At 37.1% G+C, this 72,089-nt stretch overlaps 1 protein-coding gene across 2 annotated transcripts; it reads right to left on the bottom strand.

Annotated features, from left to right (window-relative positions):
* Window positions 1-41,300: 41,300 nt before the first annotated feature.
* Window positions 41,301-59,232, bottom strand: GRV2 (DNAJ heat shock N-terminal domain-containing protein). 2 transcript variants are annotated; one of them, XM_012990984.2, is made up of 22 exons: window positions 58,246-59,232; window positions 56,585-56,818; window positions 56,287-56,374; window positions 55,969-56,177; window positions 55,557-55,658; window positions 55,385-55,447; window positions 52,928-55,171; window positions 51,024-51,386; window positions 50,375-50,515; window positions 49,392-49,784; window positions 48,694-49,185; window positions 47,754-47,977; window positions 47,305-47,649; window positions 46,360-46,654; window positions 44,921-45,337; window positions 44,503-44,848; window positions 44,087-44,430; window positions 43,567-44,004; window positions 43,348-43,472; window positions 42,929-43,052; window positions 42,263-42,331; window positions 41,301-41,829 (listed from the first exon to the last, which is right to left on the bottom strand). In XM_012990984.2, the coding sequence occupies exons 1-22, from the start codon at window positions 58,690-58,692 to the stop codon at window positions 41,668-41,670; spliced, it is 7,665 nt and encodes a 2,554-aa protein (XP_012846438.2). In that variant the 5' UTR covers window positions 58,693-59,232; the 3' UTR covers window positions 41,301-41,667. The 2 variants fall into 2 exon arrangements, with proteins under 2 accessions (XP_012846438.2, XP_088680395.1); XM_088824269.1 differs by lacking the exons at window positions 41,301-41,829; window positions 42,263-42,331; window positions 42,929-43,052 and having other exon boundaries at window positions 43,344-43,472.
* Between the last annotated feature and the right edge of the window lie 12,857 nt (window positions 59,233-72,089).

Raw genomic sequence — 72,089 nt, 5'->3', positions numbered from 1 at the left:
GGTTCGTTTATTACAATAATAAATACGAAAGACCACAGCCACATGTTGGCTTGTTGGTCACCTACTCTAACATTAGATACACTGGATGAAAATACCGTAGAGTGTCTATGCATCACATCATATATTATGGACAAAAGAATTGTTCATGAAAAACTCGAAGCAACAACTTCTAGAGTGTACTGTTTGCAAATGCGAGCTTTCGAATCCTATGCCACTATGCCATGGAAACATGTTAATCCCAGTATACACGGATTATGGCATGATCGGCCGGGTCACCCAAGAACGACTATGATGCGTAGGATTGTACAACATACTAAAGGGAATCCATTAAAAGATAAAAAAATCTTGATGTCCAATGAATATTTATGTGAATCATGTTCACAAGGAAAGCTCATTATAAAACCTTCTATTGAAAAGATCGGTTATGAATCACCATCGTTTTTACAACGTATTCATTGTGATATTTGTGGACCAATACACCCTGCAAGTGGTCCATTTAGATATTTTATGGTTTTAGTGGATTCATCATGTAGATGGTCCCACGTATGCTTATTATCTACGCGAAATGTTGCATTTGCGCGTTTGCTAACACAAATTATTAAACTCCGAGCACATTTCCCTGATTATCCCATTAAAAACATAAGAATGGATAATGTCGGAGAATTTACATCAAAAAGTTTTGATGAGTATTTTGCAGCACTGGTAATAAATGTCGAGCACCTAGTAGCATACAGTCACACCCAAAAGGACTGTTGGAATCTTTGATTAAACACGTCCAAATAATTGCTCGTACTTTGCTGATGAGATCTAAACTCACTAGCGCAGCATGAGGCCATGCAGTATTGCATGCATCAACGCTGATTAAATTAGGCCCCACTGCTTATCATATGCATTCCCCAATGCAATTGGCCTTGGGCTTGGAGCCCGATATTTCGCACCTATGCACATTTGGTTGCACTGTGCAAGTGTCAATTCCTCCTCCTCGGAAGACTAAAATGGGTCCCCAACGCCGACTTGAAATATACGTCGGATTTGATTCAACGTCGATTATTAGGTTCTTAGAGCCAATGACGGGTGATTTATTTACCGCTAGATTTGCGGATTGTCATTTTGATGAGACTGTATTTCCTTCGATTGGTAACGATAAAAATATCATTGATAATGATAAACAAAAACCAATCAAGAATCTCACTTGGTGTAAGCAACATTTATCTCATCTAGACCCACGTACCTCTGAATGTGAAAATGAGATCCATTGAATCATTCGTTTACAAAATATTGCCAATAGACTTCCTAATGCATTTAATGATGCTAGTAAAGTCACGAAGTCTTATATTCCAGATGGCAATGTTCCAGCTAGGATTGCTGCACCTGAAGAACATGCGAAAATGAATGATGGTCCCCCACGACAAAAATGGGGTAGACCTATTGGATCAAAGGACGTTGTTCCTAGAAAAAGAAAGGGGAAAATCGATGTATCCTCGAACCAAGTGGTTCCTAGTGAGAATATTCCAGATGAATTTGTTGAGCCTGATATCGAATAAGCGATATCAAATCCTGGGAGTACCGAGAATCCCATAAGTTAGTCCAATGAAAAATGGGATATAAATGAAATAATCATCGATAATATTTTTGCATTCTCGATTGCACAAGAAATTATATACGATGATTATGATAGTGAACCACGTTCCATAATGGAATTATGTCAAAGAAATGATTGGCCTAAATGGGAGGAATCAATAAAATCTGAATTGACTTCCCTAGAAAAACGAAAAGTATTCGGGCAAATTGTTCAAACTCCGGATAATGTAAAGCCCGTTGGGTATAAAAGAGAAACGAGAGAAATGAAATTGTATAATATAAAGCCCGCCTTGTAGCTCAAGGCTTTTCCCAGCAGCCTAGGATTAATTATGATGAGACGTATTTTACTAGTGAAGGATACGATCACTTTTCCTTTCCTTATAAATATGGTCATCCAAGAGGGACTGGATATGCGTCTAGTGGACGTTGTAACCGCCTATCTATACGGTTCACTAGATTCTGATATTTATATGAAAATTCCCGATGGATTTAAAATGACAAGCTCTGGCGCTCTTCGTGAGCTGCATTCAATCAAATTACAAAGATTATTGTATGGTCTAAAGCAATCCGGTCACATGTGGTATCATAGATCTAGTGAATACCTTATCAACAAAGGTTATAAAAATGATCCTATTTGCCCATGCATTTTTATTAAAAGATCAGAACCGGATTTGCTATTATTGCACTTTATGTAGATGACATGAACCTGATTGGCACTTCTGAAGAGTTGGCCACTGCAGCTGAATATTTAAAGAAAGAGTTTGAGGTCAAGGACCTTGGAAAAATCAAACTATGTCTTGGTATTGATCTTGAGCATAGAAATAACGGCATACTTATACACCAATCTGCATATACTAAACGATTGCTCAAAAGATTTCATATGAAAAATTCTAATCCATTGAGCACCCATATGGTTGTACGCAATTTAGATCCTGAAAAGGATCCGTTCCGACCTAAAGAATCTAATGAAGAGATACTTGGCCCAGAAGTGTCGTATCTAAATGCTATTGGAGCGTTAATGTATTTAGCACAATGCACTCGAGCTGATATCACATTTGCGGTAAATGTGCTTGCGCGATACAGTTCTGAGCCTACCCGGAGACACTGGAGTGGTGTTAAACAAATTTTTAGATATCTCCGTGGTACTGCAGATTTGAGATTATTTTATTCAAAGAAGGCAACTAACCAAGGGTTAGTTGGTTATGCCGATGAGGGATATAGATCTGATCCGCACAAAGCTCGCTCACAAACTGGATATTTGTTTTGTTATAATGGTGCAGGTATATCTTGGCGATCTACCAAACAGACATTGGTGGCCACCTCCTCAAATAATTATTTAAATAATAGCCCTTTATGAGGCATGGAGAGAATGTGTTTGGCTACGATCGGTTATTTCGCATATACGAAACTCCTGCCAATTACATCCAGCTACAACCTCGCCCACTGTTATTTATGAAGATAATGTTGCTTGCATAGCACAAACAAAACGCGTATATATAAAAGGTGATAGGAACAAGCATTTATCACCAAAGTTATTCCATACACATGAGCTTCAGAAGAATGGTGAGATTGATGTCCAACAAATTCGCTCATGTGACAATCTTGCTGATTTATTACAAAAGCCTTGCTGACTTCTACATTTGAAAAATTGGTGTACAATATTGGAATGAGAAGATCCAATATGAACCAAGATTGAAAATCGTCTCGGAGGCTTTATTGCTCATTTCAGGGGGAGCAATGGTGCGTTGCACTATTTTTCTCTTATGACTGGTTTTGTCCCGTTGGGTTTTTCAACAAAGGTTTTTAACAAGACAGCTTCTGCACACGGCGACTTGAGTTATGCACTCATTTTCCCTTCTGACCGATTTTGTTCCACTGGGAATTCCGACTTAAGGTTTTTAACGGGATATATATGTATTTAACTCATCCAAATTTACAGTCGATGCAATGATACTTAGTCTAATGGCGAGTATTGTAATATATATCCTATTATGTCTTGTAGATTAAGTAATATTTCCTCTTAAAACATGTCACCATTTAGTTAATGGGTGACTTAGCATTCTCTATGACAAGGCTTGTAAATATACTGTATAAATGCTTCAGCATAGTAATTTGATATATAAAAAAAAAAATCTGAAACAACTTTCATTACTAATTTCACTTCTCCTTTACTTACTTTTCCTAAGTTTTCATTCTCATATTATATATATATATTTTATAGTTTTTGCTCACTACATATATAGAATAGCTTATTTAATATTCTAAATACTATATAATTATATTCTATAACAAAATTGGCATATCTATTCTCATTGTCGTAGGAGGGGTATTTTTACACAAAAAAGGGAGAAGTATTGTCATCCATAACTTAAGATATCTATTACAAGTTTGTGACACGTTTCCCCAGATGAGAATGAATTGATTTCTCATGCTTCATCTATTACTTAATTCCTAAGTGACCCGAATGTTGAGTCCACAAATGGATATTAACGATCCATTTATAATATATTTAACATTTTTAGAAAAGTGTGTTAATAGAGAACACTATTATTATATTAGTTAGATTTTGTAACTGTATTACTTAGTTGCACGGACTGAGTTATATATATATATATATATATATATATATATATATATATATATATATATATATATATATATATATATATATATATATATATATATATATATATATATATATATACTCTTCTGTGTGTAACAGGAATAGATTTGATTATTTAGAGCAACTCCAGTCGTTGTGCTAAAATTTATCATTTCTTATCAAATTATACACAGCTAAAAATGTTTTAGCAAACCATTTTTTCTCACTCACTCCAACAGTGGTTATTTATATTTTAAAATATCACTTTATTTTTCCATTTCATCCACTTGGTGTTTCAAATTTGACAAGCCAAATTTATACTCTGACATGTGGTCTATAATATAAAAGAGCTACTGGAGCTCTAATTTTCAGTAAAAAATTGTAAAATTTGCTGAAATTTAGCATATAGCACAACTGTTGGAGTAGCTCTAATACAAACAATGGTTATATTCAGTTACTCTCCCTTATGAATCTTGAGTAATAGTATGGTATCAGATCGAATTCTATCCAGAACTCTGTATTTTGCGTTTGATTTCCAGCACGAAATTTGTGTCTCTGATTTCTCGTTATCTCTTCAATGGCGACTCATAATCCATCGATGATCCGGCGACTCCTTATTTTCTTCATCCACCGAAGGCCCTAGCTTATCACTGGTTTCTCAGTTACTTAATGGTGAGAATTATTATTTATGTAATCGAGCTATTGTGATTTCTTTAACTATAAAGAATAAATTAGAGTTTCTCGATGGATCATTTACTTGACCAAACCTTGTTGATAACCCTGTTCTACATAATACTTGGGCACGAAACAATCACATGGTTTTTTCTTGGCTATTAAACCCTATATCTAAGGAATTCAACCAAGTATCATATGCTAAACCAAGAGCCTAATAGATAGTGTCGTCACACTCAAAGGCAATGGATGATGGCAGTCATCTCCTTCTCTTGGACCGTATAGTGCCTCTCTGTCTTGTTGAGCTTTCGATTCTCGAAGGCAATCGGATGCCTTTCTTGCATCAAGACCCCTGCAATGGCAAAGTCGGAAGCGTCCGTGTGTAGCTCGAACGACTTCCTAAAGTTCGGTAAGGCAAGGACCGACTCTTGGCTCACCGATGTCTTTAAGTCCTCGAGCGCCCGTTGGCATGAGTTGGACCACTCCCACGCCCTGTTCTTCTTAACCAAGTCCTTTAGTAGTGTTGCTCGTGCCGAGAAAGGAACGGAGTTCAGTTACCTTTGTTGGTGGTTCCCACTCGGTGATAGCCTTGATCTTAGCTCCATCCATTTGGAGTCCCCCGTGCTCGATGATGTGCCCCAAGAATTGGATCTCCTTCTTGGAAAAATCACACTTCTCCTTCTTCACAAAGAGCTCGTTCTCGCGAAGTACATGGAAGACGGCGCGAATTCGGTTGGCATGCTCCTCCATGGTGTCACTATAAAACGACGATGTCATCTAAGTAGACCACCATGAACCGGTCCAAGTATGGATGGAAGATCTTGTTAATGAGAGTGCAAAATGTTTTCGGGACGTTGGTTAACCCGAATAGCATGACGAGCCACTCGTAAGAACCATAGCGGGTGATGCATGTCGTCTTAGGCTCGTCCCCTTCGGCAATGCGGACATGGTAATAGCCCTTTTGCAAGTCCATCTTCATGTATATCTTGGTTTTACAAAGTCTATCGAACAAATAGGCTATCAAGGGAATGGAGTACTTGTTCTTAACGGTTACCTAGTTTAAAGCTCGGTAGTCCACGCACATCCTCAAGGAGCTGTTGCACTTCTTTTGGAATAAGACCGGTGCGCCGTAAGGTGCCTTCGATGGACGGATACTCCCTGTCTCGACCAACTATTTGAGTTGATTACAGAGTTCCTCGAGCTCAGGCGGTGACATGCGGTAGGGAGCCATGGCAGGTAGGGGTGGGCATTCGGGTCGGGTTATTCGGGTATAACCCGACCCGGTCGGGTATTACCCGACCGGGTCGGGTAATTTTTTACGTAACCGGGTTTTTCCCGGGTTCGGGTACCCGGTGCTCCCAAACCGGGTCGGGTCCGGGTATTAGAAATCCTACCCGGGTACCCGATCGGGTACCCGGTTGAATTTTTTTTTTTTTTTTTTTTTTTTTTTTAATATATATAAAGATATATATATATATATATATATATATATATATATATATATATATATATATATATATATATATATATATATATATATATATCAGTAATTCAGTATATGTATATATAGATATATATATGTATATCAGTCAGTATATGTTACTATGTATATGTCTATATATATATATATATATATATATATATATATATATATATATATATATATATATATATATATCTTAAGTAAATTTAGTTATTGTTTATTTAAAAAAAAAAAAAAAAAAAAAAAAAAAAAAAAAAAAAAAAAAAAGAGGAAAATAGCAAAACCCGAACCCGACCCGAACCCGACCCGAGATAACCGGGTACCCGGTTGCCGGGTACCCGGTTATTTCGGGTCGGGTTCGGGTAATTTTTTTTTTGCAAAAAACCCGAATAACCCGACCCGAATAACCCGACCCGACCCGAATGCCCACCCCTAATGGCAGGTAGCTTGGCTCCCGGTTCCAACTCGATGCCATGGTCCACCTCCCTTCTAGGTGGAAGCTTGTTGGGTAAGGTCGGCGGCATCACGTCTTGGTTGACCTCCGAGACAGTTTGGATGATTTATGGCACGTCCTCCTCTTCGCTGACAAGTGGGCTGTCCTCTTTCTAGGCGGCTAGAAACGTCTGCTCGCCCCGTCGAACTCCCTTGGCAACTTGCATGGCTGATAGTTGCTGGGGTTGTGTGCCTTCTTCCTTAGTAGTTACGTTGGTGGCCGGCACCATGCATGGTGTCCCTTTCTCTAATATACACCTTGAATTTATCCATTGGCGTTACTGATAAATCCACTTGGCTCTTCCAAGTACCTAAGTGTAGCTCCACGTCTCTTGCTACACCGTTGAGCGATTGTGCCTTAGCATTGACGGCTTTGAGCCAACCGTCACCTTTGGTCCACCGTAGGCCAACCCTCTTGGCATCGTCTTCGGTGATAAAGTTATGGGTTACTCCCGTGTCCATCGCCTTAGTTGGGGTGCAGTTGATGCGGGCCTCCTCGTACATCAACTCCTTGCTTGATGTTTCCGGCATCGGATTAACTTTCAAGGTGTTTAAAGGTTGCAGCGATGTCATGTTGCATATTGCCTCGTTTGTGCTTTGTTAGACCTATCGTTGTTATAAGAGTGCCGATAATGACCCTATCTTGGTGTTGGAAATCAGGCACGTGTACGCAACGGAAAATAAAGTTTTATATGAAAAACGAGTTTTGATCATATAAACACGTACTCGATAATAGAAATTAATTTCGTACCTTGATGGTTCCAGCAAAATTTAAATTTGCAACATGCATATAATTAATTCGATAATTAAATCACATAGCATGCTCGCAGTAAATCACGAATTCATACATAAACAATCACGTATAGTAATTCACAAAAAATCATACTGCGAATATCAACGTTTAATTTAATCTAATTAAATTAAAACCTAATTTAAAACGGATCCTAAAATTACCTCTCGAAGCGTGAGACGAACATTCGGATTGACGCAAACTGTCACGGAAACCAATCCGTGAAGTTGGGAGAAGCAGCGGCGAAGCGACGGTGGCGGACGCGCAGATCAGCCGCGGCGCATGAGATTCATGCGCTGTCTTCAGGCGGCGCGTGCGACATTGGTTCGGCGGCGACGTTTTGGCAGATTGACTCATTTGTCTTCCTTCTCTCGGATTTCACTTCGTATACCGAACTCAACTGATATGTGGCACTAGACACGCAAAAGTTAGAATAAAACGGAAGAATAATTAAAAGGAAATTACTACCGAAGAGCTATCGGCGCATGGGCACCGATTCCGACGACAGAGCGACGGCGACGACGGCGGCGGAGAAGGGGCAACGGACGTTAGGAGTGAGCGGCTAGGGTTGTTGTTGTGACTTGTATTCGTGCAAGACCTATAAATCTTATATTTATAGTGTCTTGTATAAAAGCCCTAACGACCTTAAGTTAGACCGGGCCCAACAGCTTAAGTTCGTTAGTCTTTCTTTGCTCGTTTCTCACAACTCAATGATTGGAAAATTATAACAATTATAATTTCGGAATCAGTCAAACGTCTTCGTCATTACAAATGCCAATTCTCAATTTCCAATTTCTAAAACTGGAAACCCTAATTTAGGGGACCTTCTAAATTTGGAAACTTCCCAATTTAGAAAGTTCACTAGGATGCTCGCCTCTTTCCTTTTCTTATTCTCATTCATAATTCCAAATTACGAATGTTGGACTCAATCATATTGACTTCCAATTATGCAAAGATTAAAAAAAAATTATCTTTAACCGTTTACTCAAAGAACTCAAGTGCACGAGCAGTGTGACCCTCGATGGTTCAGGTGTAAGCTAGCCGTGGGTCCACAACTCTTTGTGGTTTAAACTCGTCCCTAGAGTTATATTTAAGATGAAGCTCGTTTAAAAAATCACCCAACGAATCAAGATTGGCGTCTAGCAACTACGTGTCATGTTCCTTAGATACAAATGAAGTTCCTGCAAGAACCATGTGATATAGTTAACGTACAGTACGATTCCTTCGATTCATATGTCCCGATTGAACTAGAGGCATTGGTTCATCGAGACCTTCTTTGTAGTTCAATAACCGTGCGATCCTTCTAAGTGTTGTAATCGGTACGTGCATGACTTAGAGAATTGAATTCCCTAATCATCACTTAGTTAGCTCTGGCCAGAGACTTAAAGATTGCAAACCATGAGAACACACAGGACATCCAAGACAATTCTAGCGATCGAATCCCCGACTACAATGCACAGACCTCCCACTAGATTTTGGACAGCACGAATACTGGCCCTTGGGGCGGTCCTCGGTGGAACCCAGGGACTGGTCACGGTACAGCTGGTCCTCTAGTGAAGTCACGTTGATGTCTAGGTCTTAAGGACTAATGGTGTACAACTATATCCTACAGATCTCTACTCGATTATTGAGAACCACTTAGAGATTTCTAGGATGAGGGAGTTCAGTGAACTCGTCAACTTACGAGCACTCACTTATGCATGCCGATATCACAATACCGTTTACTGATGAGACGTAGTACACATACACTAAGTGCTAGTCTCTTAATGGGAAAGGCCGATATCCTCACTAGTGGCGTAACCCTTCGACTAGGAACACGGTTTAACAGTTATAATACTTAAGTAAATATCTCACGATCCTAAAAGATCAATTATAAGTAATTGTAATAACTGTAAGGACTATATTTATGTTTGTACAAGGGACAAAGATATAGAATGCCAAAGTGTTTTATCATTAATACGAAAAAGGATTTATTTGTTACAAGAATAAATGGAAACACTACAGCCACAAGTTGGCTTGTTGGTCACCTACTCTAACACTTGGGACATTAACTCATCGCGTGTGGCCCCTACACACGAAGCATCCTCCCTTTGGCACAAATGACTTCTTCTTCTACTCAAGTTGTTGGCGTGAGGATGGCTTGTCTCCTCCCCTCGAGGTTGATGTTTGCCTTGGGTCTCGGTTGTCTCGATGGTCCCGACCATGTCCGTCCCGTCTCTCTCCCCTGCCTTTAGTTGGGTTTCACTTCTCCTTTCGTGATGAATCTCTCGGTTGGTACTCGATGACGTTAAATGCTTCATCGACGAATTTGATGTCTTGTAGGTGGAGTTTTTGCTTGGCCCGGCCTTGTAACCCATCAGTGAAGTGAAAAAAGAGATCCTCCTCGGAAAGGTTGGGAATTTGAAGGGTGAGGGTAGTGAACTCTTTCACATTTTCTCGAATTGAACTACGTTGCTTGAGTTCCCTCAACTTCCTTTGAGCCTCATAAACGACGTTCTCCTGGTAGAACTGTCATTTGAGTTCCGTCTTGAACTTTTCCTAAATATCAATCATGCAAGTGCCTTTGTCGATATCGGTGTGCTTTCTTTGCCACCATAACATAGCCGTATCGGAAAGATAAAGGGAATGAGTTCTTACCTTAGTTGTTTCATCAACTAGCCGATACCCTCGAAGTATTGCTCCATCCTCGATAGGAAGTTCTCAACTTCCTTGGCGTCCCTTACGCTGTTGAATCATGTTGGAATCGAAGTAACGCTAACGTTCTCGCTAGCGGCGACCTTTTTGCACAAGGCTAAGTCGTCGTGCATCCACTCAATGGTGTCTTGGAGGGATTGGATGATGGCCTCCAATCGATTCAATTGTTCCACCCGCAACGTCTCATTGTCCCTAAAAAAATCGAGTTGCTCAGTGGCATGATTCTCCAAGAATTCTGAATCGTGCTCGACCTTCTTGAATTTTTCGCTAAGCTCGCTATGGCCACATTATTTTCGAGCCTCTCGAGCCTCTCACAATGATCCATTAAGACGGCATCATTGGCGGTACTCTCCCCACGAGCCTTGCTATTGCCCCTCTTCTTCTTGTTGGTCACTTGGACATCCCTGTCACGTCCCTCGTTTACGTACAAAATGTCTTTGACGTTCGTCATCGCTTGAGAATTGGATCAACAGTAAGCCCTAGTCGGTATCTAATAACACTCCTTACGGACTTGTTCCCTTAACAACGAATCGTGCGGCCTTAGCTCCTTTTCGTCCCTCGCAATAGCTAAGTCAGCCACCCCAAATGTGTTGCGAATACTAAGTGATGCAAAACAAACAAAGAACTCAAGAAGATAACAGAGCTTTGTAGGAAAATACTTGTATTTCTTGAGTGCTTACATTTTCTTGGATTTCTTGGATGCTTACAGTTAGGACCCAAGTGGATTTTGAAGAACTGAAGAATTGGAATTAGAGAAAAGGGGGCAGAAGAACTGCAATGGCTACAATTGGGTATCGTGTTCCAAAACACGTAGAGGATTTGGGGATAACGCTAGGTGGAAACGACGCCATTGGAAGTCACGGTTCAGATGGGATGGGAAGTAAAGATATGGGCTGCACGTTGAGCTGTATGAAGAAGGCTGAAATTGAAGCTGGTGGGTTGCATGTTAGGCCGCTCGTGGAAGATTCTGGAAAATGACCAGAAGAAGAAAGAAGACAGTTGTTTGGTTTTTATTTGTTTATTTAAATAGAATATATTCTTTTATGTTCGGAACCGTTAGTATTTGTATTATTTTATGGGCAGAGGATAAGTAACAATTAATTCATTATTATTTTCTCTCCCTTGCTTTATCTCTCCTCCCTAACATTTCTTCTTCCCCAAACCTCTATCTTATCTCATTAATATACAAAAATATACATAAATTATATCTAAAAATATATAAAAATATCTAAAATACTGCTGGAACCTTACAATTGGTACTCATATCAAGGTTTAATTACACTGGGCACAATGGCAGAGGCTACCAGATCCGAAGTAATGTTGGAAACACACAAGAGGCTGATGGAGTAGAAGCTACATGAGGAAATTGATAGAAGATAGGTCATTGAAGCTGCATTTAAGAACCAACTCACCTCATATCTCAAACTATTGAAGATGGACAAATCAAGGCACACAAAAAACTTGAAATGATGCAGTTCCAAATGGCCAAACTAGCTAAGAGAATGGAGTTCTATCACAAGGATAAATCGATTATGGGCAATGGGTCATCCTCTTCAGGTAATACATCGAACCTGTAACTGCTACACCCGAAAATACCTATAAACCAGACATTGAAGTACGGATGCATAGAGCCCACGATAAGGTGGGACATCATGACCAATTTTCACTAGGATTTAACTCTAGTCCTAGAACAGACTTCCCAAAATTTGATGGCTCAAACCCTAGCAATTGACCCCTAGGGTATGATGGATATTTCCAGCTTATCCCTAACATCCCTGAGAATCATAAGGTCATCATAGCTTCATTGCACATGGAGGGTAAGGCAACCACTTGGTTCAGTCAGTTGTCACAAGGGACTAAGAATTTAGAGTGGAATCAGTTTGTAGGATTAATTACTTCAAGATTTGAGGAACTACATGAGGGGAAACTATTGGAGGATCTCCTCAATCTAAAGGTGACCAGATCATTGGAAGAATTTGTTGAACAGTTTTAGGAACTGAGGTGTTATATGCTAATCTTAAACTCAATAAATTATGATGAGGCATATTTCATTCATTGTTTCATGAATGGACTGCCATGAGAGGTTAAGATTTGTTTTCTCGTTATTCAAGTTTGAAGGACTAGCTTATCTTATTGATATGTCCAAGAAGCAAGTGGTCACCATTGAATCAATAGCTAGGAGACACCCATAAGCTTACAACCACCCATACCGTATTCAACAACCCCCAAGAAAGTATGGTAAAATCCAGCACTACTACCCCCAAACCCTGTTCCAAACACAAACCCAAAACCTATAAATCTCAACCCACAGGCTCCTCTTATACCACACAAGAAGACCCTAACACTTGTTGAGATGAGAGCAAGGAGGGAAAAAGGACTTTGTTACAACTGTGGTGAAACCTACGCACAAGGTCTTAAATGCAAACAAAGCCACATCTATATGATTATGACTGAAGAGGAAAAGTTGGCGCACTATTCTGCTCTAGCATAACAAGGGTCTTATGAAGATGAGGAGTCTGCAGAGGAAGTTCATGTATCCCTTAATGCTTTGTTGGGACAGACATGGGTCAACACCATTAAAGTAATTGGAAATTGGGGAATACATAACTTAATATGCTTTTTAACACATGATCAACTCACAGTTTTGTAGCTGAGGACTTGGCTAAGGATTTAAACTGCACTGTGAGTGGTGCCACAACACTGATTGTCACTGTGGAAAATGGTGGTAAGGTGATTAGCAACAAGGTGGTGGCTGATTTCAGTTGGGAGGTACAATGAGTTGTTTTCAGTTTCCTACTCAGGACTACAATTGGATGGCTACCATATCATACTAGGTTACAATTGGCTGCTCAGTTGTAGCCCCTTGGTGTTTGACTATAAGGCCAAGTGTATTGAGGTACAAGCTTCAGACAGAAGGGTGATGATCACTGATGCGAAGACTAAGGTAGATTGGAAGTTAATATCTATTGATTCTTTCTATAAACTGGTACATAGAGGGCAACCAGGAGATATTAGGGAGTTTTTTTCTCCACATGACTCAGTGACTCCTTCCAGTTCTAATATCATCGTGGAGAAGCTCATCACTAATTACCAAGATGTGTTTGAGGAACCTAAAGAGCTGCCACCAGTTAGAGGAGTGGAGCACCACATTATCCTTAAACAAGATTACATACCTAAGCAGTTGTGTCCCTATAGATACTCTCACTCAACTAAGAATGAGATCGAGAAAATTGTACACGATATACTGGATCATGGCATTATCAGACATAGCCAGAGTCCATTTGCATCACCTTTCTTGTTGGTTAAAAAGAAGGATGCTTCCTGGAGGATGTGTTGATTATAGACATCTCAAAACTCTCACAGTGAAGCATGATTACCCTATTCCTGTGATTGATGAGCTTTTAGATGAGCTACATGGGGCAAGTTGGTTCACTAAAATGGTTTTAAGGTCAGGAAACTTCTAGGGAAGGATGAGGGAGGAGGAAATCTACAGACAGAATTTAAGACACACCATGGACATTTTGAATTTTTGGTTATACCTTTTGGAATGTGCAATGCTCCTGCAACATTCCAGTCTTCAATGAACCGGGTATTCTCTAACCATCTAAGGAAGTTTGTTTCGGTGTTTTTTGATGACATTCTGGTTTATAGTAAGAGTTGGGAAGAACATTTACATCACTTCAATTTTACCTTAGCATTACTAAGGCACCACAGTTTGTTTGCCAAGAAGTCCAAGTGTCAGTTTGGGCAAATTTCTATTGAATACCTAGGCCATATCATCAATGGAGCAAGGGTTGCCACTGATCCCTCTAAGGTGCAAGATATGGTTGATTGGCCAAACCCTAAAACATTGAAAGGATTGAGGGGTTTCCTAGGTTTAACTGGTTATTACATAAAATTTATTCAAGTATATTAGATGATTTGCAAGCCACTTACAGACATGCCGAATAAGGGGGACTAAGGCAGCAAAACAAACTTTCATACATCATAAGGCAACTATGGTTTCATCACTAGTCCTGGCCCTGCCGAATTTCTCTAAGTTTTCATTGTGGAGACAGATGCCAGCTCCATTGGTCTGGGAGCTGTCCTGATGCAGAACTGAAAGCCAATTGTCTTCCTCGGCAAGGATCTGAGTCCCAAGAACCAAGCTCTCTCTATTTATGAGAGGGAGTTTATAGCTGTTCTTATGGATGTAACCAAGTGGAATCACTATCTCTAAGGTCACCATTTTACCATAAGAACAGATCAACAGTATATAATGGAACAAAAGGTTACTTCTACTCTACAACAAAGGTGGATCTCCAAACTAATAGGGTTGGATTATGATATTGAGTATAAGAAAGGTGCTGGGAATAAGGTAGCTGATGCACTTTCTAAAAGCGGCCATGAGAAGGTAGAATGTGTTGCTATTACTACTGTTCAACCAAAGTGGATGACATAAGTGATTAATATCTATGAAGCTATGAGGGGATTACTAAGAGCATAGCTGCTAAACAGGTTGACACTCAATCTTATCCTTATTATTCAGTGGTGCAGTGTGTGCTGAGTTTAAGGGTGGAATTTGTATTGGAGAGTCTTCTAAGTTGAAACTCAAATTGCTTCAAAGTCTACATGGCTTTGCTGTCAGTGGGCACTAAGGGATGAATGGCACTTATCAGACAGCCAAATATCTGTTCTATTGGCCTAGGCTTAAAACAGAAACTAGAGAATATGTTCAGAGTTCTAATGTATGCAAAATGGCCAAACATGAGACCAGTCCATACCTAGGTTTGTTAAAACCATTGGAGATTCCACAGGGGACATGGACACACATCTCAATGGACTTTGTGAGGGTTTGCCCAAGTTAGAGGGGAAGAATGTCATCTTGGTAGTGATTGACATGTTCACTAAGTATGGGCAATTTTTACCCCTATCCCATCTCTACAGTGCCAAAAGTGTTGCTAAGCTATTTCTGGACCACATATTTAAACTACACGGCCAACCAGTTAGCATTGTGACAGATAGGGATAAGGTTATCACTAGCCAGTTTTGGACTTAGTTGTTTCAATTAATGGGTACTAGGTTGGATTTTACAACTGTTTATCACTCCTCAGAGTGAACGAGAAACTGATAGATTAAACCAGTGTTTGGAAAACTACCTAAGGGTTTTCACCAGTCAACATCCTTCTAGATGGATGAAGTGTCTCACAATCGCAGAGTATTGATACAATACTAATTACCATATATATTTGAAAATGTCTCATTTTCAAGCTTTGTATGGGCAGAAACCCCCATATCTTACACTGGGAATCTACCTCGACTCAACCAATGCAGATCTGGAGACCCTTATCAGAGACAAAGCCCTGGCTTTGGAATTAATTAAAGAAAATCTATCTCATGCTCGAGAGGTCATGATTTGTTTTGCAAACAAAACCATGTTGAATGAGAGTTTGAGGTTGGAGATGAAGTCTACCTCAAACTACAACCTTTCCGCCAAAACTTAGTTGCTCAGCGCCGCGGTTTTAATCTTGCTAACCGTTGCTATTGACCCTACAAAATCACAAAGAGAAATGGTAAGGTTGCTTACAGATTGTCATTACCATCAAATTCAAAGATTCATGATGTTTTCCATGTCTCACTACTGAAAAAGAAGATCAGTTTGAAGTTCTTACCAAGTCCAGATTTGTCGTTCGTGGATAAAGATGGCACTTTTATTTCCGTTCCGAGCTCTCAAATAAAACTTAATCTCGTGAGACGATCTATCGGTCCCTCAACTCTTGATTCACTGGCGCCCTACATTGACTGAAGATGCTACCTGGTAAGATCTTGCAGATATTCGGGCCAAATTTCCAACATTTAATCCTTGAGGACAAGGATTGTCTTATCGGGGGTAATGTAAACCCAAATCGATTTTTGTAACAGCCCGTATTTTTTTATTCCAATTCCGATTTCGAGCCTCAATATATACTTAATTAAGTTTGGGTACTAATTTATATATTTGAGAAAGGAAACAATAAAGAACAAGGAAAGTTGGAGGGCCTAAATGCAATAACAGAAAAACATAACCAATCTTACTCGTTCGTGTATTTATACGCGTTTCATGTTCTCTCCTATCTCATCTCTCTCTCTCTCTCTCTCTCTCTCTCTCTCTCTCTCTCTCTCTCTCTCTCTCTCTCTCTCTCTCTCTCTCATGATAGCTCTCTCTCTCTCGCCTGCTCTCTCTCAGTTCTTGGCTGAAATCCTAGAAATTAGTTGGAGAAAAATAAAATTCATGCAAGAGGTTTAGAGGAGTGGAGGTATATGAAACAAATTTGAGGTTGTAATTGGAAATCCCCAATTCAAAATATCGACAAAAATAGGGTTGTGTGAACGAGGGGTTATAAAGATCAGATCACATCGTTGGAAAGCTTGGGAAGTCAGCTTTCTAGTGGTGGTGGCCTACGGCGGTGGTTGCATCAGATGGTCGCCGGAATCGGGCGAAGAAGACGGCTAGCTATCCAGAAATCGAATTTCAGCCTTTGGCTCTTTAAAGAGTTAATTGAACGGAGGCCTTGGAGGAAGAATCTCGACAATCAGGAACCACGGTTAGAAACCTTGAGAAGTAAGACTTCCATAAGTGCATGTTCTCGGTTGTATTCATCGGTGGTGGTCGCCGGAATTTGGCGAAAATCCTAGCTGCTCACCGGAACTTTAGGGAAAGAAAACCTGCTGCCGCACCTGTTTTCAGAGCAGAATTGGAGGGTTTGGAGTGCGAATTTGGGAATCATTCCTTGACGAAACTCATAGAGGAACGTGAGAATTATAAGTAAGTGTTAAATTGCTTCTAATTCGAGCAAGTTTTATAGACTTTTAGAGATGAGAATTAGACGGTAGTGAGTCTGTCAAAAACAGGGCAGTTTTGAGTATTCTTCTTACAGGGCCGTTTTCGCTATGTTGAGCTAATAGTTTGGGTTGTGTTTCTTCTGAGAATTTGTAGATTAAATTGTCAGGTTTTATTTGGTGCATTATTTGGTTAATTTGGACAACAATAAAAATTGTTATGATTTTTCCAAATACATTGTGCCAGCAAATGCAGTTGTTTTAAAACCTGACAGTTTCGTGCAATCATCTTCCGGGGCTGTTATTTCTGTGTTAGGCTGATAATTTGGGCTCAGGGTATTCAGTAAACCTGTAGATACAGATGTTATCTTTAATTCAATATATTGTTTAGATTATTCGGATAAGGAAGGTGATTGTAACGATTGTTCAAATAAGTTGTGGCAACAAGACATTCGTAATAAATGTTTCAAGAAATTGACTATGTGATATAGTGGAATAATACGGTTATATTAGCATTTGGAATCTTGTTAAGTGATGAATATTTTTATAGGTATCGACCGTACTAAAGATCTCATTCAAGACTTGAGCATGACTCGAGAGTAAGATGTATTTATAGCACTTGCATTGGACTCCAGATGAGGATCTCTATTTCTTCATTATTATTTCTTGAAAAAACAAAATGCACACTGAGAATAAGATATGCGTTATTGCTTCTTGATCACTTAAATGTGATATATCTTACTTGTTGCCTATCGTATTATATTTTGATTCTTGAATTGTTGAAAATAATGATTTATTCGGAATCCTCTTGATGGTCCGTATCTCCTTCCTCGAACTATTCAAATAAGTTATCATCTTGATTCAAAACTTATTCCAATAATTTATCATCTAGATTCTTTGGCTACTCAATTGAGTTCGTTTATTGACCTTGAATAAATCAACGAGTTTCAATCGGATTCTCTATAAATTTTGAGTCGTTTCACATCTTGACTTGTATACTAGTTGGAACCACTTCTATTATGAGTCATTAAATCATTTGATTTGTTTCTACAGTGGTTGGATGAACGTAAATCGTTCTTTTCCCAACTCTTGGACCACTTAGGATTATTTCGTTTCGTACCCACTGTGAATTGATGGATCGTTCATATCTTGACTTCTCATTGATCCATTGAAACCACTTGTCTTTCGAGTTATACAACTATAGATTCAATTTTAAGCTAAGACTATTGTTGATTGAGATCCATCTTCATCAATTGTTATACGATCTTGAATTGTGGTCACTCTCTTCTTTATTGAAACCATTGATCGACCCTTCTTGACTTGTGATTTTGTGACCACAAGATATTATCATTTGTTATTGGAATCCCACAATCATTGAACTGTGATATTGGTTCTTTCCAAAGTGGAATTCATTATTGGGATTCAAACTGTAAATTGAGATAGTCGGAAGCATATCCGATATCTATATATGATTGATTCCTTTGAGGACGCCCTAAGGATAATTGACCAGTTGGGCCCGGGTTTTTCGAAAAAGACTGTTGGGCGGTATTGGGCCGACGCGATATGGTCTCATCGACAGTACCCATATTGGATCTAGACCATTGGCATAGTTGGAGTTTAACTGTGCTGATGGATGGATCGGCATGCGCCCAGGCATGCCTATTGATCGATTAACAGAGTAGCACCATGATCGGTGTTATAAGGTAGTTACGGCTAAGGGAGTCATAAGGCAGGTACAAGTACATGAACAAATTGTTACCATGGGAATCTCTATGGTCTCATATTTGATATCCAAAATTGTTATCGTGGGAATCTCCACGAATTCATAATTGATATCCGGGAATTACCCGTTGAATATTGTTCTTTACCTGTACATATTGATTTATTCTGATCCTACTGATGTGCCTTATACTTTGGCCTCTTATTCCTTATCGAACGATCATTTTCTAGATGGTCCAGTTCTAACTCCAATTCCAAGTTGAGCACTTATATTGTGACTATTATTTGATTCGAGTGTTTTTCCCTTGTACTCATCACTAACTCCATTTGGACATACTCCTTCTATATTTTCCTTCTTATTCTCAGTGTCAGGTGCATTAGTGGACGATTATGTTGAAAGCTCTTAGAAGTAGAAGTTATTCAGAGATTTTAGAGAGTTTAATCTAGTGTTGTATATAAGAATGATTGTAAATCAAGAACTATGTATACAAGATTAGTTGTGAGCTTTGGTTGCCACTTGTATTTGATTTTATTGTTGAGAAATTAAGTGAGAGACATTGTATTTATCGGAAGTCATTGTATTTAATTATTGTATAAAAAAAAGTTACAGTGTATTTCGGTAGTGAGCGTCATAATTTTGAAGAACAGAAAAATTGGTATTGGGAACAAAGAGGCAAAAGAAATTCAGGGGCTAGAATTGGGGGTTGAGTTCCAAAAAAGATAGGGGATTTGGGGATATCGCTAGGTGGAAATGACGCCGTTGGAAGTCACGCATCTGATGGGCTGGGAAGTAAAGGGTTGTATGAAGAAGACTGAAATTGAAGCTGGTGGGCCGCATGTTGGGCCGCTCATGGAAGAGGATTCTGGAAAATAATCTGAAGAAAAAAAAAGACAGTTGTTTAGTTTTTATTTGTTGATTAAAATAGAATATTTTCTTGTATGTTCTGAACCGTTAGTATTTGTACTGCTTTCTGGGAAGAAGATCAATAACAATTAATTCAGTATCATTTTCTCTCCCTTGTTTTCTCTCTCCTCTCTAACACTTCTTCTTCCCAAATCCTTCCTCTTATGTCATTCATATATACAAAAATATACATAAATAATATCTTAAAATATCAAAAATACTGTTGGAACCTTACACTTACAAATGATGTCCCTACTCCTATTTATACTTGGCCACCTCCTAAATGGATGGTGGAGATCTATTTAATCTAAGGGCTAGAAGTTGTTCGCTAGAACACTCCAAAGAATTCCTGCAAAATATCTACGAAGGGAGGGTTCTAGAAAGTTTTCTAGAATCCTCTAAGAATCTCTACTAAGTCTATTTATATTCAGACCAACTTGGGTCTAACCCTATTTGGGTTTCTTTAACCTCTCTAACCCAAGGAAAACTGTCAAAGGGTTGGTCCAAAACTGGCGGGCAGTGACAGACGGCTCCATTCTCTCTCCTGGTGAGGTCGCCTCGACAGCTGGCGACTTCTTTCTCTCTCCATCATTTTCCATCACCCACCCCACTTGCCCCACTTCTCTGATAGAAATAGAAATACTATTTACTTTTACTACCAAGTACTGCTTCTTATCTCTCTTCTCTGTAATTCAACCCCTCCCCCCCTCTCTCTCTCTCTCTCTCTCTCTCTCTCTCTCTCTCTCTCTCTCTCTCTCTCTCTCTCTCTCTCTCTCTCTCTCTCTCTCTCTCTCTCTCTCTCTCTCTCTCTCTCAATATACTTCAAGAAGATATCTATTTTAGTTGGATTTATTTACGCTTTTTAGTTTCGTTTTCCCCATTTACTATTTTACATCATTCCTTGTCTCCTTTATCTTTGGGTCAGTGCAGCAATTTGTTAAAGGGGTTTGTACCATAAATCCCCAAGTGAAAACATAAAACACGAGTCAGTTCCCAGCCACTTTTGACAAGCGGGTCAGTCCCTTCAACAAACATAAACATGCAGTTCAATTCTAGTCCCGCTTAATTTCACTTGATACACTCTCCCTCCTCTCTCCTCTTTATTCCCTTTCTTCTCTTCTCTTTCTCTGTCCTCTCTTTTTTCTCATATTCTCTGTTACTATTTCTTCTTCCCCGACAGTGAAAAAAAACTGAATTTTCCCACAATGGCGGCAACTGGTGAATCAAACCCCCTCCACACAGGTATTCTTAGAAGTTGTCGGTACCAAGATAATCTACACATCAGTTCCGGTAAGAATGATTCGACTTTAAGGGAGATCTATGAGTCTGCCATAAGGAAGTGGGACGATATCCATCTCGACACACTGGTGCTCCAATACTTGGCTCCTCGTGAAAGAATGTTTGTCACGCTGAGCTTGTGACGAAGACGTGGTGAATATGGTGGTTACATTGCATTTGATAATGCATATGAGTGTGGTCGACATATCCAAAAACAGGTATGGCCTTTCCAGAATACTGTTGCAGTTCACATAAAATAAAATAATGATTAATGTAAAACAAGTAATACAACAGCATCGCGTTGGTTTACAAATGGGACATTTCCATAATGAAAATGCATAAATCAAATTGTTACCTTGTCTAGTGTGAGTTCACCAAAAACATGTTTAGCTTGGCGTTCATCGGCTGGTATTTTGTAGTCGGACCAAAAAGTCTAGGGTATTCAAAAACACTTATTACTTACCCCATCGAAGTGATCATTTCGCTCAACCATGCCAATAATCCAATGGTGCAAGCATAAAAACACCCTGGTGCTCCGGTCAAGTGCGCCTCAATGTATTTAATAAGCACATCATATACCAGTTTCCCCCATGCAAAATCTCCTACTCGCACCAGTTTGTCAACGTGCGGATAAACATACCTTGGCATTGAAATTTACCCTTTGGCAATAAGAAAGTATTGCAAGAAAAAATATTGAACAACCTACTAAAATCCTCAATGGATTGTTGGTCGGTCTTACCCGCATACTCCTCCAATTTTTCAACAATCTGATGATGCTTCACTTGAGTCAATTTACCCCAAGAAATACGTCGAATGAAAGGAGTTTCTATTTCCAGGCATTTATCGATGACTACCCCCTTAAACTGCAATCCCATCATAATGCTGAACTCCCTAGTGTCAAATAAGACGGACATAGTTTTACTTCCAAACCAGAATGTACATTCCTCCACGTTGTACTTCTTCTTCAATAGAACTGACACATTTAAGAAACTATGGTACATCTTAGGCATGTTTAGGAAGTGCCCGAAATGATTTTCCTCCAAGGAAGCAAAATGTCTGGCCTTCATGATTGGCTTAATTATGTCCATTTCTTCTTTGAAAGCTCCAGGAGAGCACCTGCAAGCTTGTTGTGCGTCATCCTCAGCAAATGTAATATGATTATAAAGAAATAATAATAATCAACAAAAATACAATTGTAAAATAATAGCCGTACTAGGTTGTTATAGTAATTGTACGTGCATTCATCTGTCTCAACACTATACAACCACATTAACTATACCATTATACAATACAATATATGTTATTTACTTACATCAGAAGAAAGTCCATTACCTTACTTTGATACCATCTAACAATAATAGCACTACCATTGTATAATACCACTTACATTATTTAAACACATCTATGTCAAAAATCAAACCCTTGTTAGGACCAAAAATGATTTGGGGAAATACTAATGTGCCAGACGAATGATACCCAAGAGTGAAAGTGTTCAAAATCATGCAATTCAACAGCAAATGAACAACTTTTGCAAACATAAACAAGACAACAACATATATTGGAACCATTTGGTTGATTTTTATTTGATAAAACCCCAATCTCACCGATGGATACTACCCACTACTGGAAATGTTCAAAATCATTCAATATGAGAACATGCAGTTTTTTTTTTTTTTGCAAACCTAAGCAAAAAAATAAAATAAAAACAACGAATTTCAGAATCGATTTCTTAAAAAAAAAAATAGTAAACCTTGTTTCTCCTTCCCCTTCTTTGCCCGCACAATTTTTCTTCTTCGAAAATGATCACTTTTCTTTCATTTGTTGCCTTAATGTTTTCCTCCTCGTTGTGGGTAATTATACAAGCAAAAAACACTGAAAGATGGGAATAACCGCTTAGGAAGAACTGCTTAGAAAATGGTTCGAAAATGAAATGGCAACGCATAGTTGAAAAGGTGTGGAGCGTGTCTCCCAAACGGCGCGTTAAAAGTGTGTGGAAAGGTGTCTCCGACATTTGCAGGTAATTTCAAAATAAAGTGAAAGGTGTTTCGGACTTTGCACACAGAGGTAGGGAGTTAACTGCATGTTTATGTTTGCTTTAGGGAGTGACACGCTTGTGAAATGTGGCTGGGGACAGACTCGCGTTTTATGTTTGCACTTAGGGATTTATATGTACAAAGTACAAACCACTTTGTTAAAGTATGGGCAATGTTTGTTGCAGGATCCAAGAAAAACTTGATCACAATTTCCCACTCCTCTCAGAATTCTCTTATTCTTGGAATAATTTGGCTCTCTCTTTTTATTTTTATTTTTTTTCCTTCGTGTTTTGGCATAAAATCAAATTAAAGTTAGATTGAAAATGAAATTGGGGTCATGAAATAGGACAACCTCCTTATATTAATAGTACCAAAACCCTTTCTTTAGAATTTATTTTACTTAGTCCATTTGTCCTAATTCTAAACCTGACTTTACACTTTGGTCAATTCTTTAACCTTATTCTTAACTATAAATTTAGGCTTCAATTATTTGGCAAAATGTGCATCAATTTTAGCTTGAATATCAATATGAAGAAGTTTTATGGGATAGTTGTGTTCCTATTACTCTTGATCGTAAGCGCTCTCCTTCCTTCTTCGTGATTGTGGATTTACTAGAAATCTTCTATATCTACGATTTCTGTCGATTTCGATCTGAATTTTTTTGACCTTCCAATTTTTTGATTCTTTTTTTTCTGGATTCCCTCATTGTGTAACTCTTCCTTACGTAAATTTATACTTATTCCTCAATGTAATTTAAATAGTTTTGATTTATATATACTTATTTATTATGGCCCTTTTTTTTGCATTTTTTTAATCTAATTTGATTATGTCTTATATACATAAAATAAATAAATGCAGATGAATCGATGATACACAGTGAAGCAAGAAACTCAAGGAGCAGGGCTTCTTTAGAAACCACAAAATTAATTGCAAGGCAATAAGCAAGGAGGAAATATTTACAGCTGACAGATGCAAACGTGGAACTTGCTATTGCACCAAAACATGTGGCGGTGGAGGAGGTGGCCCCACCACCCATCATGGGCGGAACTTAAGAGGGGCAAGAGAGGGCTGTGGACCTCACTTAAAATAATAATTAAATTAATTACTTATTTTTGCTTCATTTTTTTATGAATTACTCTAAAACAATTAGGGCCGGGGGCGATGCCCCCGAACCCCAAAAAAATTAATCTCCCTCCATTGTATCATTTTATAAAAACCCATCAATCTCATCCTCATTCTCCTCTACCATCTAACGCCACCGGAGAAGATGGTGGAAATGAGGAACTTCCGGCCAATGGTGGAGCTAATGACAGTGGGGCTGAGGGTGGAGATGCACCTCCGTCCCTCAAGAATTAAAACATACTAGCCTTTATGTTGCAATTATATATGAATTAAATTAGTTTTAATAATTAAGTTGTTAGTTATGGAATTTGAATTCTCATAGTTTATTATCTATGAATTAAGCATATGATCATAGCTTATTTAAATCAATTTGGAATTATTATTCATCATTTATTAGTTCATCCGAAGTGTTAACAAAATTTATATCCATTAATTAGGAGTATGAGGCAATATTCAGAATGTAATTAATGCATTATTGGAACTCAAATGTGACAGTTAATTTGAAACAAATGAAGTGCAACATTTTTTTCAAAATTATAGCACTACTAAATTAAAGTTATATATCGGGATTAACACGCACTTTAACAGACTCCGTACGAGTTACATATACCATTGTGTTTTATTCTACTGTATTAATACATGTTTTATCCTCATTCACATGTATATATGTGTGTGATTGGGTTTAAATCAAATATGGAAAAATAAATAAAAAGTAGTACATTACATCATCTTTAGCCCGAAGGAGTCTTCTACAGTTGCCTTCGAAAATAAATTGTGTGTATTTCTATGAGTTTGGTGGATATAAAGGAATTTTAAGCTAAGAGAGAAAAGTTCTTAATTAAGCAATAATTTCAAGCTAAGATAAAATTGCAGCTCATTTGATGATCATATTCTACAGATTAAGAGAATTGCATGACTAACTGAAGTGAACAAATTTATGTGCTTGAATTGTGAATACAAGCAAGTTTTCTGATTATATAAAAGTCACGAACTAACGCTATTTTGCCAAACTATAAAGTTGTTGAATTTTTAGGTGATATGCTTATTGTTGGTTGAATGGTTACAACAAAACCTGCCTATTCTGAGAGTTAAGTTAATCTTCATTCATATTATCAATCAAACCGATGCGAATATCGATACATGCAACCGTTGTCCCAACGTAACCGAGGAACTTAACCACATTGCTTGTCCACCGATATGTTCCTATTGCAGTCCCAGGTAGGGCTACGACCGAGTTGGTTTTTATTCACCAACTGATCCATTACCGATCATATTTTTAGGTGGATAATATTTTTTAACTGATCCATTGGATCGGGTAAAAAATTTCAACCAACCCATCTATAATGGGTATGTGGGTGATTTATAATATTATCAAAAGTTGGTTGATCGATAAATATCGATCAACCAACTATGTTATTAAAATTTTAGTAAAAATTATATATAAAGGGTGTGTTTTCTTTATTACTTTGAATTTCTTAATTATATATTTTGTCAAATTGCTATTAATTATTTTGAACTGATAAATGATGATCGTGCAATGGCATTACGCAGAATGTGCATATTTTTACTCCAAAATTTGATTTTTTTTAAGTTAACTAGGTGGCAGGTGTAACCCATCGACCAAACCATTCCAGAACAAAATATTCGATTGTCAACCATCAACCCACCCACAAATGTTGGGTTGACAACGGTTTTCAAATTTGAGCAAAATTGGTTTGTGGGATGGGTGGTTTTTAAGCTGGTAATCAACCGACCCAACTCAGTCTCAGCCCTAGTCTCAGGGATATTAAATTAGGTCATCATGGATGTTGATTTTTCAGATTTTTTAGTCGTATAGTTTGTTTGGCATTTGATGTATATATAATTTGTATGATATTATTTTCTTCTTAGACAATTTATAAGACATAATGGGGAAAAGAAAAGTTGAAAGCATTGTCACAATTCTGGACATAAAGATATTTTTTAGAAGAAAATAGAGGACTAGTGTTATTTTGAATTAAAGTGATGGATATTGCAGTCGTTTCCAGGGAACAGGGAGTGTAGTTTAAGTGAAAGTTAAAAGGGTGAAGTAGGGGTGTAAATGAGTTGAGTCAGCTCGTGATCTTGGTGAACTGGCTCGACAAAAGCTCGAATTCGAACTCAAATTTTTCGAGCTCGCGAGCTCAAGGTTTCTGACGAGCCGAGTTTGTGTTCATTCTTAGTTGTTTAGCAGCTCGCGAGTTTTTAAAATTTTAATTTTTAATGTAATTAATATAAAAATAAATAATAAATTCATAAAAGTAATAAAAAACAAATTACAAGTCATTTTTTTATTTGAATTTTTTTGTTATAATTTAATAATAAAATTCTCATAATAAAACAATTGAAAAAAAAAGAAAAAAAAATACAAAATGACGCAGACTTGATCTCGTCAAAATAGATGTGAGCTTGAACTTAGCAAAACAACCGAGCTCAACTGGTTTATATACGCTAGGGTGGAGTGTAATGCATAAGAAAAATGTATGAGAACTGATTTATTAAATAATTACAAAATATATAATATTTCATAAATAAACTTTTTTAAATGGAGAAATAGGAGAGGGGAACTCGAACCCTAGACCTTTCCCTATTCGTAAATTCTAGTTTTATATATAAATAAACTTGTTGGACACCTGGAAATGAGGTGTGTGCAAAAATGACCAAGGCTCGTTTTATATATAAAGATAAAGAATCCATTCAGCCCCTAGAAACTGCCGATATCAGCTTAGAAGAAAAAGAATGAGGATGAAGGTTTGGGAATTTCTCAAGGGTGGTTGCCCCTTTCTCTGTTAACCCTATGATTTCTTCAGTTACTTCACCATGTCAACAGCCCTTTTCAAAAGAACAAAAAATAAATTAAAAAAAAAAAAAAAGAAAAGCAACCATACGAGGCCTTAATGTATGTGTGTGTGTGTGTGTGATTTTGACGGCGGCGGCGGCGGTGGTTGTTTGTAAAAGCTTTTGATGTCCGACGTAGAGGCTGTGATGATTTTATTTCTCGGGTTCCTTCTGAGCTAATGGATCCGGCTTTGAGAATACCCGGCCCGTATCTTGGCGGGGCAACCCGGATGGCTGCGAGTAAGCCTCGTATGCAACCGGGTTATTTTGCAGCCATGGCGTGGCCCTATTCTCTTTTGCCTGTTTACAAGACAAACAGATCTGAGCCTCCTTTTCATTCTCTTTTCTACTTCTTTTTTTTGGTTTCACTGGATAAGATTTTCATAAATTCTTGGAATCTGGTAATCAATAGGAGAATCAAACACTCACACCATTTGTGCATTTTCAAAATAAAATTATTTTTTAAATGATTTTTAAGAGATTTCACGACCGCGAGAGCGACAGGTTTTGGCACCGTGGCCTTGTTTGTCACAGAGAGTTGGCACACAAAGCGGGGCTTGCCTCGTTTTCTCCGGTGAAAAATTGAAATCCAGAAGGGTGAGAAAGATTGTGAAAGTGGGACATATTTGCACTTTTGTAGGTTGCCTCGAACAACCATGATCGAAGTTGGGACATTGTGTTTTTGAGCCAGTTGGGCAGTGATTTGGATGTCATTCTCCTTGGACTCAACATGATTTTGAATCATTTCTTCATAAAGAAGTTTATCGTAGAGATCCTCGAACGAAATTGGAGAATCACTAACACAAACTGCCATGGCAAGTTCCTTAAACTCATCGCCATTATTTCAGCACCACTCAAGGGACGGCCGATCATCAACAAGACCTTTTATCTTGTTTATATAAACATCAGCAGATTTTCCTTCGAAGGGTGAGCATGCGAGTGTTGGAACGATTGGTATAACTTTGTCTTGTCGAAGCCAAAATGAAATTTCCTAGTTCGTAGTTGATGGACAGGATGAGATCCATCAACATAATCCAATAGGCCATAACTTAAAAGAAGATTGGTTATTTGTGATTTCCAAGATGCATAAATTCCTCCGTTTTTCGCTAGTTTATATAAATGGGATTTGGGATGAAGCATTCAGAGAAATTAATTAGTACCAGGAGAAGAGAAATTTCCTCGAAGACCATAGTTGGTGTCTCTATGTCATCAGTAGAAGTTGTGGGAAGTTTGCTAGATGAGAGTGGTTCTGAAGACATGATTTTTCACCAGGGAAAGAGGAAAAAAAGAGATTATGACAGAGTGTCCTGTAATGCCAAAAAGAAGATTGTAGGCTATAAGATAATTTCATTAAACTGAGATTGTTACAATATATAGATTTTACAAGTGAAGAGTTACCTATAATTATGAACAAATAAAATGAAATGAATTAATAAAAGAATGATACACGGGAACGAAATCCGGAGAGAATTGTTTCACTCCAAATTTACAAGATTTGGCTCCTAAATTTGTGCTATGTCGATTATCTATCAACAATAAATAGATTGAGTAAATTGCAAATACCACCCATGTGTAATACCTCATTGTCAAATATCCCCCTGTCAAATAAAAATTAACTCAAAACTCACTGTGTAATCAAAGTCGAAGCATTAAGACCCCTGGAGGCAAATCGTGTCTCACACGCGCGAGTTGTGCGATTTTTCTTCACTTTTGCTGTGTGAAATGACAGAGTTGCCCCCCAACATTTTTTTCCCCTTTGCTCATCATCGTCGTCACCAATCGACCTGTTTCTGTAAAAAACTCCCATTCCATGGCTGTCGAAATTCCAGCTGCGGATTTTCAGTCATCTTCGCCGGCAAATCATGGCCGTCGTCTTCAATCGCTAGCGGTGGATTTTGTGTAACAATAGCTATTAAAGAAGTCGAGAAAATCAACCTCTGCAAAGGATAAATGGGTATTCGAATCTCAAGTGAATTCCACCTACACTGTGAGTTGCTTTCCGTACCATTTGAAGCAATTTTTTGTTATTGTATTCCAACACTATTGCACCTCTCTGATGTCCGATTTCTCCAATAATGACAACGTATTGCTCACGGTTGTGGGCGGTGGATCTTAAAAACACGGTGGTGGTGGTGGTGCAGGAGGGGTGAATTGATGGTGAGCGGTGGAGCAGGCGAGGACGGGGAGAAATGGTGGATGGAGTTGTGAGTTGGTGAGTGGGGGTAGGGTGGTGTAGACACGGCCATGGGCCGGTTCCAGGCCGGTTCACACCGGTTTGCGATTCACTTTTTCCGGAACCGGAACCGGCCCGTACTACATGCGGTTCGGCGGGCTGGGACGGCCCGCCGGTTCACTCAGGTTCCGGGTCGGCCCAGAAAAAATTATATTTATATATATATATATATATTTTTTTTTTGAAAAATACTTTATGGATAAATAAATTAAAAGAATTAATTTTAAATAGAAAACAAACGAAAGGAAATAAATAAAACGACTTGAACTTAATTTTATAGGAAAAAATGGGGTGTGAGTGTATTTATAAGAAAAAATGGGGGATTCAAAAAAGAGCAAATAACGACCGGTTCACTGGGCCAGTTCACCGGGCCGGTTCGGCTTTCTTTTTTTAGCTTTTTTTAGCTGTTTTTTAATTTTTCGTTTTTTTATACATTCGGGTAAACCGCCGGGCCGGCCCGGCGGTTCACGGTTCACCTATATCTAGAACCGACGGGCCAGTTCACTGGTCAACGGTTCGAGCCGGTTACGAGCGAAAACCGGCCCACGGCCGTGTCTAGTTGTGGGGTGCGCTTTGCAGACGACTATTTTCCTTTTTTTTCCTTCAATTTTTCTTATTATTATTTATATTTATTATATATTTTATTTATTTAAAACAATAAAATTATTAAAAATTTGTTAAACACTTGTAAGTTTTACTAATTGCAAAAAAACCCTAGGACATTTTGTACTTTCGCCCTTGGTCAACAATTAAACTACCAATTGGTGCAGTGTGCTTCGAAAAATATTACACAGGGAGGTATGAGTGAATTGTTTTTTGACAGGGGGTATTTGACAATTAGGTATTACACAAGGATGGTATTTGCAATTTACTCTTAAAATATTTGACTGCTACAGTAAAAATTATCTTTACGACATCACTTTAATTTTCAGATTCTACTTCTATAATACATGTTCCTAACATCTTTAAACATAATTTGAACGTTGCAGTGCATTGTCTCATTTCAATTTATAAACTGATATTACTTTCATTCTTCAATTATTTTCTCTAAACATATTTCCCCATAACATATTTTCTCTAAACATATTTCCCCATAACAAAATGAAAATAACTCCCCAAAATAAAATGTACCCAAACATTACTGGTCCCTCTCTCTCTCATACACACACTAGACTCTCTCTCTTTCCCACTCTCTAACACACACACAAAAGAAAATGTCACGCTTTTAGGCACCACCACCAGCATTTCCAACGACAATCATATCGTAAAAGTCGCCATAAATAATTATATCTATCATGCAGGTGTGTTATGATCCTAAACTTACAGAGATGGATTAGGAAAAGGCGGTGACTATATGCAATCGCAAAATTTACTTAGACAAGATCAAATTAAATTTTTATACCAAATTAAGTGTAAAAGGACTATAATGACCTTAGTAAAATACAAACAAAATAAAACATAATTATATCAATTACTCTTGCAAAGACAAAATTAAAAAAAAAAACAAAAAAAAAAAAAAAATTGAAAAACGGGAGGGAGGGAAGAAGAGGACCACTTGCAGATTTGCCGTCGCCGATGAAGTCGACCGCCGCCGCCATCGCCGTTGCAGTTGACAGCCGCCACAACTCCCACCGCCTGCAACTGCTGCCGCCACAACCCCCGCTGCCACAATCACGAAAAGCAAGTAAGAAATTACTTTTTGAATTAACTTTTTTTGAGAAACAAAATGTGATAAATAAGATTTTGTTGTTAGACTAATGAATTTAGAACATAGTCGAGGATTTTAAGGTTAGATTCCACCACCATTGTTGAAGGATTTTTGATTTTAAACATATCGACCTATACTTGTTGATTGTTTTGTAAAATTTCGACAATCGAATTTTTCACTAAATTTCGACAGTTACTTGTTGTCGATTATTTGCACTTTTTTCGACATTTGTGTGTCGGTATTTTATTCAAAAATTCGAAATTAATGTGTCGATTTTTAGCAATTAAAACGACATGCATGTGGGCATCGATTTTTTCAAAAACTGAAAAATTTTGACTCTATAATGTCGTTTTTATTGCTAAATACCGACATGTAAACGTCAATTTTTTGTATACGAGAAATTATTTTCGAAAAACGAGAAAAATGATCACAAAGCTAAAAGAGTACAATATTTCTTATCCCATGGTGTTCTTCGACCTTAGAATCATCCATATTGATGTCTTGTGTGTCCACAATGTCTTCATTTGCAAGTTTTAGTTAGATTTGAGGGTTTTGTTTGATGAGGGTTCTTGAAGAATATGAAAGAGTTTTTTTGGAGAAAAAATGTGTAGAATGAGTGTGAAGAATAAGAGGTTGGGTTTTGTTAATGAAACGAGTTCCCTCTTGTTTTTCATTTTTTTCTTTGGTCTTGCAATAGCAGTAAGGCTTAACTTGAATTAATAATATCAAAATTAATATTGGGGCTATATTTGTAATTTTCAGCCTTGCTCTTAGTAAATTTATTTATATTTTTGTTTTGCATCAAGTAAGGTCTTGCCCTTAGAAATTTTGAGATTGCAAATGTTGGCTGCCTTAGAAAGATGAAACTCTGGGGAAGATGATGAAGAAGAATCAACGGCTACAACCAGAAGCCTTTTGCATATTACGTTTTTATTAAATAAAGCACGAGACATCAGCCATTACTCGAGCAGTGACAAGGAGACAGGTGGCAACCTCCAAGTCAGCAATAGTAGTACCTCAGCTGAAGTGATTGTTGGTGTTCCAATGACTTAATTTAATTTTTAGGACTATTTTTATTTTGGGGACTATTAGCCATAACCCTCTCTAGCAATTTGTTTTAATAAGGGTGGATCCACCTACCTTTTCAATATTAGTAGTAGATCCACAATTTCCTATATACTGATAATAACCCTATAAAAATATGGATTAAACTGATAAATAAAATACTAAAAATCCCGCATCGCTAAAATCACGTTCTCATTTTTCCAAATGGCGAACCTACTTTCCTTCCAACCTTCCCTTACCAAAACCAATTTCTTTAAACCCCAGCACTACTATGTCGGCGAGAAACATGACAAAGGTACCAATCGGCGGTGACAACTTTCTTTGAGACGCGAACGGTTCTAAAAAAACTACAATTTTTCTATAGATGTGGTCGTTTCATACCCATTGACGAAAAACGACTACAAGCACACCCATCTTTTTGCTATTTTCCTACACATCAGTGTAAGCAATAAGTTTGACATGTTCATAAATTTCTGTAACCTCTTGGTACAGACGACCCTAACCCTTGATTTTTTTTAATTCTTTGTCGTGGTGTACAGGGGAAATGAGGATGAGAAAAAAACAATGATATTCGAATCGTCGACTCTAGTGAGTAAATCTGCTAGAATTTTATTTTATTTATTCGATCGATTGTGATAACTACATTCGAATGGAATTATCTTTTTTTTACACGAATCAGGAAAATAGTCTGTTTTATAATAAAAGTAGTTGACTAAAGAAAATAGTTGATGTTGAAAAATAGTCTAATTTGTATTATAAAATAGTCTATTTAGCTAAATTGAAGCAAAATTTGGAAAAATAGCGTGTTTTGTACTTTAAATAGTGGGTTAAAGAAAATGGCTGATGTTGAAAATAGTATATTTTGTATAATGTTATTGTTTACATAATGTTAATCTGCACTGATGGAATAACAGGTGCAAACAAACTTGTCCAAGAGAAAAGAAACGAAGGGAAAAATATGTCGAAGACATACATTCTTCAAGAGTGTCAACATCAACCAAGCCCATCTCAGATACCGTAAATTTACACATTCCCACAATTGTATTTAGTTTTGGAATGAATGAGAGGAATAAATTTTGTAGTTGTCTTATAAATTCTCGTTTAAATGAATAGAAGAAAAAAATATGATTGCAATAAATTGTGTGGATGTAATGGTAATTGATTATCCTTGTTGTTGCTGAAAAACTTATGTATTTTTATGTGTGGCTTACCAATTGAGGTGATGCTATTTCTTCTAAATTTATTGTGAATCGGGAGAAAAAAATATATATATTGATATCGACAAGTCTGTATAAATTTGTTTCAAGAAACAACTATTTATGTCGCATCCATTCTATCAAAAACAACTCTTTATGTCACATGATAATAAAAATGGTTATATAAAACACCCTAATTTCACACGCAAAAATGAACCAACAAAAACACCTAAAAAAAGTCTAACGACTACAACAAAATATTTAATTAACTGAATCACCTAGCTATGTCATGCACAAAAAAAACTATTTTAAGTCAGGAGAAAATATTTATATCAGACAATAACAAAAACGAATATATAATGAACCATAAGTTCACCGAAAATAAAAATAAATTTATGTTGCATAAATTTCAGGAAAAACAAGTACTTATGTCACATGATAATAAAACGACTGCAAAAAATTAAACAAAGAAAACGACAACAAAAATACTCAATTCCAGCGTAGCCTACTGCCTCCACGTGAAATGAACGAACAAAATCAACTATAAAAATTTAACATAAACGACTATAAATTTCACCGAACCCTAACGCCGCCACACAATTATGAAGACCGTGGAAGCAACTTTTGCCGTTAATCTGGACAGCACCGCCGCCGCAAATCCTAACGAAAACAACTATAAAAAATTGCTGAATAACAAAAGCAACTATATTGCTGTAAAAGATACCTAATATCAAAAGTATGACAAAAAAAAATCAAAACAATCATAACTATGGCGACGACAGGGCAGAGGCGGCGGCGGCAAAGTCACTATATCCAACGGTGGAGTTGAGGGGTGGAGGTAGGGAGGAAGTTTTGAGTTTTTGATGTTGTCTTCTACCAGAATCGAGAATCGCAGCGATGGCGGCGGCGCTGGGACAAGATCTTCAGATCTAGCGGCTTCGTCATCAATGTGGAGGGAGCGGAGATGCGCTACGAGCACGTCCTTGAAGCTGTTCTTAAAGTCGTCGGCTCATGCCATGCTTTTCAGGGGTGGGTGGTGGAGGCTACGGTGTAGAGGTTCTTGTTGCACCATGGATTTAGTCAAGACAAAGAGAAAATAGACGGAACGAGCTATTGAGAGGAAGACATAAATGATAGAAGGGAAGGTGGGAGGCGGAAATGGCGTGAGAAAATTCGGGCAGTTGTGAAATAATATAGCATTAAGGGTAAATTAGATATTATGTATAGCAATTTTAAAATAAATACTTTAATTTAATGATTAAGGGGGGTTTGACTAATATTGAACAAGGGGTTGTATCCACTCTAATATATATAAAGGGGTTATTTGACAAACCCCCCTCGTTAGCCTCTTCCAATTACAATGAGTCAGAAAAAAAATCCTCATTTTTAAGTTAAATCAAAAATATTTTTAATTAATAAATTATATAATTTCACTATTATACCCTCCTTCCTATTTGACAGAACCCTATTATTTAATATTAATTTATAATTATAATCTCCATCCAAATTCTCAAACCCCAAGATCCAACCCATTTCATCTCGTCTATTCCTTTTCTCGGTTCGATTTCTCCAATCCTATCTTCTCTATCTATCGCCGCCGCGCCATCTATTCACTCTCCATCGCAGCCGCCCCCTTTCCTCTCTCTGCACCGTGCAATCTCTGTGTGGTGGTAAAAAAACCGAAGCGACGGATGTGCTCTTCCTCTTTCAACAAATTATGCTTCAGATCGTGCCCTAATTTGGATTTTCTGAGATTTTGAAACAGAGATTAAGACTCCATTAGTAATGAACTGTCATCCTCGTTGGTGGTAAGATCATCAATTTATTTATTATTTTTTGAAAATTCTATCTTTTTTTTGTTTCTCTGAATTGGGAAATGGGTCAATACAAAATTATAAACCCTAGTGTGTTTTCAATTAAATTTTAATTAATTATGTTTGTGGATTTGCGTCTCACAGTCAATGCCTCTAGTAATTGTTTCGAAATTTTAATCCTTGATTTCTGCTGGAATTGAGTTATAAGTATTTGCTTCTGCATGCCGTTCCTTGATAACTTTGTAGTGAATTTCGATAATTGGAGTTTGATAAGTTAAAAGTGGATTTCAATAACATTTGAGTGGATTTTAAGTTGCTTTGAAAGGGGGTTGTTTTGAATGAATTGAATTGACATGACTTTGATTTTGTTTTCTTTGTTAAAGTTTCTTGACAGGCGGAGCGATGGCGGCGGGGAGGGATGTTAGATAATGCGAAGAGATTAAAGAAAAAGGAGGAAGGGCCCACACGGTTTTCGTTAATTACAGAGTGGTTTTCATTAATTATAGAGTGGTTTTTGTTAATTGATAAGTTTTTAGTGAATTTTTTTAACGGAATTTGCTAATTACATAGTGAGTTTCGTTAATTTACAGAGTAATTTCCATTAATTACATTGTGGTTTTCATCAATTACATAGTGGTTTTCGTTAATTGATAAGGTTTTAGTGAATTTTTGTAATGGAATTTGTTAATTACATAGTGATTTTCGTTAATCACAGAGTGGTTTTCATTAATTATAGAGTGTTTTTTTTTTTTTTTAAAAGGGAGATATCATATATTAGGCACCAAAGGCCAAACCAACAGGAGGTGAAGAACCCTTCAAAAAGTCTTCAACCTAAAGAGAAGCGAGAGAGTGCGCCAGGCTATTGCCTTGCCGTCTAATATATGAAAAGGAACAAGAAGAAAATAAACGAGAATAAAAATAGCATTCTTCGATAATCGCTCCAAAGGAATGAGATGAGGATTTATTAGCTTGGAGAATATTGATAAGTTGTTGGCAATTTCCTTCAATCGAAATATGCATCCACCCCTTAGTCCGGGCAAGTTGTAGCGCATGTAGAATCGCATAAGCTCCGCCTTCCACCGGTTTGACTCTTCCGCCGAACTTCCTAACTTACCACCACACACATTCAGCCCTATCATTTCTCACCACAAGTGATGTACGGAAAAAGTCTCGACTCGCCAGAAACGATGCATCCACGTTAATTTTCAAAACACCGAATGGGGGAGGGTTCCCACTCTTGTATGTTTGGAGCCTTTGTCGGTAACCTAGGGTGCTGGGCATCATCCAAAACACAAAGAAATTCTTTGGTCCAGTAATATTCACCTTCCCATGCATCTCCCTGTTACGGACTTCCCACGCTTTCCAACACAAGATCATGGCGAGGCATCGAGATTCCTCATCCAAACTGTCGTGTAGATAGCTGAACACCCCCAGAAACGGGAGTTGCAATATTGTCGGGGTCAACCGAAATGGGGCAGTTTGCCAAATATCCCTCATTCCACGACAAATAAAGAGGGCATGGGTCAAAGATTCTACCTCAGATCCACAGTGAGAGCAGAATGGGTTCGGTGCTATGTGTCGGCGAAAAAGCTCTTGGTGAGTTGGAAGAATATCCGAACATGCTCGCCACAAAAAAATACGGATCTTCGGGGGGATGGCAAGATTCCAAATATCCTTCCACTTCCAATAATGCTCTCCGCTTCCACTCTCCGTGGCTGCAATTGTATCATTCCGGTCCGAATGAAGAATATGAAAATAGCAAGATTTAACTGTAAAAATACCTGACTTCGAATGATAAGTTTTTAGTGAATTTTTGTAATGGAATTTGCTAATTACATAGTGTTTTTCGTTAATTTACAGAGTGATTTCCATTATTTAAAGAGTGGTTTTCATTCATTACATAGAGATTTTCGATAAGTTTATAATGGATTTCCGTAATGAAATACTATAACCACATAGTGGTTTTTGGTAAGTTTATTGTGGATTTCAATTTGTTAAAAACATTTTTTTTTAAATTTAACTTTGAAAAACATAAGTATAAAAAATAAAAAACCAAAATTAAAAAAATTAAAAATAATTTTTTTTTGAAAACAAAATCAAAATTTTCTTATGAAGAAATCGAAAATAAGAAAAGAAATAAAAATGAGATTTTTTAGAATTGATTCGGGAGCATTATTTTGGGCATAAATCTGAAGCGCGATTTGGGGTATAATTTTTTGAGAAGATTTTGGGTGTAGATTATGGATATAATTTTTTTTTTTAATTTCAATAATTATACTAATTAATAATTAGTGGGGGCATATATGGTTTTTTAGGCCCATTAAATTTATGTTAAATATTATTTATAAATAAATGATTTATCAAGGAGTAAAATTTTAAAAGGGGTGTATGTCATATCCTTAAATGATGTTCGGGTTCTCACTAATTATCCCTTTATTTTAAAGTAAGTGTAAAAAGCAAGTTTTCACTTGTAGATGGAAGCTGATTTTGGTGAAGTGTCTTTCGTCATTCTTCTTAATTTTGGGTGTTAATGGAGTAGATCTCTCGAAGCCTTTTCAGTTTATTGGTTTCCCGATTTTCACCCTTTCTTGTTATTGTTTGAAGTTATATATCCAATTACTCAGTTTCCTTTTAGGGATTTTTATGCAAAAGTCCCCAACCAAGCATGTTTATTATTCTAGGTTTAGGGGACATATCTCTTTCACCAATAAGCACATCCCTTTAATAATTATTATAACTAAAGGAAACATTCATGTATATCCCAATATTACCCTCAACCATTTATACCCAATTCTTAATTGTAACCCCAATTTATCAATTTTGTCCATAAAAGTCCAATTTTGACCACAAAAATTCAATTTTGACTTTTTTTTGGAGTATAATTTAATATGCTCCAATTTCATCATTAACTTAATTTAATCTCAATTTGACCCCAAATTTCACAAATTATTAAATTTTGACCCAAATTTTTTTTTTTTCAAAAATTTTTTTTTTTTTAAAAACCTTTTCTTTGCCGCCGGTCTCCGGCGTTGACTATTCATTTTTTTTTTCTTTCTTCCGGATTTTTTCGCCGGTCTCCGGCGTTGACTTTTTTTTTTTCTTTTTTTTTTCTTTTCTTTTCTTCCGGATTTTTTCGCCGGTTTCCGCCGTTGACTTTTTTTAGTGTTTTTTTAATTTTTTTTTTTGTTTGGTTTGTTTTGTTTTTCCACGTCCGCCGCTAAACGTTGACCGTAATTGTGCTGTCACTGACAGTAAATTAACGTAATTATACTGTCAATGATAGTTAATTAACGTAATTGTACTGCCGTTGACATTATATTTATGTAATTGTGCTGCCGTTGACAGTAAATTAATGCAATATTATTATTTTTTATTTATTATTATTTTTTTTATTTTGTTTGATTTGTTGACAAGTCAACGTAATTATATTACTGTCGTTGACAGTAAAATAACTGTAAACACAATAATATTACTGTCAACAACATCAATATTATTATTTTTTTGGGGTTTTTGTTTTGTTTGAGTTATTCACGGAGTAACGTATTAGTATTACTGTCTATTATTGTAATATTACTGTAAACACAATAATAGTACTGTGGTTGACGGTAATATTACTGTTGTTATAGTAATATTCCTGTCAACCACATCAATATTATTATTTTGTTTGGATTTTTTGTTTGTTTGAGTTATTCACGAAGTAACGTAATAATATTACTGTCTACAATTGTCATATTACTGTTGCTATAGTAATATTACTGTTGCTATAATAATATTACTGTCACTCACAGTAATATTAATTCTTTTGGTTTTTTTTATTATGTTTACATTTGTTGAACGGACAACATAGTAATATTACTTTATTATACAATAATAATGAGTTTTGTTGTGTTAATATTAATGTGCTAGAGATTAATATAGCAATATCACTGTGTTAAACTATAGTTTAGTTAATTTTACTTTGTTTAACAGTAATATAGTTAATATTACTGTCATTCACAGCAATATTGTTGTTTAAACGAAAAAAAAAAACAAAAAAAAATTAAAATTAAAATTTAAAAAGTCAACGCCGGAATCCGGAAAAAAAATCCGGAAGAAAGAAAAAAAAATTAAAAAAGTCAACGCCGGAGACTGGCGTTGACCGCCAGTCAACGCCGGAATCCGGCGGGAAAAAAAAAGTTTTTGAAAAAAAAGAAATTTGTGAAAAAAAAAAAGTTTTGGGTCAAAATTGTATAATTTGTGAAATTTGGGGTCAAATTGAAGTTAAATTAAGTTAAGGATGAAATTGGAGCATATTAAAGTAAGAGGGGTTATTTTAGTCCTTTACAAAAATCTGGACCATGTGTGGACTTATTGGTAAAGAAGATTATTGTCTGGATCTCTTTATGAATAAGTACCACTGATGGGCTTATTTGTAATATGCCCTTCCTTTTAAGTTCCTTTCTATTTACATTTTTTAGCGTAACAAGGTGAAATGGGGCTGTGGTGGCTGAAATGGGGCTGTGGTGGCGGTGGAGGTTGTGAACGGCGGCGGCTGTGAACGATGGTTGCGGCGCGATGTCGGACGGTGGCGATAAACAGCAGCGACGGTGGTGGAGGGGGGGTGGTTTGGGTGGTGCAGATTTGGAAATTAGGGTTTAAGTTTCAAAACTCTTTTGTTTAGACTTTCAATGTATTTTTTTTTCCTTTTAAAGTTTTAGAGGATTTAAAAGGAATTTTCAAAATTTACTTACAGATTTTAGTGGATTTCACTAGGACTTGTAATGTACTTTTCATGGACTTGCAAATGAATCAATTTTGGGTCAAATTAATTTTTCTTTGAACTTGCCTTGGATCCGTAATGGATCCAGATTATTTTTAAACTCAACTTAATCTGGTCCAATTCATTTTTTTTAGATTTTATCTTGACGGAATCCATCTGGATCGGACTGGATTTGGACCAAACTCATCGAACCGGATCACCTTTGCCACCCCTAATTTTAACAAAACGAACTTCGAAAAATATCAATTTTCACAAAACCTTTTATTTTCATTTTATGAGTTTTTGAAAATCTTACCTGCTTGGGTGTCGGTGTTGGGTTGCGTTGGTTGTCGGTTGATCATGACTTTAATGTGTAGGCTTGACAGTTTCCGCCGGCGGCGACACTTGGGCGGCGAGTTTACGGCGGCGGCGATGTTGAAGGGTTGTTTTGGCTTGGTCATGCATTTTCCTGTCTGCTATTTTTCTTTTGTCTAGAATTTTTTTCTTTTTGCAAATAACTCTTGTCTTTTTGGTCTTGCAACAACAAAACAAGATAAATTTAATTAATGGACATATTACCATTCATGATTTTTAGCTTAAAAAAAAGTATTTTTATGGTCTTTCTTTTAGTTAATCTTCCACATAGTCGAATTAGAATTTCGAATAGCCACGGCCACAAACAAATCCATCCATACAAACTACGTCATCAATTTGATATGTTTTGCTTTAAACTTAGATGAAACACTTCGCTCAAAAAAATGAATAGAACTGTTGTGGAAAATGGTTTTGTTGTGCTATAAATGATTTGAATTTGGTATTAGTTCCATTGATTCAGTGAATGCATCTTATACTCGACGATTTTCCCTTCTTAGATCGTTCGATTAACTAATCAATGAAATAAATTAAATAAAAGAGTTTTTATAAATTAACTAACTAATTAAATAAACTACAAACTTCAAAGAAAAAATGTTGACCCGTACCGGCAACCGGTTTAGGCCGGGTCAAGAGTTTACACGCCCAAACTGGGAGTGTAAACTCTTGACCCCCACCTAAACCAGTCACCGGTTTCTACGATCCAAGCCTGATATAGGCGTCCAACTTGTAAACAAACGCCCAAATCAGGCGTGTAAAAAAAAATTCACGCCCATTTGGGCGTGTTGCCTAAGTAGACCAGAAAAATAAAAGCCCAATAATCCAATTTATAGGGGATGGGGGGGGGGGGGGGGGGGGGGTTGTTACATGGAAATCGCGAAATAAACTAAGAAGAAATTACATATAACTAATTTAGACAGTTGATTACCTTCAAATTTGGTGAAATTTTCAAATTTGAGAGGATTTGTGATGATTCTTAAGAGTGTTTGTGAGTTTTGGGGGTTTAGAGAGAGAAATGAAAAATAGAATGACAGTATTTCATAATTTTAGCACCGCAAAAATCATTTCAGATAACAAAATGTGCAAATACTAACAGTATTCGTAATTTCAGTATCGCGAAAATCATTTCAGATAACAAAATGGGCAAATATTTAAAACCATATAACATCAATGACATATATGCATTACTGTATCTCACATCACAATATCACTGGTCACCTTTTCAGAAGAAAAAATGCATTACTGCATCTCTCATAACAAGCAAATTTCAAGATTAAACTCGTCAATCTCACCTATCGTACTATACAAAAATGAAGCCAAAATGGCAACTTACAAAATTTATACGCCCTAAATACTTGTGGTTCCATGAAATGCTCAAAGAGGGATGGAAAGACAAAGCGAGCTGTACATTTTGCTATACAAGGGAAAAGCGTTTTCACAATGGCACAAAAGTCATGTCGGTAATTATTTCTGCAACGAAGTTTGTCTAATCCCCCAGATTAGTGATTTCCATTTACTCAGGTAGGGGATTTTGTTTGACTAGGTTGCGTCGGAGGTGCTGGTAGTGCATAAGTAAGCGTGGAGGAACTTTCAATGAGACCAGCAACTCCAGCAGCTGAAGTTTGAGCATTTGAAGGAAGAAAAAGATCATGCCTCTGATCTTTATACGCATTCCAAACCTGCACAACATTCCCGATTTGGTGATGTAAATAAACTTTCTCAAACAATATTTACACCGTTCAACTCCCAAACTCCGTCGGCATAATTTGATGTTATGATCTTATTAGATCAACAAAACTCTGCATCAAATATATGGGCACTGTATAGATGTTTGGAGATTTGCGTCTTAAGATCTAGGCACACCAAAGTGAGTGACGTGAATACAATTAATTAATTAATACTGATGTGTCCTTTCCAGCATAGACTAGTTCTAAATTTTGCAGTTGGTGGCATTTATCACATTGCCTAAACATGTTTAAACAGTATATCAACGCAATCATTCACCTTCTAAGCATAACTCTCGTCATATTCAAAGGTTTCTGGTGCCTAATGACTGTAAGAATCATGAAAATACAAATACTAAGCATACATATTAAGAAGTTGAGGACTTACATCAGAAGCGTTTAGTATATCACGTACTTTGGTACAATAAGCCCCTTCTGTTGCAAATGCATGCAAAACCTACATGATGACAGCAAAGGGGATATCACCACAATTGGTAGAAAACATAATAAATTGCTACCGAACGTAACAATAAAATAACTAGCTTATCACTTCTAAAAATTAAATAAATCTATCTTACAACGATCTAATAGTATTTCATTATTAATTTAGAATGATTATAGAATCCATTCGGCCAATTCACAAAATATTCATCTATGTTTATAAATTATGAGTACCTCCGAAGATATTACAAAAACCCCCTTGAAGTTTGTCTTTATTTACAAATTGCACCTTTATGGAAAATGTTGTCATCAATCTAAGATAGGAGAACCCTATTTAAGAACTGACATTAGCAAGTGGAATTTGCAAATTTCCTATATGGGGTTATTTGTACTTTAGGTATTTAGGGGGGCTAGTTTATTATAAATAGGCCAAACCTTGTAGTTTTTGTAGTTGACCTTTATAATCTACAGAAACTGTTCTATACTTTTAAAAGAAGACATTTATTGTTTAATTTGAAGGCAAGCACCATCAGAGTGTATTTTTCTTTTTTTTTTTTACATATAACAAAGGAAGTGCTCAAGCTCATTCATATAAACCTTAATGCGGTACTACCTCAATTGCAAGAACCCTGCCAATGGATGCTTCTGACTCATTCCAATTCATCTGCGAGCAGAGCCCATTTCTTCCTCCAGCTCGCCAATCAAGAAGACCAAGAAGAACTTCCACAAGACCAACCCTATACCGATCATATGCTGTATTATTATTTAATGACAAGAAAGATGCAATAGCTTTTTCTTCAAGATGCAAACCCAATATTATTCAAAATGAACCGAACAATATCCCCAAGTGTTTTCTACAGCCGCACATTAACTAATTTACGACATCTACACCTTCCCAGACCAGAATTAGAAAATAAGTCGTTCAACAATAGATAAATTTACGCATGTTGTAATTCCCTTGACAAGTTTTGCAAATTTCACATTTCTAATTATTACTATGGAACATAATGGTTAAGCGGAATGTACACTCACTTGAGACCCTGTGCGACAAGTGCATCTCTTGCTCTATTTCCTGCAACTACAAGACGCTTCAAGGTTTCAAGAGCAAGGATGCTTCCACCTTGCCAACCAATAGCCTTCATGAGAAGTGGAACTACCTGAAATAAGGACTATCAAAATGAGACCACGCTTAAGAATGTTTAATACAACAGATTAGATCTTCAGCATAATAAAAGTCTTAAAGACTCAGACCTGGGGTGTCCCTACACTAGTTGCTGCCATAGCTTCTGCACAGGTTGTGCTACCAGCAAGCTGATGCAGAACACGCAAACAACTAAGGCGAATTCTCTCTTGAGGAGTTTGTGAAGTTTGTAGCGACGAAGTATCCTCAGATACACAAGTTTCTGTAGCCATACTCTCTCTGCTGGCTTCATAAGCTACCGCAGACACAAGCTTGGGCACATAACCAAGATATCCAACATGATCGGCGAGGGCAGGGTATACCCTGAGTAAAGACACCAGGGCAGCTGAAAGAAGTAGAGGAAGCTCCGCGTGAACAGCTTGGCTATCATAATGTGTGGCTGCAATGGATGTAAGGTACTGATCCAGCAATCCTTCAAGAAATCTTTTAGGATTTCTAAGTGGAAATTTGGGGTCCTTTAGGAATAACCTTACATAGATTCCTCCAACCTAGACATAAATAGATGATGTAGGTAAAAAAAAATTATGCATTCTCGAGTACATTTAATGTAGAGCACCATAGCAATTATACCTGAGGTTCGTCTTTCATTTCCTGTTGTCCAGAAGCCTGTTCGGGTACATCCCAATCAACAACATGTCCTTTCACCTGTTCACGATACAGATCTGAAGCCATTGTCGCAATTTGTGCAGACAGAGATGCAGCCATTGCTGGAGTCCATACAAGTTCTGGAGTTTCTGTTGTTTGTTCAAGAGCATTTACAACCGCTTCGCCGGGACCATCCCTGATTATAGAAACAAGTCCATCAGGCAGAAACCTAGCCAAAGTTATTGCAACTCTAGGCCCATGCATCATCTGCCCAACAAGCTTCCCTAACAATGAGGCTGCTGCCGCTCTTTGCTGCAATGGAATCTCTTCTGCACAACATTTTCATTTTAGGAGTACGATAAATGCTTGACCAAGAAAGTGGATGTATGAGATCACTATACCTTTTATTGGCAAGAGAACTTCAAGAATGAAAACAACCCCACCGTGCTTCGCAGCTGCCCATGCAAGCTCCGGTGTACTTGCCAAGGCATAGAGGACATGCAGAGCTCCTTCACGACAGCTGGGAGTTGAGTGAAGCATCTGTAATAAAATAAGCAAACTAGAGCCATCCGCAACCATTGCCTCCAGGCAAGGGGCATATGTTGTCAACCGTGATAAGACACTCAAACATATCTGAGTGATGTTGCTTGCTGAAGCAACAGGTAGAGAAAAGCATTCAAATAGGGGCAATAACTTTTCCTTTGTAGACAACACCGAAGCTAAATTGGGATTCTTTGTCAACAGATGCTGAAATTAAAAAATAGAAGTGTAAGAGTCACCATTTACGCATTACAAGAAGCAATGCAATCAGATTTGTACCTGGAGAGATTTGAGACCATATCGAAGATTCTTAATTAAGTCAAACTCCTCTGTCTCCTTGATTTCCCCTTCAACTGATGCTGAGGAATCCTCGGAGGATTGCTGCTTCAGAGATGATTCAGTGGTTACGTCACCATTAACATGAGTATCCCCACTTTCAGCTTGTGCGTTATGGACCAGATGCGATATAAAATTAACAAGGGCAAGACAAAAATCCTCAGGTTCAGTAGTTTCAAAATCTGGTTGATCGTTATAGACTCTCAAGTACACGTTGCCAATATAGAGTTCCATAGATAATGCCTCATATACAAAAGAATGTGCATCTTTCAAGTCAAATGAACCATCATGACTTAATATTGCACGCTGCTCCTCCACAAATTTCAATAGTTCTGAACGAGTGGAGGAATTCCAGATTATCTGCAACCGGAAGACAAGAGTAGGTGAGACTACTTTGCAATTCAACTGAAGGTTACATGTATAATATCAACTATGATATATCGCATATACAACACATGCAGAAGTACTTGTCACCACATTCCTTAGGTGTTGAAACATGTTCCATCTAGAATGTTCCCGCACATCCAATTATAGTCAGAAGTAAATACCCGTATTTAGTAGGGCATTTCAACTCACAGCAGAGACATATTAGGTATGATTTTGGAAAACATGCAGATTATGTAGTGCACAAGTAATCACATGTAATAGGAAGGAGCAGACTGAAAGATCCATCACTAAATTTTGTTGATTTTGCTAATTCAATACAGAGCTCTAGCCATAAAGAACAAAGAGCCAACACAAGATTCTTTAACATAGCCGATGCTATAATCTATGTAAAAAGACAGTTCAAGAAAATTAAAATTATTCCTCTTTATTTAAATGCAAAAAATATAGAAAATGTGAAGATTTTTGAGAAATAGTGAACACTCTTGGTCCTGACATTCCCCTGGTTTTCTAATAATCAAGTAAAAACAAATACAAATAAAACTTGAATCACTGATGGAACCATCATGAATAATTCACACGAAATGATTAATGCATAGAAATTTTTCAAGAACATAAATTTGACAATCAAAAAAATCACTTATAAATTTTTTTTGGTTCATTGCAAAATTTTCCGGTGTTTTTAAAGCAAAAAAGGCCTAAGGTAAGAAAATAGCATCAAACCTCCTACACCGGCCTCTCAGTGTTCACCTCACCCGAGGGAGAGAGAGAGAAAGGTTCAAATGCCGAATGGGATACTACAGGTGGCAAATGTGTAGTTTAACATAAATTTATACCCATCAAGGCAGGCATATTGATAAACACACCCAGTTATTGGGTTCATAATTTCATGAAAGACATGTAATTATGTCTAAGATTCTAATCCAAGAAAATGAAGCAATGCTTATGGATGTCGAAGATACTAATTTTGCAAAACTGCAAGGATATGTAACATTTACCTCAGGTGACTCCAAGTTTGAGTTTAATGTAGACAAGAGGTCTTTGGCTAGCTTATCTTTCAGCAAGCTTGCAAGTTTAGGGGTCAGCAAAGCTCTAAGGGCATCAGCTGCAGCCTGATTATAGGGTGTGGGGGTCTCCCTGCTCCCCAAACCACTAAGCCTTGACAAGGCAAAAGATGCTTGTACAGCATGCAAATTTTTTGCTATTTGAACGCTGGTTCCAACACCATGTGCATCAATCTTATCTGATTCCTCTGCTGTTGAATCGTATTGAAGCAACAGTGGCATCAGGTACCTGCCACGAAAAATTGCTTAGAAAGATACAAAGTTTCTGAAATGGACTCAAATAAAACAACATAAAGGAAAAAAACTTTGACATTAAGGTATAACAGTTGCTGGCCTCTATTTTATATTCTCTATAAATCACAAACTTTTCTTTCAGATAGTATAAGGAAATTTTCTCTTCAAATACTAGTCATCCTAAAATAACTTCGTTACAATTCCAAGACTTTCCTGATTTATATATATATATATATATATATATATATATATATATATATATATATATATATATATATATATATATATATATATATATATATATATATATATATATATATATATATATATATATATATATATATATATATATATAATGTAAGTAAATAACCCATCTACACGAGCAAGGAAGCCACATAAGAAAACACTATATGTGTACATTTAAACAAATCAGGAGCCCTATAAAAAATAAACAAATATACAAAGAAATATGTTTCATTCAGATGGAGGAGAAAAATGATCAGAGCTACCAATACATGAACATCTTACAAGTAATTTATATCAGCAAATTCTAGTGTAGTTAACATCCTAAAGATCAAAATGTCCTAGAACACTGATGGAAGCGCAATAAACATAGTAAGATCAACAATTAACAATTTCACTTACCACAGCACACCAGCTTTCAGAAGGGCATTTTGAAACTCTGAGGAGACAGAAACATGAGAGATAGTCCGCAGGGCAGCATCAGTAGCAGTAGCCACAAGCTCAAGTTCGGTGCAATGAACAATGTCCTCAACTAATCCAGAAAATTCAAGCATCTCAGTTCTAGCACTTTCAAACTGACTCAAAACTGAAAAGGTTTGCATGATGTTAGCAACAATAGTGGCAGACGGTTCAGAAGCTGGAGTTGTCGGTTGGACCACAGACATGCAACGCGAAAGAAGAGTCGCAAGAAGAGGTATTCCACCATCTCGGACAAGCTGTTCACCATTCAAGGATGAGGACTCACACCTGAAAGTAATTAAAGATATGGAAATTATGAGACCTTAACAAATACATTTAAAGAGTACTCATCAAGAAATAATTATTTGAAAATTAGAGGACAGTGAATTTACGTCAGCCAAACAAGCTCTGATGCTGCAACTAGAAGAGGTGCTCGATCAGAAGAAAGAAAATTGTTATCATCGTCGGCCACTGTAATGGCATTTAACAGCATCGGATACCCAGCATATTTGAAAGGCATTAATACATTTCCATAGCGCCTATATAGAATGCATTGGCCCTTCAAGAGTAGCAACAACCTCCAATTTTGGGGGCCTTGCAACCCTTGCATGGTCACCTGAGGGAAAAGAATCAAAAATCGCTAAGAACAGCAAATAGTTATCCTAAACTTTTCGGATCACTAATAGGTGATGAGGGGATTTTTGGGGATTTTTAGAACATGGTATAAGATATGAAAAACCATTATAAATTAAAGTAGGTGAAGCATTTCCTTGTCAACTGATCTCCTGAATACTGAAGACATGCTGTGTAAGACTCGCAAATGTTTATGTGGTTCATTTAGAAGAATATCTAAAAATGGATAAAACATAACCCAACAAGAGGAAGCACATCATTCAAGTTCTCGTATACAAAGACCAGCTTATAGTCTAAAAATTACAAAAATGGCTTGAGTTCAAGGGTGTTCTTATAACAAGAAAATATTATAATTCGAGATTAATATAATAATTAGCAAATTATCCAAACATGCTATTAACATCAAAATTCAGGAAAATCCCTTTTCTTGCTATAGGTAGTTATGGGATAAGATGAAGTTGGCTGCTAGGAAATACATTCTATTATAACAAGCTAATGGAAGGTTGAATACACATTCTATTATAACAAGCTAGTAGAAGGTTAATCAGGGTTGGCCTCTAAATAAATTAGAACCATGTTTAGCGTTTTCATTTGGCATATTATAACCATTGGGATTCATTGATCTAAGTACTGTAACTATACAAAATTTTATGGCTATCAGAAAAGTAATGTCCAGCAAGATCAGGGTGTTGTGAATACCTGCAGGCACTCATAAGCTTTCTGCACAGCAAGAAACTTCTCTCTTCCTTCAGGATTTTTGTCTGGATGATACTTCATTGCAAGTTTCCTATACTGTCTCTTGAGCTTTTCCTCATCAATATACTCAATCTGTTTTGATATGTTAGGTATCTCATTTGATTCAGCGCTTGGTTTTTTAGGTGCATCATCTCTGGATACTTCTTCAATCGAAATCTCCAGTATCCTGCAAGCTTCTTCTTCAGAAAGGTCCATTGGCCTTCGAGTTAACTCCTCTCTCCACATTACTAGCAATGATTGCAGAAACTCAACATGCTCAACTATTGGCCAATTAGGAAATCTAATTTCATCACACAAGTTTCGGAGATAGTAACGATGACACCACATTTCGTCTTTCAGCTCCGCATACGTCACTGGTGGCATTGGAGCATAATCATACAAGGAATGACAATGCTGTGACAATTTCTGAGGAAAATCACCAAGATGCTGAAGAACCTAAAAACGTAAAATCCATCTTCAAGTTAGTTGCGGTAGTTGCATGCTTTGTGGATGACTCAAGCATCACAGTGTTTTTATTTAATATATATATATATATATATATATATATATATATATATATATATATATATATATATATAAAATATTAATGAAAAGAGTTGTAGAGTCAACTGACAGGTAGTTGAGCTCATGTTCAGGACTACCTGACGAATTAGATTTTCTGCTCGCATCTTGTGCGTCCAAATAATCTCCGGAGTGTCAGAATCAGAAACCATTGCTGCTGCAAAAGAAACTGGCCCACTTCGTTCCAGTACATAGAGCAATGATTCAGGTAAGAGGCCCCCCAATACACTTCGTTTTGCCCAAGGTAGAGAAGATGAAACTGCAGCTTCTTCCCCACCGTGAAAAGCTTGATAAGCATGAGTTACTGAGAACAGTTGGGAGATAGAAAGAAGATTAGATCCAGGATATGCCAGGGCAAAATAAAACGCCCCTGTACTGTATAATCTTATCATTGCTTTTGGATTCCTGGTAACTATAGCCTTCAGTAAAGCAGCCGAAGCCTCAACAATAGTAGGTTCACCAGAAAGCATTGCCTGGAAATGAGATAATGGGATTTAGAAAAGGTCATATTAATAACCACCTCTTCCAGAATTGATATACAATCAACAGATTCATGGATCCACCTCCAAGCATGCCAGGAACTTTAAAAAGGGGTGTTTGTTAACCCTCCAAACCAAATAATAATTTAAGACAACAATCTATAGGAACAAGAATCTAAAGGTTGCATCTCTAAAACGCCAGGACATTAAGGATATTAGTGGCCGGCTATCTATACTTTTTTCCATGCATATAAAATGTACATTTTACAAGGAAAGTTCGTTGTAGCTTGAGGAAGTGTGTGGTCTAGTGAGCTGAACTAGTTGACTAAATCAATCTCCATTGTGCATCTGAGGAAATGGTAAGCATACATAAAGGGCGAAGAACTATCATATAAATCATATGAAGACATCAAAGACTGTCAAAACATGTCACGGTCAGTCAAGCAATATACCAAAAGAGAGAGAAAAAAAATCCGATTAGCTTTACAAATTGGATTATTTTAATATTCAAGAGATAAGACTTTCTGCTAAATTTTGTAGGACACTACCGACAACCAATATAGGACAATCACATCAAATATTACCTGGGCTATATGTGGAAGACAACGTGGGCTTGACAAGATCCGTTTTACTCTAGGGGTTGGCATAACGATCTCTCCTGCATCATCTATATCTGAATGAGCAGCTACCATGCTGTGCAATATGGACAATGCCACCTCCCCTACCTGTACAAAGTAGCCACCAATTTTAAGAACACTTCACATTTAAACATGACCAACCTTGTGAAGGATGCATCAAGTAACAGAAGTCCCTCCAGGTCATACTATTACTTCCAATGGTTCTTGGATGGAAATTGCTGACATTATCCAAATTCATTGGTAAATTTCTTACTTTAGCCCTTTGACTAATTTTAATATTTTATGGAATGAAATACCCTTGTAATGCTTTTCAGTTGGAGGATGTATCAAAATAATAATGGAAGCTTGTGAATGGGCATATTGCAATAAGGAAATACCAGCGGGTAGTTATTTTTTAGTGTTTAGAATTATAGCCGTTAGAAAATCGTAAGCATTTCAATTTATTTTCATAACTCAAAAAACACCTTAAAACGATCTAAGCAGATCTTAGTATAATTATTAATAATCTCATCTAACATTGACAGCTTGTCGATTGGCATTTATGGCCAAAATTTATGGTTCATATTGGATAATAGTTCTACTGAAAATGCTATACCTGGATTGGAGTAATAACTGGAACTCGAACAGCCATTGTCCATCGGAGTTCACGTATGTCTCTTAGTCTCTTCCAGTCTGGCATCCCAGATGCCCAGCACCTGGTTGTCCAATCGATTTCTTTTACTGACCAAAATCTTCTAATTGCGTCCTTCTCCACAGGCCCAACTTGTGCATTGTCCTTGTCCATGAACATCCATTCTTTTAGGGGTTCCATAAAAGCAGTGGCAGCAATTAAGTTAGACTGCAATGGTATAGCAGTTCTTTCCGAAGCTTCATGAATTACGGTTAGTAAATCAACAGCAAGAACGCATCCTCCAACCAAGACGCAGGCCTCCACATTTGGCAGAACTTTCATCAAAACCTTCACAAACAAAATAATGTCAGTTAGCACAAACACTCATTCAGATTACCCTCACAAATTTTCTAGCCACTGAGAAGTTCATTGCTTTCAGAGATGGCACGAAATCACCAGTGCTGATACAGTTCTAACATGAAGTCGGGAAATGTAAATTCTATAACCTTTCGCAGTTTAAATAACTTCACGGAGATGCCCTAACTATTGAAAGTTTGATGATCATGGTCATCTTCCAATTTTAACAATGGTATGGCAACAAATGCCAAGAGAGGGTAGGACTCTTCTCACATTTATGTCCGAGGCGCCCAGTGTCTAAACCAAGAACGATATATCTTCACCTACTACCTCAATCATAACGTTCCAGCACGAATTTTTGCAATCGCTACTCTTGTTACTTTCGAGATTGATTTTCTAATTTCAGCATTCTAAACAAAAAGCCTATTTGTCTTAGAGTTTCATTCAGCAACTACAGCCTAGAACAGTCATTAAATTTTCCTTCATTCTTAACAAAAAGCCACTTTCCCTAATCCAAAATAATACATTCTCAGTAATCCTGCATATTACCAAATACCAATTAAACCAATAACCTTCTTTAGTTCTTCTGATCCCCTAAAAGTCAACAACAGATAAACAGAATTATATAGCAACAGAATAGATACATGTACTATGGTACATAATGTTCAACTGGGCATGGATATAAATACATTATAAACAAAAGCAAGGATATTTTATGATTAACTCTTATATCGGAAATATTATTCCCAGAATCTGTGCCGGTATTATATAAAAGAATTTCTAGACAAATCATATATTATACCAGAATTTAACAAATTTAACACAAGATCTAATCTAAGAAACTAACCATCTTACTAACTAAATAATTGGTTATACAGTACAGAATGAATCCAATATCACCTAATCCAAATTAATCCGATATTGGTAACCGAAGAATGCCTAATTCTAGAATGGAAATATTATTCCCAGAATCGATGTGCCCATATTTTGTAAGCATGTTTCCACTTATGTATCTCAGGTTTACTTAATTATGTTACCAGCTTACATTAGACCGTCACAGATGGCTGAGTAATTATATATTAAAATGGACCAAGCTAGCTGTTTTGCATCTATATGTAGCTCAGTATAAGTGTTGGTTTGTTTTGGTGTGTACTTATTTTTGCATGTATCAACGTGTACGCATAAATAGATATGTATGTCTATATGCATGACATGCATAAACAAATAAATATTCACAAACACATCTATATTGCCCGCTTTATTTAAATGGATTGATATTACAATATGCCAAATCAACCACTGAATCGAAAACTATAGCAAGATCATCATCATTAAATTCTAAAGATTAAGCATGACTTCTAAACTACTTAAGATATTGTGAACATTAAGTAACATGCTACACAATGTTATTTATTGTTTATTACTCTTCCGTATTTCAATGTTAGAATTTATACCAAGCAGTTTGATATCTTAATTTCGGTGTTCGATTAGAGTACACAAGAGGAAAGGAATGTGACAGTGGGCATATTTACCTTCAAAAGGAGGAGAAGGCGGTGTCTTAGAGCTCTATCATTTGTTCTGTCCACCAGCACTGTAACATGTGCAGTGCCTTCGAATGAGCCTATGGAGTTGTGATGTTGCTCATATACAATTGCCATGGCCCTTGCACAAAGCTCCCTGACTGAGGAACCTCCCCCTCCACCAAAACCATCTAATCTTCCCATATCACACCAATCATCAGAGGGACCCATTTCATCAGGAACAGCACCATCTACAGTAAGCCCTGTGTCTGCGTCACACAGAAACCGATGATAAAGTGCTCTAAAAAATGCAACTGGGTCACGAAGTGGAAAGTCCTCTGCCCTACCACCGGTCCCACTCTCAAGCAACAGCCTAAGATAATACTGACCCACACAAACTTCTTTGGCCAAGCTGGGGTATCGGACAGAAAATTCTCTATAGTTCCATGATATTTGAGGTGAGATTTCTTGCCCACTTGTAGATTCTTTGGATGTACCTCCAGGAACAATATCTTCAGTTCGTTCCTTCTCAAGGTCAAGTTTATGAACCTCAGCCTGCAAAGACTCCAATAACTCCTGCCTGGTACGCTCATTCCAGATCAAGTCTGCACGGTTGTGATCAAGACCAAAAGCTCGCCAAAAATCAGGCCAATTTAATAGCAATCTTCCACATCCCACATTTGCATTTTCTGTGACAACCTCGGCTGGAGCAGGTAGGCCTGAATTCTTGGCGCCAGATGAACCAACATCAAAGTCATGTGTGCTTGTAGCATTTGTTTCAACTGACTCACAAGCATGGGCTGCATTATTATCAGGAGAATCAATGGCTGACTTATCGATTGGAAGCACCCCTACAGCTGGAACCTCGTTAGAATAGTTTTCACCTGCAGGAACCCGAGAAGAACGAACATCAGACGGAATGTTCCCAACATTTGGATCTCCTGCAGAATTTCGATATCCATCCAAACCCCCAACTCCACTTGTTTGTCGTGCTTGATCATTGCCTTCAGCATCATTGACAGAAGGCATGTTATGCCCTTGAGATGCTATTTCCTTCACCGGACGATTTCTCCTTTGTTGAAGTAAACGTCGCTGTCTTCTGCTCATCAAGGAAACTTCCTGATTAGATATATCTTCATCTAAAATTCCATTAGATCGTGTATGCAGATACGCAACCAGACCAGGTGGCAGAACTCTAGACAATAAGTCAAGTGCAGGTTGATAAGAATCTGCCCACAGAGCCACAAGCTGTCTGCTGACATCACGTCGTTCACCAGCAGGAAGGTAAAATGCATGTAACAAATGCCTCAGTAGTGCACCATCACGTAAAGCAGCATCCCGCATTGATTCTGCTGCAACTGCATCTTCTTCCGCTATTGAACGCATAATTACAGCAACGGTTTCTCGGACACTCTCTGCAGGATGCCCGAACAATGCAAACAAGCGACGGCGTAAACCAGCTACAAGACGTAGCAATTCCACAAAAACTGTGTATTGGGTTGTTTCACTGTGTGGTTCACATATCATGGCTTCAAGAACTTCAACGACAGCCATTGACAACAATGGTGAAACAGAGATTGGCTTTAATCTGTTAACAAGGAGAGTTAAGTTACTCTGTTCAGCAAATAGTACAGATTTGGTATGCATAATGGTTGCATGTTGTTCTCCTTTTGTATCTGATAGCATATTTATATCCCCTGGACCACCTCCTATAAGCATAGCAATAAGTCCTATCGCTTCAGCAGCTACTCCTTCAGAACCATTTCTGAGTAGGCCCATGATTCTTCCAACAGCAGCAGGAAATGACATCACGTGTGAAGCAGCAGTTTTTGAAGCCAGCAACCTGCGTAAGCATGCAATGAAACCAATTACAGTGGCAGCTGCTTTTGGAGAAGGTGGTGGCAAGGGCAGGGATTCTATAGGAAGATTGGGAGCAGCAGGAAGCAATGTAATCAAGGCCATCAAAGTCACCTCCGGTACTTCAATACTGGGGGGAACTCCACTAAATGGAATGCATGCATTAAATTCTCTTATCCTGCGCCACAATTTAGCTCTTGAACCAGGAATAGAGCCTCCTTCAGCCACAGCATCTTTGGCAGCTGCTGCCAAGTGTTTCAAATGCATCATTGCAAATTCCATGTCAGCAACGGGGCGCTGTGGCTGTTGCGTCTGTTTTAAATGAACTCTGCCACAAGGCGGGTCAATACGATGACCAGGCATTGTGAGCCTCGGTAACACAGGCACTGGACATTGGCCCTGCACAAGCCAAATTTATACCTTACTGAACCATTTTTATAAAATATGATGGCCTATTAGAACTCAATTTATATCAGTAAGAACTGCAAAGCAAGCGCCATAATCCGACCAACATCGAATACAAAATAGGTCAGACCAACTTAGCATTCAGAATTAGCAAACAGGCACTCAGAACAATTGAAAGTTAATCAATCCAAAAACACATCTACCTACTTCGGTTTGCAAAACATCCAAAACTGCTGCGAGTAAGCTATCACGAGAGGTGCTAGCATAGACCTGAAATCATAATCAAATGTAACCCAGATTCCGTATCAAATGAAAAATCATTTTAGGAACTAAACACCTTAAAAATAGTACACATCACCATAAAGCAAAAAGTACTCACGTGAATAGGACATCCATCATTAAACTCAACAGCAAACATTTGTGGCTCCTCAGCAAATCGAACAAGAGCACTCACTGAAGACAAGGGCCGAACTATAACAGCCTGCACACATTTAATGAGAACATCTAGCATTAATGACTATCAAGATAGATGCATGCTACATGGAAGTGGGAAGCTCCAAAATTGCTGCATAGCATTCTGAACTTGTTTTGAATTTTCTTTGAGAAGTATCAATATAAAGTTTATTGATCATCACTAGATGCAGAGCTGCAAGGGTAACCCTCTTTGGAAGGTTTAATCTTCCTAGGGATGCTATACTCATGTCCATACAATTGTAGGTAAGTTTTTTTCAAAAGTATTGAAATTACTTCCATAAGATGTGCATTTGCTCATATTGAAACAACATGCTTACTTCATAGTTTTCTGGGCGCCTCTCAACAAGAGAGACCTTGGTAAGGATTAGCTGACGCGAGACAGCATCACCAGAGTCCCCAAGTCCTCCTTTTGGTCCAAGTGCCAAACTTAATCCAGCAGAACGTAGCATTCCATGAGCAGCAGTTCGCAACCTTGTAACAGACCAACCACCAAGGGGAGTTTCCTCGGCCCCCACAGCTTCCTTAACTACATTTTACATGCATTCAGACAGAAGCTATATGAATGAAAGCACGCTAAAAATGATACAAAATAGCAGAATTAAAATGAGAACTTCTATAGTGATATTAAAGATTACCCCTTCGTTTCATATACTCTGGAATGGTAAGTGATTGAGAACTATCGACAACTAATGACACCCCAACCATAGAGTTTGCAGTTTTTGTCTGGAAAAAAGATGTTTAATATGAAATTGATTTAGTATATGAGAATTATCTGCAGCATCAAACTATTTAAATGGAGCTGATACAAAATAGATCTCTGGCATTTTAAAGCCATTAGCAGATAAATTAAATTGTGATAGTTTCAAGCCAACATAAAATAGGCCTTTGTTCTTATGAAGAATCGTATCAGGAAAACAAAAGTGTTGTTCGTACCAAATTTGATATAATGGCAGCATTTGAAGTTCCAGAAGCAGCCTGGAAAGCTTTAGATTTCCGTCCATACAAAGAACAAAGAACAAATCCACCATGGTCAACATTTTTCCTCCCATAAGCTTCAGCAAGAAGGACTATGGCTGGGGAATCCATATCTCTGAAGTCCAAGCACCAACGAAGATCTCCAGACTTCAAATCTATCACTTCAACGCCAGCATAAGTAACTTTCATTTTCTGCAAAAGAACATTTTACCAAAGTTACTGACAAGCTATTAGAACTGACACAAGACATGTAAAACAATCGCCAAAATGGCATAACCCAGTAAAACAACAAAGAATCAACAAAATGACTGAAGCTATTACCACTTACTTCATTGAAGTTGACATAATAGGAATGTTGAAATACAATAATAGTAATTAACAGTCTAACTAAATTTATGTTCACCCTGCACATATATTTAACCGCTATACAGTCAAGCAATTTGAATGACTGAAGCTACTATCACTTACTTCATTGAAGTTGACATAATAGGAATGTTGAAATACAGTAATAGTAATTATCAAAAAAAAATACAGTAATAGCAATTAACAGTCTAACTAAATTAATGCTAACCCTGCACATATATTTAACCACTTTATAGTTAAACAATTTGATATGATTCTATTCAATGTTACATCTTCTTATTTCCATAGATTTCAATTTATAGTTTTCTACTTCAATTGTTTTGATCCAGCCATGTCAAAAACAAGGATACATATTTGGGTTGCAACATTTGATGGAAACACTACATTCAGCTCGGATTGTATTTATTCCAGATATAGGTTAAAAGCCACATAATCCATAATACAACACAAACAATTATACTCCCTTTTAGTGATGGTACACTATTAGCATGAATGCAGCTTGATTAGTATGAGAAGAAGCAATCCACCTAGAGGCAAATAAGTTGGATAGAACTACCAAACTAACAACCTTCCCACACAGAAGGGAGATCACTGCATTGGAAAATTAACAGTATAAAGACTTTGTATACTGTTCCTTACGTAACTAAGGATCCTATGATACAGCAAACAATGATGAAGGGAACAATTCCAACACAAACTTAAGATTTAGGTAATGCTCAACAATGACCAAAACATTTTCCCAGCACCTGAACAACTAAAATTACATATGCTTATGAACTTTCTGTCCGTAACCTATACGATCCTTTCTACTTAATGTGAAGACACTGAAAAATGAAAAAAGGATTGTTAGAAAAAAACAAAAAATCTCTCTTTTCATATCATTTAATGCCACTGTTCACCATAGCTTAGCAGCCGATGGAACTATCTATAATCTGTAACCAAACATTGAAGTTTTCTTCCAAGCAACATATATACATACATATTGTATACATATACTTCTGTGTGGGTGTGTGATTGAGTTACTGCAGAACCTTCAGTTAATTTAAAAGTTATCCATGCTGTAGCAAAAAGAAATAAGGGAACCTACTTCAGCCAGCCAGGCCACTAATATCCAATATAATAATATTCTTGTATCGTTCAACATCTAGAAGGGATGAAAAATTGGAAGTAAGAAATCGAGGGAAACAGCATATGAACCCCAAAAAATAGCAAACCCGGGAACAATCAAAACAAGTCGAGGATGTCAGAAAACTTACAAAAGTGGCCCACTCGGAGGTCCTCCTCCGCAAATGAAGAACCGGAAACTCGGCGACAGTGACTACCTTATTCAATCTTATGCCGTGGAGTTCAGTCAAAATACTTGGCCTGTACTTGGAAGAAAACTTGATGCCTTTAAACTTGCCACGGCCATCGGTCCGCACACTAACATTAAACTCATTGGAATTATCGTCCCTCCCAATGATTGGGGCAGAGCCTTCAAAATCGGTGCCGACATCGTAAGAATTAGTGACGGAGAGTGTGTTGGGATCCAAAGTAACAATAGAGTAATTGGAAATGCAGAGGATTCTCTTGTAACGGCCTCGCCAGGAGTGCTTGATGACCATGTACCGGGCAACATACTCGGGCTCCTCAGGCGGGGCGGAAGAAGAGGAAGAAGGAGTAGGTGGTGGGTGGTCGGAAGTATGGCGGCTGACGAAGTCCATTTGCGGAGCAGGGAGGTAGTGGAGAGAATGGGGCAGAGGAGGACTAGGACGGAGAAAGAACCATAATCCACCTGCCGGCGATGAAGGCAGAGGTCTCTGCCTTGACTGATTGGCACCCAGAGCTTCAAATCTGAAAACCCTAAGGCGGTTAATTTTTTATACTCTGCTATCGGAAATTCAACTCCGAGTAGTCGAGCCGATTGATTCTGAAACCCGATCTATCCGCATATGTATCTGAAGAAGATCATCCAGTTGGATTAACACAAGTATATAGAATCAATCACAAGAAAACGGGATCGGGAAGATTGAGCAGAAGAAGAATTATTTAATTTGGGGTGATGATGATCAATGTTTACACGTAAGTTGAAAGACGTGTTTCTTTCCCGAGATCGAAACGAATTGATAATTGAACAAAAGACTAAATTCACGGCATGGGGCTCCTCCGCACTAGGCCTGCCTACAGGGTCACTCTAAACTCTAATCCGGACCTGCACTTAGAAATCTAATTTAGAACATGTTTGGCTAAGCTTACAAGCTTCTAAAAGCATTTTATAAGATTTTAAGAGCTTATAAGGTGTTAAAAAATGTTTGGTAAAAACATTAGAAAAAATTTTATTTTTTCTAAAAATAAGCAGCTTATAAGATGTTTTTAGAAAAGTACCTACACTCCCACATTTTTTTTTCTTTAAGATCTTATTTGTTTATTCACTAAAATACTCAAAATACAAAATTACCCTCCAGGCTCCAATACTTTACTATATTACATAAATACTAATAACATTTACATTTTATCAAAACAACGTATTCTAGTAATCTAGATTAATAATTAATTAAAATATAATTATCATAATAATTGTAACAAAAATTATTCTCTATTTATGTTTTATATGTATATAACAATACCGAATATTCTTATTATCTCAGTAATAAATTATATTTCTTTTATCAATCAAAAAAATTATATTTATTTTAAAACTTTTTTTGATATTAATATATTAATGGGACAAAAAATTAAAAATTATAATAATATTTTAGGAACAAAAATGTTTGAGTCAAAGTTTAACAGTTATAATGGCGTCATGTATTTCTTTGTCATTATAGCAATAAACAGACCTTTTATTTCCAAACACATGAATAACTCATAAAACCTAAAAGTAACTTATAAGCTACATATCCAAACACCTTAAAAATTTTAATTTTTAAATAAGATATAACAGCTTATCAGCTCCTAAAACATCTTATCAGATGTAGGAGCTTATAAGATGTTTTAAATAAGCTTAGTTAAACGGGCTCTTAATATTCAATTATAAACTTTAATGTCTTAAAAGAAAAAAAAAAAAAAAACTTTTGGCCATGTTTGGAAGCGTTTTTTATCTTCTTTTGATTTTATTTTGAGGAAATATGTTTTGGGGGAATAATTTGAGAATGAAAGTAATGTTTCGTTGTATTTTGGAAGGAGACAAAATACACTGTAGCAGTCAAATCATGTTTAAAAGTGTTAGAAAAAGGTATTTTTGAAGAAAAAAATTGAAAGGTGAAGTGATGTTTATTTGTTTTTTAGTGAAGACATTTTTTATTGTAGCAGTCAAATTATTTTACTGTAGCAGTCACATCATGTCTGAAGGAGAGAGAAACTTTTGAAATTGTTTTGAGAAAATGATTTGAAAAGTGTGATAAATTCCATTTTGTTTTGGGGAAACAATAAAAACAAAATAAAAATCGTTCCAAACATTGCCTTAACCTCTCTTTTTCTTTTTTCTTTATCAAAAAACAAGGCAATGTTTGGTTGCGTTTTCATTTTGTTTTCATTGATTCGTCGGCATTGGGGATCCATTTTAGTCCTCTGAGCAGGAGGAATTGACATTTGCACAACACAATCAAATGTACGTAGATGCGAAATATCGAGCTCAAAGCCCAATGCCAATTGCATTGGGGAATGCATATGATAAGCAGTGGGACGTAATGTATATGTTGTTAGAGTAGGTGACCAACAAGCCAACTTGTAGCTGTGGTCTTTCATATTTATTATAGTAATAAACAAACATTTTTCGTATTAATGATAAAACACCTTGGCATTCTATATCTTTGTCCCTTTGTCACAAGCATAGATATAATCCTTACAGTTATTACAAGTACTAGTAATTGATCGTTAGGATCGTGAGATATTAACTTAAGTATTATAACTGTTAAACGTGTTCCTAATCGAAGGGTTACGCCACCAATGAGGATATCGGCATTTCCCATTAAGAGACTAGCACTTAGTGTATGTGTACTACATCTCATCAGTAAACGGTATTGTGATATCGGCATGCATAAGTGGGTACTCGTAAGTTGACGAGTTCACTGAACTCCCTCACCCTAGAAATCTCTAAGTGGTTCTCAATAATCGAGTAGATATATTTGTGGTATAGTTGTACACCATTAGTCCTTATGACCTAGACATCACCGTGACTTCACTAGAGGACCAGCTGTATCGTGACCTGTCCCTGAGTTCCACCGAGGACCACCCCAAGGGCCAGTGTTCGTGCAGTCCGAAATCTAGTGGGAGGTTTGTGCATTGTAACTGGGGATTCGATCGCTAGAATAGTCTTGGATGTCCTGTATGTTGTTATAGTTTGTAATCTCTCTAAGTCTCTGGCCAGAGCTGACTAAGTGATGATTAGAGAATTCGATTCTCTAAGTCATGTACGTAATGATTACAACACTTAGAATGATCGCACAATCATTGAAATATTAAGGAGGTCTCGATGAACCAATGCCTCTAGCTCAAACGGGACATATGAATCGAAGAGATCGTACTGTACGTTAACTATATCAAAAGGTTCTTGCAGGCACTTCATTTGTATCTATGGAATCATGACGCGTAGTTGCTAGACGCCAATCTTGATTCGTTGTGTGATTAAGCTGCAACGATCTTCATCTTAATCGTAACTCTAAGGGACGAGTTTTGACCACAAAGGGTTGTGGGCCCACAACTAGCTTACACCTGAACCATCGAGGGTCACACTACTTATGCCCATGAGATCTTTGAATGAACGGTCAGAGGTAAAAATGTTTTATCTTTGCATGATTGAAAGTCAATATGATTGGGTCCAACATTCGTAATTTGGAATTATAAATGAGAATAAGAAAAGGAAAAGAATAGACGAACATCTTAGTGGACTTTCTAGATCGGGAAGTTTCCAAATTTAGAAAGAGCATTGAATTAGGGTTTCCACTTTTAGAAAGTTGGAAATTGAGAATTGACACTCGTAATGACGAGGACATTTTGATGATTCCGAAAATGTAATTGTTACAATTTTCCGATCATCGAATTGAGAGAGTCGAGCGAGTAAAAGTACTAACAAGCTTAAGTTGTTGGGCCCGGTCCAACTTAAGCCCGTTAGGGTTTTATAAAAGACACTATAAATACTTGATTTATAGGTCTTGCACAACACACAACTCGAAAACCTAACCCTAGCCGCTCCCTCTCTCGGCCGTTCTCCCCCCGCGGCCAACACCGCTGTTCATTCGCCATTCATTCGGCGGAATCGACCTCTCCTTGGCCGATTAATCATGGTAGATTTTTTTCCTTTTATTTTTTCCATTTATTCTAATTATTGCATGTCTAGTGCCACGTTTTTTGTAGATGGAAGTGTACAAGGTGAAATCCGAGAGGAGGAAGATCGAAGAATCGCGGAGCAGCCCCCGAGCCGACGACGCACGCGCTCCCACGCGCCGCCTGAAGACAGCGCGTGATCATCACGCGCCGCCGTAGCTTGCACCGTCGCCGCCGCTGCTTCGCCGTCGCCGCTCTCGAATTGCACGGATTGGTTTCCATGGCAATCTTGCTTCGTTTCGTGCGCCTACCTCACGCTTCAAGAGGTATTCTCGAATCCAGTAGTCGTTTGATTATGATTTAATTAGATTAAAATTACACATGTTCGTTTTTGTAGTACATTTCGTGAATTTATATGTTTTGTATGTTTACATGAAATTCATGATTTAATGCGAGCATGCTAATTAATTTAATTTCGATTAAGTAATTAAGCATGTATGTTGTTTTTAATTTCGCTGGAAGCGCAAAGGTACGCAATTAATTGTTTTCAATTATCGGGCATGTGCTTATGTGTTTTTAAATTTGTTTAAATCGCATAAATTTTTTTTGTTTTCCGCTGCGTACAGTGTTCGATTCCCAACATATGCAATATTGCATGGCCCTATGATGTACTAGTGAGTTTAGATCTCATCAAACAAGTACATGCAATTATTTGGACGCGTTAATCAAAGATTTTGCCAGTCCATTTTGAGTGTGAGCGTATGCTACTAGGAGCTCGACATGTATACACTGTAAAAACGATGGTGATTCATAAACGACATTTTCAATAGAAGGTTTTATAATGAGCTTTCCTTATGAACATGATTCACATAAATTTTCATTGGAAATATAGATTTTTGTATCTTTCAATGGATGTCTGTTAGTGTGTTGTGAAATCATACGTATCATATACGTTTTTGGGTGATCAAGTCGATCATGCCATAACCTGTGTATATTGGGATTAACAAGTTTTTATGGCATAGTGGCGTAGGATTCCAAAGCTCGAATTTAGATACAATACAATCCAGAAGCCGTTACTTCGAACTTTTCATGAACAATGCTTTTGTCCATGACATCTGATGTGATGCATAGACACTCCACAATATTTTCAACCAGTGTCTCTAAATGACATCCACTGCGTCTCACGTCTTTAAAACTCAGTAGACTCTTATTTGATCTACCGGACATCAATGCATTTTCAATATACAAAGTGGTACCATTAGGCAACACAATTGTTGCGTTCTAGAAGCAATATATTATCTCCATAGAACGTGCTATGTTTTTAGCTTGCTCCTGGCACAATTTCACACTCAAAAAATATATTTTATTATTGAATATTGAGTGTGTAGTTGCACTATCGAGTAAGCAATAGTCATATTTGTCCATGTTTTTCATGTAGGCGTGATCAAAATTCAGTTTGACCTCGGGAATATATTCTCCAACGGAGATAAGTACAGGTGGGCATACTCAAAACAACTCGATCTTGGTAATCACACCATCCAATTATACAGGGACATACTAAATATAGCTCACTCTAGGAATCACACCTTCCGAGAGAGAGATATATATACAGTGCGTAAAAAATAATCCCAAAGCCCCTTAAGTTTGGGCTTGCTATTAAAACCTCTAAATTGGCTCTTGGCGGGTCTTATCACATATAGCGACTCTACGAGTTTCAGGCTCAGAGTTATTTTCAGATCCTTGACCTCTAAATCGACTTTTGACGGATATTACCACGACTTATCTCAACGAGCTTGAGGCTCGGAGTTATATTCACGATTTAGCCTCTAAATCGGTTTTTTTTGTCTAAACTAGCTTAGGCTCAGAGCTATATTTCATTTACTTGGCGGGAATTCCAACGTCTTGACTCAACGAACTTTCTCAGAGTTATAGTATGACATCTATACGGTCTCTGTTAAGCTCTACAGGTATTATAGCCTCTAAATCAGTTTTAAACAGAGATTATTATCTCCCCATCTCCACAAGCATCGTGATTGGAGTTAGTTTCACGTGGCCTCAAAATCATCCCACAGACTTGTTAAAGATTAATATGTGCTTAGAGCATTGATTGAGATCCACAAGCTTGCAAATATAATTTTAGCAACAATTTAGCTAATATGCAAGCCCTATATATGTATATAGACGAATCCATCATATCATTTGAACAATAATAGCGTATAAAATACCGAGGTATTCACTTATTATTCTGGTTTGTCTTTTCAACATTAAGGATTTGGATTTTCGTTAAAGTAAGACGAAAAGAGCAGAACCCTATCGAGCAAAACCTCGTGCATATAATGTGTTATAGAAATTATAATAAACCGTATACACTATGTATATAATAATTTTGAAATAATAAGTAACCTAGAAAATTGAAAGAATAAAATATTTTTGTATAGAACGTGCACTAGGAGTATATGTACATTATGTGAAAATCTAATATTAGTGGAGAGAACGGAACAAGAAAATTTGTGAGGAAATTGGCATACTGTATCATTAGCCAAAAGGCCTATTTATACATGGAACAAGCATTGTTACTGCGATACAAATTTACCCACTAGCTAATAATGACACACAAGGGGGTGATTACTATTCTTAGTCAGCAAGTTATATTTGACGTTGAGTCCACATATGTATATTCATTCCATTTTTTATACTTATTAAACAGAAATGCTATTTGCGATCACAAAATTGCTATTCGCGGTTTATAACAAAACCCTCCAAAACTTTTAAAAATATCAAAAAACCCCCCAAAACTGCAAATAGCAAAAAAAACAAAAAAAAAATTCGAAAATTCGAAATCAAGCTTGAAGAAGGGTTGGGCTTCGATTTTTTGATGTAATTTCAACTCTTTTATGTGTAATATGCATTGGGTAGGTCGATTACGGAACCAATTTCATGTTAAAAAGCCCTACAAATCGATTTGTAGGGCTTTTTTTTTTGCAAAAAAATGTTCGAACGCCCAAGATGGGTGCCCAAGGCGTGTACGAACGCCCGTTCCGGGTGTTCGTACACGCCTTGGACGCCCATCTTGGGCGTTCGAACATTAAAAAAAAAAAAAAATTTTGCACTGGACGCCCAACTCAGGCTCCCAAATGCAGCTTGCACGCCCAACTTGGGCGTGCACTGCATGAATGGACGCCCAAGTTGGGCTTTTACGCGTTTTGGGGGTGTTTTTGGATTTTTTTGAGAAGTTTTGGGGTTTTAGTGAAATAAAGTATTTTTTTGGGGGGTTTTGTTAGGAACCGCAAATAGAAATTTTAAAACCGCAAAAAGCAATTCCCTTATTAAATTAATAGAACTTTTTTAGATGGAGGAATTTTCAATAGGGGTTTTTGTGCACAAGTCTCTGACCAATCATCTTTATTAATCTAGGTTCAGGGGTTATATCTCTTTCGCCAATAAGCTCATCCCTTTAATGTGTATTTCAAATAAAGGAAAAGTTCATGTATATGACAAATTTACCTCCAGCCCGTTACACTCAATTCTTAATTAGAACCCCAATTTAATCAATTTTGACCACAAAAATCCAATTTTGACTTTTTTTTAAACTTATTTTTTTGCCACCGGTATCCGGCGTTGACTTTTTTAGTGATTTTTTCCCCTTTTCTTACCCCGTCGCTAAACGTTGACCGTAATAGTACAACCATTAACAATAATTATACTGTCACTGACAGTACATTAACGTAATTATACTGTCGTTGACAGTACAATTGCAGTTAGCGACAATATTATTATTTTTTTGGTTTTTTTTTGTTTAATTTCGTTTGATTGTTTAACAAGTCAACATAATTATATTACTGTCTTTGACGGTAAAATAAGTGTAAACACAATAATATTATTGTCAACCACATCAATATTATTTTTTGTTGGCTTTTTTATTTTGTTTGAGTTGTTGCCAGATTAACATAATAATATTACTGTCATCTATTGTCATATTACTGTAAACACAATAATATTACTGTAGTTGACGGTAATATTACTGTTGCTACAGTAATATTATTGTGGATGACAGTATTATTAATGCGAACCACATCGATATTAATTCTTTTGGCTTTTTATTATGTTTACCTTTGTTGAATGGTCAACATATTAATATTATGCTATTACACAATAATAATGAATTTTGTTGGGTTACTATTACTATTCTAGAGATTAATATAGCAATATTATTGTGTTAAACTGTAGTATAGTTAATATTACTGTGTTTAACAGTAATATAGTTAATATTATTGTCAACCACAACAATATTGCTGTTTAAACGGGGCAAAAAATTGTTAAAGAAAAAGTCAACGCCCGAGACCAGCGGTTAACATCGGCGACGGGCGAAATTGTACTCAAAATTGCGTTTTTGGTCAAAATTGAATAATTTGTGAAATTTGGGGTCAAATTGAGGTTAAATTAAATTAACGGATGAAATTGGAGCATATTAAAATGTGAGGGGCTATTTTAGTCTTTTACAAACCTCTAGACAATGTGTAGACTTTTTTGTAAAAGAGTTTTTTTATCTCGACCCCTTTATGAATAAGTACCTCTTGATGAACTTATTTGTATATGCTCTTTTTGATAACACAAATATATATATATATATATATATATATATATATATATATATATATATATATATATATATATATATATATATATATATATATATATAACGGAGTAAACTACAAAAGTATCCCTATGTAATCTCAAAGTAGCCCCCTGTAATAAATAAACTAGCTAAAAATCTCATATGAAATTGTTTAAATAACAAACTTGACCCATTGTTATTTTAATGATTGGTCCAAGGTGGACAAATTTACCATTGAATAAAAAAATTAAAATTAAAGAAATATAAAACATATGCCAAATTGAATCAAAAATAAATTAAAGGTAAAATTGTAATTTATGCTAACATTCTGAAACTTAAATTAAGGACTTGATTGCAATTTCGTCTAAAAACATTTCCTAGACTACCACCACCACCATACCATTCGAAACGATTCTGGAAGCGAAGCCGAGAATCAAGCCAAACACGTGCAAAAGTGCATTCTAGCGGACATTGGCGGTGTTTGATATTTCAAGCATAACTCCTCTGTTGATTTATATGCCTATAGAAATCATGATCTAAGTTGTAACAGTTAAGTTGTGGGAACAATATTCAGTTACAACTACAATTCTTGTGTTAACACAGTTATAAACTACTTAAAGCGAGTAAATAAACACAAGAATTTAATGTGGTTCAGACAAAAATATGCCCTACACCCACGTGGACCTGCAAACACGATTTCACTTGTTCAGATTTACAGTTACATTAATAGGACTTATTAAAAATAATAAAGACTCCCTCTTTATTTTTTACGCCGTTCTTGTACACAACTTGAACTCCATGTCTCTCTCTACAGCAGTTGCACTCCGCGTGCCTTGAACTTCCTTCAAGCCTGAACTCCCTTCAGAAACGCGGTTGATCTCCATTGATATCTATACAACAACTCTGTATATGTTGGCACACACAACGATGACACAGTCCTGCTCCGCAGAACACCTTAGCAGACCTTCGATGCTATGAAGTGGTTTTTCTTCCAATAAAATGCGCACAATTCTTTAGTGTCTTGGAGGCTTATATAGCCACGAAAATAATCTCCAAGACCTAACTTGAACCTAAAGAAATCGATTTAACTAGGTAATAGAATCCTAGTCGATTTCTACTTCTATTCTAGATAAACACAAAATATAAATAACTAGAATAAAATACATGGAAATAAATCTAAGTCCTAATAGAAGTATTATAAGAATAGGACTCTAACAAATTCCAAGATAAACATGGAAAACAAATCTTTGCCAATCTTTAATTTCCACGTATGGCGGATTTCTTCACTCACGGAAATTCTGCGCCAACATCCTCCTTAAGACATGAGATTGAGTTAATTTAAGTGGATTTAGAAAGCCAACCTTCAGGGATACAATGTTGGTAAAATGCATTTTTGTCACATTCAGGCTGAAAATGGTCAAATCAGTATTTGAAGTTGAAGTCGAGGCCAGACTTTGATCCATCATTCTTGATCGCGACCAGGGAGTAAAAAACAGAGAGTTCTGCAACAGATCCAGATCACGATTCAAGACTTCCTGATATGGCATAAACGAAAGTAGTCGAGTTACCTTATTTGAGGACGTCAATCACTTGCATGCAGTCACCCTCCACAATCATCAACTCCCAACCTTTGAATATGGCCATGGAAACCGCCAAAAGGGTAACCCTAGCCTCTTCTTCTACAACTCGCAATTTTCCTGGAAACACTTCTACTCTCCACCAAAAACAGTTTCCATTCGAATCCCGAACTACTGCAATAGAAACAAAGATGTCATTCTTTGGCGGAAATGCACCATCAGAATTAATTATGACAACTCCAGGTGGGGGCGACCTCCAGACAGAACAATGGCATTGATCGCGGAACACTGAGGTTGGAAATTGATTTTTCTTGAAGGTCGCCGGATATTCTCTGCTCCAACTCAAGATATCAACAATACGAATGCCCTCTCCTCTATGGATTTCCTTATTGCATTTTTTCCAGATTTTCCACACTATGATGACCTCCAATTGGAAAGATTCTGTTTATAGATTCTCCTGTAGCAAAGATACCCAACTCCATGTCGAGCAAGACCCATGAGAAGTTAAATGGTTAAACATGGACATTTTTATATAATATTCACATCCACACATTGAGTAAACACTTGAAGACTTGACTTTGGTACAGTTCTGCATCTTCAACACATAAAGTCTGTTACAACTTTGCTTTGGCATTGTTCATCGCTAGTGGGTAGAATATATAAGCATAAATGCCAAAGAAAGAAATTAACCTTCGAAGGAATCAAAGCTTCCATATCATATTCCTACCTATTTTCACTTTACCGCTCTCCGACGAACCATCATGCGCTTTTCTTTCATGCGCTTTTCTTTTCTTGACCGAAAACTTGTCATGACTAGAAAAATGTTAGATTCACCAATCCTCAACGTTCCCACTCCCAACTAGTACAAACAAGTTACGGTCTCTATCGATAGGCTAGAAGTGTTCGTCAATAAGGATTTCTTCCAAGTATGATACACATGGAAATGAGGTCCTACACACTATTTGGAAAAGATGAATGAATAGGCCTCTTTTTGATGATCCGCCGACTTCCGTTGTCCGTGAGCCACGAATCGTACCATATTGAAATTGAACGACCATAGCCTATCCGTTTCCAGAGACCCGAGTAGAAGTAATCCGTACCTGCCCATATGCTCTTCCATGTTGCCGAAGGGCGTTTGTCAATGTTTGCCGATAAGAAATCACCATCCGAAAAGTGCCTGGCATTCATAATTTGATAATTTGAGAGAGGAAAAAGTTTGGTTGCATCATAATGCGCCAAGCTTGCTTCGCTAGAAGGGCCATATTAAACCATCGCATGTCTCGAAAGCCCAGGCCACCCATCTCCTTCAATCTACATAACTTCTTCAATGAGACCCAAACCATTTTGTTGTCCGTACCCCCCCCCCCCCCCACCCATATCTCTAGATCGTTCTTTTGATGTCTGGAGGATGATTCCTTGTCGCAAGATGAGAGGAAACAACTCATGATATATGATGGGATCGATTATAGTACGACTTTAACGAGTACTTCCTTATTCACTCTCTATAGGTATTTTTCTCCCCAACCTCTAATTTTTGCACATATTCGATCTCAAATGTAGCCAAAAATCTATTTTCTTGTCTCTCCCATTGTGCGAGCATTCACAAATATCTCCCATGACGCTACACTACCTCAAAGTTAATAATGTTGTGGATTTGAGGCACACACGTCTCCCGGATATAACATCAGCGTGGACTTGTCGAAACTAATATCTCTTGTCCCGAGGTTTGTGTGTATTAACCCAAAATATTTTTTAAAGTCGTTGCATCAAATTCTGTTTCTTTCCGCAAAATACAAGGGTGTCATCGGCGAAACAAAGGTTGGAAACCATGGACGAAGAGGGCCCCACCTTAACTCCATGCAAGGATCTAGAGTTGCTAGCATTCCTAATCATTGAAATTAGAGCCTCAATACAACAAATGAACAGCTAAGGTTAGAGAGGGTCCCATTGGCGAAGTCATTCGGTCGGCTGCAACAATCCAAATTGTGAGCCGTTAAAAATGAATGAATAAGACACTGACAATATACAAAGCATAATAAGATCTACTAATCTCTGAGGTAAACAAACACTTTAGGGAATTATTTTCAAGAATTTCCATTCTATCTGATCATTATATTTACTAATATCAAGTTTAATGTCCGTTAGGTGATCAGGATTTTGAGGCGTCAAAAATCTTCCAACGCTCAAATTAGCTTGCTTTGGCAGTGAACAATAAACTCAAAAGAAAATTCTAGAGAGTAGAAATGTCACGTGTTTTGCATTTAATCATTTCTTTAATATTTATACGATATTTATGTCGGAATGGGTGACCTGCAGGCCAACTTTTGATTACGGTTTTTTTCATAATTCTATTACACAATAATTTTGTATTAAATGAAAAACTCTATCTTTGGCAAGCAATATCTTTTGTCCATATACAAGAGCGTATATATAGACCTTATAGCTGCTCTAAAATTCTATGAATTGATTTAGGAGAATTGTGAGACAATGCATTCAGTATTGTAACTATTAAATCAGTTCATAACCGATGGGTTACGCCAATAAGTAGGATGGTGGGTTTTCCCTTTCAAGACTAGCTCTTAGTGTCCGTGAAATGCATCTCATTAGCTACGGTGTAGAGATATGGCGTACTTCAGTGGGTGTTATCATAGTAGATGAGTTCAATGAACTCCCTCGTTCTAGTATCTCTAAGTGGTTTCCACTAATCGAGTAGAGGTTCTACAATTATAGTTATACACTATTAGTCTTTAAGACCTAATACAACAGTGCGACTTTACTAGAGGACAAACTGTGTTATGACATGTCTATGAGTATCATCGGAGATCACTCGAATGAATGGCTAATGTTCGCACAGTCTAAAATTTAGTGGGAGCCTGTGCATTATAGTTAGGGATTTGATCGCTTGATTAAATGTATGGATGTCAAGTGTGTTCGTTCAGTTTATATTCCATGGAGTATTTGATCAAAATAATAAGTGGGATGATTAAAAAAAATAGTTTCTCAGAATCACACACGAAAGGAATATATAACTTTAGAACACTTGCAAAGTTATTGGACAACGTCAGAGATCTCAATGGGTCAATGCCTCTAGTTCGATCAGGACATGTGTTGTAAAAGGGACTTAACATGTCAACTAAAATTATAGGCACTTCATTTGTAACTAGGGAGTCATGAAGTATAATTGCTAGTTGCTTATCAAGGTTCGTTAGGGTTACCGATTATATCGACGGTTCATATCTAAATGAATTTTGATTTAAATTAGGATGCTCAAGACGAGTCCGCATACGAACAAAGAGTTATTCAAATCACAATATCCTGTGAACTCATAACTAGCTTTACATCTGAACCATTGAGGGTTACATTTCTTGAAGTCAGGATTTCTTAGTATGGTGAGCCAAGGACAAAGTTATTGTTCTTGGTAGTTGTGGATCTTAATGTTATTAACTCCGTAAATTTGTAATAATGGATTACGAATTGGAATGATAAGAATAAGACATTTCGATTACGTTGGAGAGAAGTTTCTAAAATGAAATTTTCCGAATTTAAAAGGTGCACGAAAAGGAAAGTTTCCAATTCCAGAAATTAGAAAATACAACATCGTACTAAAAAAATGAGGTTTTTTTGTTCGTCACAAATATGTAATTGTTATCTTTTAAATGAATGTAAA

The sequence above is a fragment of the Erythranthe guttata genome, chromosome 10 (genome assembly GCF_056151865.1).
Source record: "Erythranthe guttata isolate IM_541 chromosome 10, IM_541, whole genome shotgun sequence".
In the NCBI taxonomy this organism is placed as follows: domain Eukaryota; kingdom Viridiplantae; phylum Streptophyta; class Magnoliopsida; order Lamiales; family Phrymaceae; genus Erythranthe; species Erythranthe guttata.
Note: the sequence above shows the minus strand (reverse complement) of the source record. Positions and strands in the feature narration are given on the sequence as shown.

What these genes read in the sequence shown, in the direction of transcription:
- GRV2 (XM_012990984.2), bottom strand. Translation starts at nt 58,692, where the DNA reads ATGGACTTCGTCAGCCGCCATACTTCCGACCACCCACCACCTACTCCT. An exon ending in CTGCCATTATATCAAATTTG is followed by an intron (nt 56,375 to 56,584) that starts GTACGAACAACA and finishes TCTTTTTTCCAG; the next exon opens with ACAAAAACTGCAAACTCTAT. An exon ending in CTGAAAGCTGGTGTGCTGTG is followed by an intron (nt 46,655 to 47,304) that starts GTAAGTGAAATT and finishes TTTTCGTGGCAG; the next exon opens with GTACCTGATGCCACTGTTGC.